Here is a 72089-nt window from a genome sequence, read left to right as displayed (position 1 = left end):
CCAAGAAAACAGATTTTCTAAGTCCAAAAGGGGCAATAATTATTGCAAAAAGCAGGATGGAGTTATGTTTATTGATGTACAGGGTCAGCTTATGATGGTGAACAAGTGTTGCAAGTTTCAAAGCAATAGCTTTGATAGTTTAGGAGAAAAGCTGACCTAAACATAAAACTTAACCAGGCAACGCCGACGCCGACGCCGATGAAGTGATGACAATTACTCATCATTTTCTAAAAAATAAATCGGAAGAGCTAAAATGAAACAACCACAGATCATAGTTCTGTTGAGTTCGGGTATTTCTAGGGGAGTGGGGATGCAAGCAAAATTGCTATAGTGTCCAGTGCCTATATAGAACATATAGCAAAAATAACTGTGGTCTTAGGCCTTATAGATATCCAGCGAGTGGATCGATATTCATACACCGGATATATAAAGTTTTGCGTATCGGTTTTTGTGTCGGACCTATGCTGAAAACATCAGGTGGATATTGGACCATTGTTTAATTTCGGCTACGTCTTGATAAAATCATTCCAAACGTCTCTCAACCGTATTAAAATGTGTATTTTAGAACATGTTTCTTCTAAACTATACCTTTAAAGGCATATCAAACCCAAATTTTTTATCTGAACTCTTAAACAGTTACTACGTTTTTTTGTTGTTTTTTTTTTAAATAGAAAAAATAAAATGTTTATGAAACTTGTATTAACAGTTTAAACTAGAATGTGTCTGTAGGACACAGGGTGTGCCCCCACTGATACGTTTGTCACAGATAAGGGGAAATAATTCAAATGTTTGCAGTCTTAATGGGGTATAAAAGTATTTAATATAAATGATTGAAAACTTGCATAAGACTTTATCATGATATAAACTAGCACACCTCTTATTTTTGGGGGCTGCCCCCCTTCCCCCCCCCCCCCACCCCCACCCCTATTTTAAAGTTATGCCCTAAAATAGTACAACAAATGCCATTTTCACCTAATTATGTGCCTAGCTCAAAAGGTATTTGATGTAAATTTATGTAACCTTACTCGGGTCTTTATCATGATGTGTCCTTGCACACTTGGCATTCTTCCTGAGAAACTTGTATTTATTACAAAGTTATGGCCCTTGAAATAGCCAAAATAGTGGATTTTTTGTTTGTGATGCTCATAGCTCAAAAAGTATATGACCGGCCTAGAATAATGAATCCTTTTCATAAAATGTTTGTTGAGGCTTGAACTAGGTGCATCACAAGGTGAAAATGTGCATTTTTGACTATTTCAGGGGCCATTACACTGAAAATAGGGGGCGGACTAAAATGAAAATTAGGAGGTGCTCAAGTTCAGATCATGATAAAGACTCATGCAAGGTTTCATGAATTTATATCAAATACTTTTTGAGCTAGGCGCGTCACAAGGTGAAAATGTGGATTTTTGACTATTTAGGGACAATAACTCAGAAAAAAGGGGGCGGAGACAGACGAAAATTAGGAAGTGCGCAAGTTCATATCACGATAAAGACTCACGCAAGGTTTATTATCAATTTATATCAAACACGTTTTGAGCTAGGCGCGTCACAAGGTGAAAATTTACATTTTTGATTATTTCAGGGGCCATAACTCAGAAAATAGGGGGCTGAGCCAGACGAAAAATAGGAGGTGCGCAAGTTCATATCATGATTAAGACTCATGCAAGGTTTCATGAATTTATATCAAACACGTTTTGAGCTAGGCGCGTCACAAGGTGAAAATTTGCATTTTTGATTATTTCAGGGGCCATAACTCAGAAAATAGGGGCGGAGCCAGACGAAAAATAGGAGGTGCACTAGTTCATATCATGATAAAGACTCATGCAAGGTTTCGTGAATCTATATCAAATACGTTTTGAGCTAGGCGTGTTGTCACAAGGTGAAAATGTGCATTTTTGACTATTTCAGGGGCCATAACTCTGAAAATAGGGGGCGGAGCCAGACGAAAAATAGGAGGTGCGCAAGTTCATAATTATCATGATAAAGACTCATGCAATGTTTCATCACTTTATATCAAATACTTTTTGAGCTAGGCGCGTCACGAACTTAGGACGGATGGATGGACGGACGCACGCCCGGACGCACGGACTAAATCTATATGTCCCACCACTCATGGGGCGGGAGGCACAAAAAGTGTACCCTGTATAGATGTATTGCTAAACTCAGTATTAATGTGTACATCAAATACAATACTATTCGAGGAGAAAGTGAGCACATTTCAAAAGAATCTTTTGCTAATTTCTACAACTCTTAACTAATTTATTTTATTCATTCGGAAAAGTCTAACCCATATTGGGTATCAAAAACAGGTTAACTCTCTAACGGTAGAGAGTGTTCACGGCGTTACGTCATTTGATCAATTTTATAGCGTATAATTGCCGTGAATGAATATTTATAAATATTGAACATTCAAATGAAAATGGGTTTAGTATTGTCTCAGAAAATATAAATTTAGATATTTTTATGTACAAAAAATACAACATTATTGTACATTTAAAAAAAAATAGAAAAAAATCTTAGCGTCTTAGGAAAAAATTTACAGAAAAATATAGTAAAATTACCTCCCTTTAATAAAAAAATACACGCACAAGTACAATTCTGCGGGTACAATTTTACACTCTACGTGCTGGTATTTTTTGTTTGTTTATAGCTGCGGGTTATTTTTTTAATTTTTGGGTCAAACGTAAATAGATATAGCCTAACATTCATTTTTCTTAATTTTTTTAATGTTTGAAAACTTTCTTCAATTCTAGTTTTACAAAAAACAATACCATAATCAATTCAGTCAGTATCTTTTGGAAAGCATCCCTTTCACTCCGGGAGAACTACGTTCCAACGTAATTAATTGTACGTATGGGGGGGGGGGGGGGGGGTGAAAGGGTTAACAGATAGCAGACGGCAACCAAATTTTTTAATGACGGGTGGTAGGGTCCATCGGAAAATTATAATAATGGGTGGTGGGTCCTTTAGAAAATCATAATTATGGGTGGTGATCCTCACAAAAATCGTCTTTATTGGTGGTGGGTGGGTTGTAAATATATATATATATATATATATATATATATATATATATATATATATATATATATATATATATATATATATATATATATACAAATATGGGCGGGTGGGTGTTTGATCACCTCTATGAATTAATTACGGACATTTTCCATTCTTTTTAATTACAAGTCGCTACTTTACTGGACGCAGTTTTGACATTTCCGATCTAAGAAATATGATAATTTTTATTTCTGTCCATTAAATATTTCCTTTTTCTGTCTCGCTCTCTTTGAATTTGAAGTCCTGATCATGTTTATAGCGTCCTTATTAATCGCTGAAAGTATGTTGACATCAGTCAACATTTCCTGACGTAATACAATCGTGTCACCGAATATGTCTGTATGCTTATTTTTACTACCTGTTCTTATGAAAAATTACGTCTTAGCGTTATATTTTCGCATTACCAGAAACGTTACTGTGGTGTTGAAACTTTCATGAAATTGCAGGTTTATTTATTTATTTTGTTTGGTTACGCACCGATACAATTTTACGTTATATGGCGACCATCCAGCTTTGCTTGTGAATGCGCCTCCTGCATTATTTCATCACGAGTGGGCAACCGGGTAAATGTAAAAAGCGCCTCCTGCGTTATTTCATCACGAGTGGGCAACCGGGTAAATGTAAAAAGGGTTAAGGTAAAATTTAATTTTATTTTCTGTCGTTTTAGTTTATATGATTTATTTTAAGTCGATAGTGAAGGAAGTTCTACAACTTATGTCTATCACATTCGACACCTCATCCCTGATAGAATCCACCGCCACGAGTGTATGTTTCACTTTTAATACCGTCGCTTTGTGAAACAATGAACTTCAGCTATGTATACGACCCTATTTTAGAACAGTTAAATACAGTTATACCTAAACCCCCATGTGGCACTGTTAAATGTCGCAACAGCGCTAAAAGTCGCAACCACCGTTAAATGTCGCAAAGTTGACGTTAAATGTCGCAACCTCCGCTAAATGTCGCAAAAATATCTGCCGCTAAATGTCGCACCTTTAACGTTAAATGTCGCAAAAGTTATATGTCGCAACAACCAACGCTAAATGTCGCACAGCAAAAGACGGTAAGTTCAACAGTCTTTACAACAAGATAAGATTGAGTGTATGCTTGCATGCATGAATATGCAATTAGGGCTGAAATGACATTATGTACCGTTCTGAACCGCACGTTTGCTTTTCCCGCACCATACATATGTTATATATTTAATAATCAAAGGTTTGACCACTAACGCGGTACTCGTCACAGTAATAATCAACATTAGTGTTGTACGTGAATCTCATAAACATTGAGAATTTTCTGTCATTTCCTTTGTCATTCCCTATCAAACTTGTGTTTTCGTTTCGGCAAGTTGTAGGACACGTGACATCTCAATAATCCTTTGAAAACTATAATGGCTTGTTGTTTTTCTTTGTTTCTTTTTAATAATTTGTCTAATATAATAGAAATTGACGTTATGTATGTGATGTAATGTATTTGCTTGCTACATACTGTGTCAATATGTGTTCTGTTTTTGTATATAATTTTTTTTTATATATTGTATATATTTATGTGCTATACTCTCCCTATGAGGAGGCAATAAAGATATCTATCTATCTATCTATCTATCTAAAATTATTTCAGGACTACGTAATTCTATGTTTAGCTCATGAGAAATTAACCTCGCGCGTCGTGCCGAGCGTTATTTCGCATGTCTTACATCGTCTTGCCGGGACCCAGAAACAGTTGATTGGGTTGTGTGGGGGCACAAGTTTACAAAAGCGTCACCAGCGGGGTGCGGTAGGTGCGGGAGGGACCTCTGTCCGTATTGGGGGCTGTTTTCTAAGTACATGTTGGCCTGTGTCTAATTTTTGAGGTACTGGAGGGGTACTCCCCTTCATTTTAAGAGGGTTAGGAATTCCTCCCCATGGAACATTTTGAAATACAGGTATTAAATGCTTGGCTCTAGTGCATTTTCTTGATATAAAGTCTTTAAAGTCCTGGATGTTAATTAATGGCGTAATATGATATGGTATAGAGTAGTTCGTATTTGTCAAATTTCATTTGTAGAATTGTGTTACATACACGGCCATATAATCATTAACTATTTGTGGTTAGGGGAGCTAAACAGTGTAACAAAAGCTGTTTAGCTCTCCTAAACACAAATCCATTCGAGTAACGTTTATTATACAAGTTTAACTTGACAGCTGCGCGTCACAACCCAGTCTCGGGTATCAAAAACTATTTACTCTCTTCTGAGAGAGCGTTTAATCGCGTAGCCAATCAAAATTGTTCATCCAGCGTTTGATATATTTTATATGAATGATAAGAAATCTAATGAAAATGGGTTAAGTGCAGCTTTAGAAAATAAAAGATTTAGACAATTTTACATATAAAACAAATCACATTTCTTTATGTTATGTATTTTAGAATGATATACTGTTCACAAGAGAGAAAAAGATACTAATCTAGATAAATAAATTATCTCCCTTTAATAAAAGGGGCTAAGGCGTATACATGCTCAGACTGACAATTGAACTTTAGTTTTAACCATGAAATATTAAAGACTATGACCATGTAAAGTGTGAAAGTTATAATAGTACTTTGGTTTCACAGTTTTCGGTACTAGATCTAGTAATTAATTTCATCACACATAAATTTATAAGAAAAAATAATAATAAAATGACGTAAATAGAGCTAACTGAATTATTGATTCCCATTTGTTGCTTCCCTCAAAACCCAATTGAGTTACCCAGGTGAAGGCAAAATATGCAATTTCTATGTACCTGCCTTTATATATTAATGTGGTCCGATTGATAGGTATCGCTTGTTAGTCAAAATCTTTCGCTTTGAACAATGATCAACACTTTGCGGCTTCCAAGTATATGTCCTTATCACAGTATCCTGTGTACTTCTCCTATTTGAAATTCTTAATATTTTTACTCCCCAAATAACCCCACAGCTTTTGAATTAAATGCTTATTTCAAACGATGATATATAAAAGAATCCTCTATCACTGAACGGTCAGTGTAACGTTTTCTTTATCGGCTCATATGCAGTCTCTTATAATTCTTTAATAGAATGGTCTTGCAATAGTCTGTTGTAATTGTACACTGTAATTATATGTTGTATGCAAGAATGAGACGTAAACAAAGATATAAAACCTATGAGGAATTCCAAATAAACTTAAAACTGGTGCGTTGGAATATATCCATATAATAATCTAGAATAATATCAGCTGTAATATAATAGAATCTAAATATTTTTTGAAAATGCTGAATAATAATAAGTGCCTTTATCCTTAAATGAGATACAGTTAGAAGAAATGTAATTCAGTGCCTTAGAAAATTTTAAGATTTTTTTTTTTTTTTTTTTGCCAAATCTGATCTCTGTCAATCCAAAGTGGTAACCTAATAGTTAAAGTTTTGAACCCATGAAATACTAAACGGACAATCAGGTCTGCTTCAGCGTTTTCCAAGTAATAAACTATCTGATTAAAGCCCTGCTCCGCTGCTATTCAAATTCTTTTGTGTGTATGCAACCCATGATTACAATAGGTAACAGTTAACGGATACGTGCCACACTTAAGCACGCAAAACTACAGTATTTCAAATAGAATTTTATATAAAATAGACTCTATTTTGACAGGTGTCACAGTTCATAGTCAGGATTTCATGCTTTTAAAGTGACAATTCAAGGTTAAAAAGGTAGGACGCGAAGCAGGTCTTTAAGAGAATACTAGACCCTGAACGGGTATCAAATATTACCCGGAAATCCTATCTTATGACAGATAGGAATTTCACTGAAAAACAATTTACACAGACTAGTGACAAAAAAAGGCTTTATATAAATATCACAAATTCAAGAAAATAAGGCTTTAGAAGTGTCTTATAATGACAAAGGTTTAGGCTTTATGAAACCTCATATTTATACATAACGTAAAAATGTAAAAAGATAATATGTTTCTTTTAACTTGAGAGCATATTTGAGGTAGTATACAAATGTATTACCTCCCTTTTATAAAAGTATTTTTTTCATTTACAATTTAAACGCAAAAGTTTCCCTCGTTTTTTTATTATGTTTTATATCATTTACAATTGAAATAGTTAGCACGGTCTACGGAATTATTTGTGGTCAGTATAATATAAATGAGCCACGCCACGAGAAAATCAACATAATGGCTTTGCGATCACAGCAGCCGCGCAGTCTGGTCAGGAGTTAAATTATGCTGTTCGCCAACGGTTTCTTTAAATGCATTAGGCTTTGAAAGCGAGCATCATGGATCCTGACCAGACTGCGCGGATCCATGCTGGTCGCAAAGCCACTATGTTGGTTTTCTCATGGCGCGGCCCATATGGCATGTGCGGACAAAACGTTCAGCTACCGATCTCCTGGTTGTGGGTTCGAGTCCAGTGTCTAACGATACATTTTTTCAAGCTATATCTGCAAGTTTCAAGCGTAGCTAGTATTTAGTGTGTACCTCTAGCTCTAATATATTCTCGTACCACACTCACACATAATATTGGGCCAATTCGTTTCACTCAACCCGGGACATGCCGGTCACGTGAGCGGCAGGAAAATAATTTTCGCCGGTTTAATAATAAACGAGCGCTTCGGCGTACGTCGGCCACGTGAGCTGCACATGAAAACAGATAAATTTCCAATATATTATGATTTTCTATTTCGGCCTTGTAAAACAAAAGTTAGCAAAATATTTCTTGTAGTTGGTTTCTATCTTTACTTTTATTAACCCAATTCTTCAGATGTTTAACCGATTTTATATCGCGAATATATATGAGTTGCCGCTTTGCCTATCTCGCTAGACCGACGCATATCGGCGTGCGCCGGATAGACCCGAGAAGTGCCGGGAAACCAAACAAATGCCCATCCGATTGCCCGAAGCAAAACGGCCTACGCCGCAAATGTTAAACGAATTGACCCTATATAACTTAGCCTATTATATAAAAGTATAAAGTAAATGCAAGATCGATAAAATTACACTACAATAAAACTTGGCCTATTACATAAAAGTATAAAGTAAATGCAAGATCGATAAAATTACACTACAATGAATTAACAAAATGTTGGTCCCCGATGATAACATGGGGGTGGGAGGAAGGTGGGTGGGGGGGGGGGGGGGGGGGAAGCTTACTTCAACACGTCGCTTCGTCATCACCAAAGTGCAGATATATATACATGCGTGGGTCCAGCCAATTTTCTCAGAGGGGGTCTTACCCGCACTCACTATGACAAGCATGCATCTTTATACACTAAATTATTTGATTTTTTTTTGATTTTTTTTTTTGTGGATACTAGCCGTTGACTTTAACTGAACGTTTTTATGAGCACACCTGTTAAATCTTGGAAACTAATAAAGTTATCTTAAAGGTAAAATTCTTTGTTTCTTTGAGATTATTGACATGAATATGAATCGTCGGTGTCGTATGTAGCAGCAGCCACATGCACTTTAAATGCGGTCCTAATGTTGCCTTTTTCAAAAAACCAGTTTCTTGCCTTTTACAAAAAACCATTTTCTTTCTTGCTTTCTTTTTTTTTCTTTTCTTTCTTGCTTTCTTTTTTTTTCTTTCTTTTTCTCTTCTTTTTTTTTTTTTTTGGTTTTTAGTGGGGACCGGACCCACGGACCCTCCTCTGGATCCGCGCATGTAAATAAAGGCGGAGGTTAATGAGCGCCAATACGAAAAATTCAGCTTTAAAGGGAGGTAATAAACATTAGTAAAACGTCTTTAAAACATATATTTGGAAACTGAATATATAGAAATATTAAATGTCAGCATTAAAATGCTTTGTTATATTTGATCTGTAGAAAAAGATAATTTTAAAGATGTTTCGAAACTCGTCGAATAGTTTTTTAAGCTCGGCTATATAATCTACATCATATACTCTATTTGCTACCAAGTATGAAGTTAACGATAATGGTGTGACTGTGGCTCGGTTGCACTGATCTACGTTTGAATGTTTCACTGGGACAAACAAGGATTAATGAAAAAAAACTACATTGTATTTAACGCTATCGACATCAGGCTGGTCTGGTTCTATGCTGGTCGCAAAGCCACTATGTTGGTTTTATTCAATGTGCGGCTCATTTATGTTGTATTTGTGTTGTACTATGAGTTACCTTGTGCACCTCCTGTTCTGTTTTTATAACAAACGTTATCACTAGTCATTCATATCTGAATATAAATTAAGATCGAAAAAATATCTTAGTTTGCTGTAGGCAATGATAATTGTATATAACTGGGCCGTTCCAAGAGAAAACCTGTATTAGTGACAAAATATCAAAATGGGGATAAAAATATATTCATAAAGAACATTGTTTCAACTTTAAAATCTAAAAACTTGAAGTGATATTTTCTTCACTATTTCAAGAGTTAAAATGATAATAGGTGGCCCCGGACCTTAGACAAAAAATATATAAAAAATAACGCACACAAATGAAATTTTATCTGACTAAAGACTGAAGACTGTTTTTTCGATAAAACACAGCTACTTATACCGATTCCCATCTTTTCTTGTTACGAAGAGCGCCTCTTAGCGGTACCTGCATTTCTCTCGGAAAAGTTAGTTATTCCAATATAGCTACGTCCGTCATAGCTATGTGAAAATGGTACGACTTTTATATTTTCTACACATACGTTATTTTGAAAGTTCTGAAAATTTAATCATTATTCACAAATCGATTAAAAACTTTTTTTGAACAAAAATTACAAAAACTAACCCAATGGAAGCTCAATCAATCAAAATTTTAATTTGCATATTCTTACCACATACACATCTATATCTTTTTTAGCGCATTAGAATGTTTAACGACATTTTCTTGAAAAAGTAACGCTCGTATGCACTTTTTTGGGGCATTTCTTTGATTCGAAAATACATATTTTGTAGCAGTTTGGGTTGCATACGACACAAAAATTTTGCACCAAAAATCTTCACTTATTTTCTTCCAATGCACTCTGGAGATAGGTCTCTGCATAGCCATACTGAAGAATTGGGCAACAATCTATTCTATTATCTTTCCTTGTTTATCGAGATAAACGCTATACCTTGTTGTCTCCCTTAGACTGTCTAGCTAAATATCGATCACTATCGGATATTTTTTAGCGAGTGTTGCAGATCGTTATGGTTCGGCTATCTCCGCTTATCGTATCACGGGAGGTGTCGGTCATAAAAAAACAAGAATGATAGATTAGAGATCTCCTGTAAAAACGTTGGAGGGGTGATTTATTTTACACCAATTTTAAGTACCAGTAAAACAACAACGACAAATATAGTCATCTTTATATTTATCAGGTTACATACAGAGTAACAACTTGGTGTAATCTGTTTTTCAATAATGTAAAATACAGAACGGAAAAAAGAAGACACTTTATATTTTACATTAAAGAAACCGAGACATAAAAACAAATATAAATACACTAAAGCATGTATGTTAGGCGAGCATAACATACATGTACATGTATGAAACTACTATTATCTTAAAAAATAAAAAGCAGGAAAAAAATTTAATTTTTAAAAGTGATTACAAACTGGACAGTTTCATTTTCAGTTATTATTAATAGATGTGAAATACGTTTTTTATTACATTCATTGGAAATGAAAATTTAAGTAATTAATCAATTAATTGTAATTAATCATATTTAACTCGTCAAAAATAATTTTGCTATGTAATGAACACAGTTTCTGCTCGCAAATTTACCTACAGATACATGTATATATCATTTCAACTTTTATTTTTTGTGACCTTGCATTTCCAATGCTGTTTCGAGGATTTTGATTTTTCACACGAATTTCTAATTTCAGTTTGCAGAAGGTCCTTACAGAATAACGAAAAATGTTTATGTTTCATTCCGTACCGTATGGTGGCTGATTTCTGCCATTTCGTGTTGTCGTGTCGGCGGGGCGAAAACATGACATCACGAAAACACGACAAAAACCTAATTTGTCGACTTTTCAGGTTTTCGTGTTGTCGTGTTTTCGCCCCGCCATCACGAAAACACGAAATGGCAGAAATCAGCCACCATAGTAACGGGAGAATTCCGCGAGTGAATATTGTCATATTTTTCCTGCACTTTAATCTTTACTATTTTCCGTAAAAATATTTTTATAAAAGGGAGGTAATATATATGAACCACTGAAAAAACATTCTCGAAATAATAAATACATATTCTTATGTTACAAATTTTGCGCTTTATATAAATACAATATTTAAATAAAAGTCTAAGGTTTTACTGTTATTAGTCGCTACTAAACCCTAATTTTCTTCAAATTGTGATGTTATATATAATCATTTTTTTTCTATCTAAGGTAATTATAAACGAATTTCTGATTGGATAACCGATCGACGGTAGATGGGGTGTTCTTGTTATGAATTCTCCAAAAATATATACTTTTTGTCGAATATAATCGACTTGACAAAAACCTAATGACACATTGTTTAAGTAAGGTTAAATTCATTAATTTTATGTCGTTTAATTTTTGAGTTTGATTTTTTATTACAAAATTCTTCCAGTCTTCTAGTGGAAGTATTCACTTTTATTTTATGCTCTTATCAGTAAAGTAAAATTGATAGAAAGTATCTAAATAGATATATTATAAATGAGATGATTGCCATACATTTGTACATGATGGTCGGTTGTCAAAATGACCTCTTGCACAAGCGGATCCAAGGAGTGGGGACGGAGACTGCACAACGGCTCGCCATCTTTAACCTACCCCAGCCCCATCCTCCCCCCATTCCACCTCCATGCCGCTAACATGTCAAGCGTACGTGTTTTCAATGCAATCAAAAGGTAAAGGCATGGAAAAATATTACTAATACCACGGGATGCAATGTTGCAATTAAATTGCATATTGATTATTTTCTGCTCGTTTTCTTACATGTTTTAATGACCTGCTCCAGTCTTACCATTTTAATCCCTGCTCCGCGGCTATTCAAATTCTATCGTGTGAATGCAACCCATGATTACAATAGGTAACAGTTAACGGCCACACTTTAGCACGCAAAACCACAGCCTCGTTGCCGCCTAAACAGTTACCCTCGTGCCGGATATTCCCATCTTTACCCGTACCCAGTGAAAGTTTCTTATAATCTCTTTTGATACATGTCAAAGTAAGACTCACGTGTGTTCCAATGGTCCTGTTTGACTGAATATATTTTCAGGATTAAAAGGTCAAAGGTCGGACGGGCGATTTAGTTTCATCATGACACGCTTTTAAATAATATTGTCCATTCGTCACATTTTATTTTTTTGTAAATCATGAGATTTTTATTAATACCGTTGGGAAGTGCACATATCCAACACATATTATGTACTCCAATTTTGTAAACTACAAAATTTCATTGAGTGTGACGCGTGTTGGAAATAACTACCAAAGCTCTCCCGAATTTCGGTAGTGGCTACCAAATTTACCAAATTTAGGTGCAACATAGATGTCTACAGTACAGACGAGAATGTATTTGTATCACATCTTTAAAGTCAAGAAACCCTTTCTTTGGGTAACAAAAACTCCTATCTACCGGATAGGTTAGAAACCAATCAAATTAAATTTCTCATAACGTAAAAAAAGAGCTTATATAAATATCACAAATTTAAGAAATTTATGTTTTAGCAGCGCCTTACAATAGTAACTTCTTAGGCTTTATTTAAAACTAATATTTATACAAAACAAAAAATCTGTAACATAATAATAAGTACTTTTTAACTAGAGAATTTATTTGCAGTAGTATATAAATATATTACCTCCCTTTAATAAAATATTCGATAATTGAGCCGCGCCATAAGAACACCAACATATTGGTTTTGCGACCAGCCTGCGCATCCGCGAAGTCTGGTCAGAATCCATGCTGTTCGCTTTCAAAGCCTATTGCAATTAGGGAAACTGTTGGCGAACAGCATGGGTCCTGGTCTGGATGGTCTGGATCCATGCTGGTCGCGAAGCCACTATGTTGTTTTTTATTCATGGCGCGGCTCATATTATTTACTAATGGAATTATTAGGCACTGTCTATGGAAATATATGTGGTCAGTATGATATATACGGGAAGTGAGAAAGGGAAAGCCCAATATTAATCATGTGGACCAAATATACTTCTGTGTGCCCAATAATTGATTTGTATACTCAAGCACTAAAAAGGTGGGCTAGATTTGCCACTAGTCGAATGTGAAAGAATTTGTCTCAATAAAGTTAAGAACTCTCTTTCTTTGGGTAACAAATAGTCCCATTTTTTATCCAATGAAATTTCCATCAAACTAAAAACGGCTTTCTCTCAATATATACCATAGGTTCAATGAAATTACCGATGACCTGCTTCTAATAAAAAGAAAACCTACTTTTTAACGCAGTATTAATACAAAACTCAAAATCTATAATATTATAAAAACATTCTGAAGTTGAGAATATATTTGCCGTAGTAGATCTATATAAATATATTACCTCCCTTTTATAAAATTCTGTAACGGAAAAGCTTGGAAATAAATGGGACAATATTCACTCGTGGCATTCTCCTATAATGATCTTATATCATGATCCCGACATCTTATCTCGTGTGCACGGCATTTTATCTCGAGCGCTCGACATCTTATCTCGAGCGCTTGACATCTTATCTCGAGCGATCGACATCTTATCTCGTCAGCACGACATCTTGTTTTGAGCGCAAGACTAATAAGGTCATTTGCGTGAATTCAGATCAACTGTAAAACATACATTCATACAGTCATTTGTAACGTAGCGAGGCCATTTTTAAAAGACAACAAATCATAACCTTTAACCAGTTATATTTAACAAAGTAACAGTCTTTTTTTTAAATTTAAATATAACATTTTAACGTACATAGCATTAAATTAATGTGACCTTATCTCTCAATCATCTTCTCCCCATCTGATCACATCAAGATATGTTTCAACATATATTCAACTAGCAGTCTGGCAGCTATGTAAAACAACGCAATTCGTCTTGCCTTTTTCCTTCAACATAATTACTTTGACCGAGGAAGGGGCCTCCGTGACCGAGTGGTTAAGTTCGCTGACTTCAAATCACTTGCCTCTCATCGATGTGGGTTCTAGCCTTACTCGGGGCGTTGAATTCTTCATGTGAGGAAGTCATCCAGCTGGCCTACGGAAGGTCGGTGGTTCTACCCAGGTGCCCGCTCGTGATGAAATAATGCACGGAGGGGCACCTGGGGTCTTCCTCCACCATTAAAGCTGGAAACTCGCCATATGACCTATCATGTGTCGGTGCGACGATAATTCCCCCCCCCCCAAAAAAAAAAATGACCGAGGAAGTTAATGATACAAATGACAAAGTATAAATGTACCTGCTTAACCCTTGGGCTGCATGTTTTGTGACAGGTTGGACAATTCGGCAAGCTTTCAATATTAACAATTTATAGAACAGAACAGAATAGAATACTTATTTAGATTCAAGCATTACAGCTTATCATCTGTGTCCGTAACACATTAAACAAATTATTTTTAAATATATTTTATTTTTAGGTGATGTAAACGAAGACCAACTCAATTTGTCCAATCACAAACTACGCGACCTCATGACAATCTATGATATGACGAATGCTATTAATAAACCGACCCGCGTATCAAATAATTCTTCCACTCTGCTTGACCCTATAGTAACTTCAAGTGAAATTACTTATAATTCAAGTGTATATGAAACACCGAAAGATATAAGTGATCACTATGCAACTTACATAAAGTTTACATTAAATTTGATTTAGCAAAATCAAGTACATACAAAAGGTGGGTTTGGAATTACAATAGAGCAGACTTTGTACGTTTAAATGAACTTGTTAACTCATATGACTGGTCATTTTTAAATAATGGAACAATCGATGAAGTATGTGATTTATTTGTTCAAAACTTTATCAATCTAGCAAAAGAATGCATACCTAGGAAAGAAGTTACAATAAGACCTAATGACAGACCGTGGTACGATTCTACAATAAGAAGAACTTCCCGCAATCGCGACAGACAAAAATATGTGCAATTAAATCTAATAAAATGTCTGATTGGAATTTGTATAAACAGTTAAAAAATAAGGTAAACAATCAAAAGAAACACGCAAAACAAGTTTTCTTTAACACTTTAGAATTTACTATGAATGATATATGTGCCAATAACCCACGTCAATACTGGAAAATTGTTAAAATGCTGGTTAAAGATAATATACAGAACAGAACAGAACAGAACAGAACATATTTTATTTCTCACAAAAACTATTACAGTTTCTAGTGACAAGCAAAAGCATTTTAATATTCATGTGATAACGAAAATGTGACATTAAGAAAACAGATGTGTTCAAATGAATGAATGGAATATATTTTCGGATGGACATACAAAATTAACAACGGTTTGATGTGTGTCGATATCTGTACAATAACATATACATACAGTCTAAAGCTGATATTTCTACTAGTATTACCTTCATTATACAATATGTTTAATATCTACTCTTGGACAGAAACGAATAATATCTGCCCAAAACTCACAATATGTCTTATAATCTGGCATATTACACATTAACTCTAGTGTTTTGTAAATAGTAGCCTTATGGCATAAAAGCAATATACTTAATTATAATCAAACCTGTTTCTCACTGAAAGATCGCAGTCTACTATACACATTCAAATACAGGAATAGTATTATACATGTACAATGCTGCTTTAGAACAGACGTTATATTTACAAATAACACAAACATAATTACCGGTATACATAAAATAATTCATATTACAGTCTAAGTCTACGTATTTCAAGTGCTTCCTGGATAAATTTAGCTAACATATATAGTTCTGGTTTATTTTTGGTGGATAACAGTTGGGTAAATTTAAACATACTTTGTCTAGATCTATAAAAATGTTTGATATATTTACGTCTCACTTGTTCATACGGGAAACATTTAAATACAAAATGAAATTCATCTTCTATATCATTGCTGTTACATATTTGACAAAACCTTAAATTTCTATCTATTCTGTCTCGACCATATCGGCCAGTCTGTATTCTTAGACTATGAGCAGACACACGAAGTTTTGTAAGTGCAATGCGCAGATTGCGAGACACAATATTATTTAAATATGGTTCCAGTTCTAATGATTCTTTAACACTTTTATACAGAGTCAATACTTCCATACTATTAACACCATTTCGCCATTCTTGGGTAAATTCGTCTATCAGACGTTGTTTAAACATAGAAATAAATACTGAATCTACATTCTTCATCAGATGCCTATTATTTATAATATCATTCCATTTATACAAAAACCCGTATTTTGACAAAAGATCTTTAACATGAGTAAACCAATTTACTTTGCCCACGGCGGAATCATTAAGCTCGGAGTTTACAATGGTCTTAATTATAATATTATTGCTCTGGCATAACTTTAACCAATATTTTACAATGCGCACATACCTATTAATATATAAAGGGTACCGTCCCAATTCCCCATATACTGCAACATTACATGTGGATTGCCTAACTCCCAACAATGTTTTGCAAAATTTAATATGTAAAGTTTCCAACTGTTTGGACTTAGAAAGTCCCCATATTTCACAGCCGTAGCTAACTGTGGAACCCACAAAGGAATCAAATAGTTGCAATGCTAATTTTGGTAATGTTTCATGTTTCTTTAGATTGGCAATTAGCGTGTTCATAGCTTTAAGGCCTTTTCCGTACATAGTCTGGGTGTTAAATGTAAAATTCCCTGTATAATTCAGAGTAACCCCTAAATAATTAAAATCATTTACAGTCTCTATAATACAAGAGTTGTTTCCATAGTACCAAGATTCGTCTCTAAGCAAGCCTCCACGTTTTCTAAACACAACGCATTTAGTTTTGTCTACATTTACTTCAAGGCCCCAAGTATTACAATAATCATAAAGTGTGTCTAGAGACGATTGCAAATCAATAGGTGTTTCAGCTAAAATTACCATGTCGTCAGCAAATAACAATAAAATAAGACATAATTCATTTAAAGAGAGCCCAACATCTATTCTCTTTTGCAAATACAATTCTAAATCTTCCACAAACAAAGAAAACATAATCGGGGAAATTATCTCCCCTTGACGTAAGCCGACTGCAATTTCGAAGTAATTTGAAAAACTACCAGTATCTAATGAACGAACGCATGATTTAACTGAAGAATACATACTTCTAACTATGCGTAATATTTTTCCGTTAAGACCCGTATTATACAATTTATACCACAATGCGTTTCTATAGATAGAATCGAAACAACGTTTCATATCAATAAAACAACAATATAAACGTTTGTTGTTATTAATATAGTTTTGTATCAAACAGTTTAGTATAAAGACCGCGTCTACTGTTGATCTATTCTTCCTAAAACCAAACTGTGCATCAGAAATAATGTTGTTATCATCCGACCATTTCGTGATGCGTGCATTTAAAACAGAAGTAAATAATTTGCCTAAATTGCTTAATAAGGTAATACCTCTATAATTGTTGACATTACATTTATCTCCCACTTATGTAGCGGTACTATAATACCCTTAGTCCAAACCTCTGGGAAACAACCTGAATTCAGAATATTATTAAACAATATAGTAATATGTCCAGCTAAAATGTCACATGCTTCGATAAAATATTCATTTAACAACTTGTCTTCACCAGACGCTTTGTTTCTACTTAAACGTTTTATTGCATTGCAAACTTCAATGTATGATATACTTGCGTCTAGCTCTTCATATACAGGTACATCATTATCAAAATCATGCGTGTTATTGAAGTTTTCAGATTCTCTGTGTGTGTTATTATTTACGTTTGAAAACATATCTTGAAAATACAATTTAAAATCTTCTAGAGGAATATCACTAGTGCCTGCAGGCGTATTACTTTTAAAGTACCTCCAAAACTCTCGAGCTTTACTCTTTTTAAGCCGTTCACATTCTCGGGTACGTTTAAATTTATACGATCTACATTTGCGTTTGATAAGTTGTTTATACAATTTTTTACATCTACACAATTCTATTCTATCTTGATCACTGTGTGACCGATTAAAATGATACAAGGCTTCTTTGTAAACGCCTTTTGCTGTTTTACATTCTAAGTCAAACCATTTGTTACTATTATCTGAACGTGTTTCATTAAAACGACGTGTCTTAAAGACAGTTCTTTTAAACAATGGATCCGCCACTTCTCGGATGATATTCGTAAAGTCGTTCACCATGTTGTTCATTGACGTCACATCCTCAGCCCCGCCCCTCAGAACTCAGAATGAACTTTACCGTATTTTCAACAAGTCTTGTCCGATATATTTCTTTATCTTCATCACGCCACTTTATATACTCTGTTTCGTAAACCTTATTTTCAAAGTCTAAGTTACTGTGATATAATAAATTAAATGTTATTGGAGCGTGATCACTAAAATTGTTAAATTGCATACCTTAAAGTCATCGATAATCTTAAAGTTTTGCTCATTTAAGAGAACATAATCAATTACACTGGACCCGTTTCTGTTATAACAAGTATACGCCCCCTTACCACAATCACTGCCTAAGCGGCCGTTTGCAATTCTAAGTGATGTTCCTTTGCATAAATCGAGAAGTTTATTACCTTGTGAATTGCTTATTTTGTCCATAGAGAATCTCGGGAGGGGTGTGTCGGAACAGTAATCTGGATCATCAGTTTCCGGGACTAGCCTGTCGCACATTATGTAATCAGCTTTACACGATGTCCGAGCATTGCAATCACCAGCGACTAGAACTGTCCCCTTGGCTTCGAAATAAAACATATCATTTTGCAAACAATCAAACAGATCAACATCTATAATATTCGTAATCGGCGAAGCATCGCTCCATAAGTATACTGCAGCTATATACACATCAAATTCCATGCAGAAAAATGCTTTATCAAATTTCAACCACACTATGGTATCGTGGGTATTTTTTACTATTGATACACCCTCTTTATGCTCGTTGTGCACATATATAACTGTTCCACCACAGTTTCGTTTTGCATTTCTGTGCTTAAATTTTCTATAGAAATTGTAACAATAATAACCATCCAGGTCTATTTTACTATTTTTACCTTTCCAGGACTCCGTCAGAATAACTATATCATTTTCCGTCAGCAGATTTACAAATTCACAGTCTGATCTTTTAAGCGCACTCAAACCATTACAATTCCATATGAAACTTTTCAGCCCATCCTGACCCCCCTATGCATCCTTTACTGGTCTCCCGTTTACAAACAGCGTATCATACGATATCCATGCCTGATGCCCCGACTTACGTGCTTCCTTCATCTTTGGTACCAAACGTCTCCGTTTGGCAGCTACTTCCGGTGGATATTGCTCCGCGACATAGAAAGAAGATTCCCTCAGGTGCTTGCTCTGCTTTTTAATCATTTCTCTGTCCTTGTAATAGGTGAATTTGCACACTATTCTCCGCGGCCTGGGACTTTGTACTCCATTTCTGGTTCTCCCGGATTCATTTGCATCGCCAGAGATGATTCCCATACGATGTACCCTTTCCAGCTTGATACTTTTAGCTAATATAAAGTGCGACTTTATTCCTCCTTTAAAAAAAGATGACAATTCTTATGCTTTCTCTGATACGGAAAAGGCAATTGTTTTAAACAACTATTTCATTTCCGTTTCTACCATTGATGATTCACAAGCTTTCTTACCACCATTTTCTATGAAAACGAATGCAGCATTAAGTAATATACTAATTAGTGAACAAGAGATAAGTGATATATTGCTTAATTTAATAATAAAGAAGGCTAGTGGACCAGACGAAAAAAGTCGAATGCTTTTGAAATAGGGGCTACTATTTAAATCACGGCAATATGGAATTAACGACATTTTATACGAACGTTTTAAAAGTTACCTTGAATCCAAAAGTCAGAAAGTTTTTGTTGGTTGCTCGTATTCTGATGTTAAATATGCAAATGCAGGCGTCCCTCAAGGGTCAGTGTTAGGTCCTCTTTTATTTTTGATATACGTTAATGATACAGCTGAAAATCTTGAAAGTTTAACGTGTCTTTTTGCTGATGACAGTTCCTTATCTGTAACTAGTTGCGACACAAACTATATAGAATTAACTCTCAATGAAGACCTCAAACGGATATCAGAGTGGGCAAAACAGTGGTTAGTTACATTTAACCCAAATAAGACAGAAGTTCTTTACTGCTCTTTTACTAATAATCCTAAACTTACTTTGTATTTTGATAATGTTCAGTTAGATTTTACTCAACACCATAAACATCTTGGTCTTACATTAAGTGACGACGGTACTTGGCATGAACATATTTCAAATATAACTAAATCTGCCTCAAAAATGTTGGGATCAATGCGATTGTGAAAATTTAAATTAAACAGGAAAACTTTAAATCAAATTTACATTTCGTACATGCGGCCTATATTAGAGTATGCCAGTGTAATTTGGGATAGTTGTACCGAATACGAAAAGGAAAATATTGAAAAATTACAGTACGAAGCTGCAAGGCAAGTTACAGGTTTAACAAAGTCCGTTTCGATCGAAAGGTTACTACAAGAAATAGGATGGGTATCATTATCAGACCGTCGGTTGATTAAAAAACTAACTATAATGTATAAAGCAAAACACGGCGATTTACCAGACTATCTTAATACTCTCTTTCCACATGAAGTTTCAGAAACTACTCCTTATAACTTAAGAAACGATAATAATTATGTTACAGTTGCAAGAAGAACAGAAATATTTTCCAAATCATTTATACCATCTGCTATTTCTGCTTTGAACAATTTAGAAATTAATATTCGAGAATCGTCCACTTTAAACGCTTTTAAGACAAGTCTCAAAGAAAAATTTAAACCTCCACAAGTTCCTTTGTTTTACTTATCTGGCGTAAGGACATTGTCTGTTTATCACGCCAGAATTAGAAACAGATGTAGTAGTTTAAAACATTTAAGAGATTCAGCTCAGTGTGAATGTGGCTATGGCATTGAAGATGCTGAGCATTTCTTTTTTAAATGCAATCGTTTCCGAGATCAAAGACACCAATTATTTACATCCACACGCCCTTATCATCCCTAAGTACTAACGCATTATTATTTGGTAAAGATTTAACAATGGAGGAAAATTTACTGATATTCAACGAAGAGCAAAAGTTTATAAAACATACAGAAAGGTTTAAATAATACATAATATTAACAACAGACGAAACGACATCTTACTAATACCTGACTAAATTAATCCACCATTGTTCAAAATCATATAAACGTTTAACATCTCGTGACAGTCGCAGACAGACAGAGAGACTCATGCCATCACATCGAAAGTGTTTTTTTTTCCTTTGTATTATCCTTCTGTGTTCTTTTCTCTTTTTTTCTTTTTTCATCATGAATAAGTGCTCTCATCTCCATTACTTTTTTCTCTCTTATAAACACTTGTACATCCGCCGTCTGTAGTATATTAGTGCTCGAGTGTATATGTTGTGTTTTTTTTTTGTGTTCGTTTTTTCTAACTACAGCTTAAGGGAAGGACAGTCTCTAATGTTGTCAGAACTTCTTGTCCGACCCTTTTGCCTTTTGATTATGTATGTTTGAATTGTAATTGTAATAATATATCAAAGAGCAATAAAATATGATTAAATCAAATCAAACAAAATATTTGTATAGAAAATATAATATTTCGAATCTTTTAAACCTGTTACATTACACATTTCGTTTTCAGCTGCCTGTCAGCATTATAGAAAGGGGAGAGAAAGTGATATATTTCTATACTTTTTGACATATACTAGACATTATAGAAAAATTCAGTTTGTATGATTGTATATTTTCAGATTTGATAAATTTAAAGTAGATATTGTTTTGTAAATGTTCATACCTTACAAGTGGGGCTATCCCTATTGGGAGCCCGAAGAAAGAATAGAACAGGGACGGCGGCAGAACTAGGATTTGGGATTGTGGGAAGAAAGATGGGGCGTAAACTGTTGGGATTTTAAGGTTTTTTTGTGCATGGTACATAAGTAATGATTGCTCTGCTCACTCCTTGTGGTAAAAACAGTGACTAATTGAGACATACGAGCGAAGCAAGCTGAAGAGATCCGGTTTAGGCAAGCTGAAGAAATCCGGTTTAGGCATGCTGAAGAAATCCGGTTTAGGCAAGCTGAAGAAATCCGGTTTAGCTTTCATTATTTTGCATAGGAATATCCATTCCGCTTCATAATGATTAAGTTCCGTGGAAAATTTTTGTTTTGTTTCATAATTTTTTACCTTAGGTGTTTGCAATATAATCATGATTTGCAGCGAGGAAAAAATGTATTGGATTATGTATGCTGCTTTAGGACAATGGTTGGATCCGTAAACCGATCAGTAAACTCCACCCCTTAGTTACTGTTGCTGCTTCCCACAAGCTTCTTTCTTTTTGTACTTTCAATATATATACAAATCGCAAAATCTATTATGTAATAATATTTCCTTATTTGTTAGAGAAAATATTTGCAGTAGTATATAAATATATTACCTCCCTTTTATAAAACTAATTTTACGGAAAATAATAAAGATTAAAGCGCGGAAATAAATATGGCAATATTCACTCACGGAAATTCACATGCAGATTTTTCGTTATGATTTACATTTAAAACTTTTGGATTTAGTCAGACCGAGATCATTGAAAGAGATCAAAGCGCTGAAATCATAGACAGGCTGAAAACCGCAAACCACTCCACTATAACAGTATAAGTGACTTCCATGAAACGAGGTAACATTATATTAAAAATCAAAAGAAATACATTTGTAGTACATTTTTAAAATTCTGTTATATTGCTCCTTATACAAATCTCTGTTAGAAAAACCTTAAATGAAAAACTGTCATGCAATAATGCTTCAAAGATGCTGACCACGTTAAAAGGTACTGACCTTCAGATTTTGGATAAAAATGATATTTCTTTTAAAGTGGCATTATGCGCATCTAATACTGCACATAGTGTGTTTTGGGTGAGTGTTCTATAAAAGCAATTTTCGGTTGCTGTGCATTTAGATATGTTAAATTAACGATTATGCCACATTAGTATTTGAAGTTGATGCTTTACAAATAAAGAAATCGGACGGATAAAATAATAGATATTTTCTTCAATCTTCTACGCAATGATCTCCCTTACCTAAAAATAGAAACTTCTGAAGTAGAAGGGAAGCAACTCCTGTTTGCAGTTTGACTTTTTTTAAAAGGACAGCCCCAGTCAAAATAAGAAAAAGTCATGTTTGGTAACCTATTATTTCGTACTGGTTACCGGAAGAGTTTGGTATGTTCGGTTAAAAGCTATAATTTCCACAATCCTTTTTACATACACATCTATTTCAACTGATTTTTTACTTGAAAAATGCATATAATTCCACTTTAAATTGAATGTTTGTGATATTATAAACATTAGAATGAGAGTTTTTGTTTCTTAACTATTTAAAAAATGCCAAATCAACAGAAAAGATGACCGCGTCGGGAATCAATCCCGGATTACCGCGCCTATAAAGAAGTTTTCTCTTTCTTTACCGATAACGCTATTAGCATTTAGTGTTCAGTGCGCTTTAAATATAGATTTTCGTCATGAAAGTAGTAGAAACAACTAATTTCCATATGTTTTTATAGCAAATAGTTTGTCAGTAATTAAGTTTCAAAGCATTTTTACGAAATATAGCATTTTTTTTTAGATATCTAAAAATCTTTTTTGTTTTTGTCAAGCGATTTGGAGGCTAGTGCCTTAAAGGATTTATCTTTAAATTGTCTTCATTTCAATCTGTACAAATAACAGAGAAAATAAAACTAACCGAGCAATACTTTCTTATAGATGCCTACTGATTAAGTCGTTTATTTTGAATCACTTGCCCCTCATTGATGTTGGTTCCAGCCTCGCTCGGGGCGTTGAATTCTCCATGTGAGGAAGCCATCCAGCTGGCTAATAGAGGGTCGGTGATTCTACACAGGCCCTAGTCTGTGATGAAATAACATACGAAGGGACACCTGGTACCTTCCCGCACCATTTAAGCTGAAAATTCACCAAATAAATTTTATCGATGTGACATAAAACTCAACAAAAAGACAGTTAAAACAAACTATTGTAATCCATTACCATGTTTTATTAGTATTAACATCATTTACCATAAATCTTAATCTTCAAAATCACAAATGAAATGAGATTTACGTTAACGCCATTCAAAAGAAAATCGATAACGTAACGGACTCTTAATCGTCTTATTACGTATAAATAGCAGAGTTAAATGACAGTTAACCGACTTTAATGGTAACATTTGTAAAATTGCCAATAGAGGGCTTGCTAAAATCTAAAGACGTCTTTTAGAGGGCGTTTGAAATTTAAAGACGTCTACTAGAGTGAAAGATGAAATGTAAAGACGTCTGCCTGAAGGCTTGTTGAACTTTACAGACGTCTGCTAGTATGATTTCTGAAATTTAGAGACGTCTTCTAGAGAGACTGCTGAATCTATAGACATCTACTAGAAGGATCGAGGAAATATAAAGACGTTTGTTGAGGGATTAATGAAAAAAAAAAGAAGTTTGCAATCAGCTGCATTCATAACTGAAACCATACGACCTTCAAAGCTCAACTATACACAGTGAACACCCTCTGATATTTATATAATGCAGAATATTTATATTGGAAAAATCAATTCAAAATTAAAACTATCCAATTCGTGTAGTCCGTTCAATTACTGTAAATTATCGCTAATCGCAAAATGAAATTGTATATCACTAAACTTTTGTTCCTCTCTTGTACACTCAAATCAAAATGTAATAATAACACTATTTTTACCATTGAATGATATATCGATTAATGCAAATTATTATAAATCAAAGGCCTGAATGGCCTGAGTCGGCTAATGATTGATGTACTGACAGTATAGTCTACCAGTTTCAGTTTGTTTTTAGTTTTTTTCTTAAAATTTCATAACACAGCTCGATATTTACCCAAAATATTATATCCGGATACGATTACACTTTTCTCCAGTTTGAACAATATATTTTACAAATTGTGATGATACGAAGACATTTAGCAGCAATTGGCAGTATCTGACATTGAAGTTTACGGTTAAATTACCTCTTATTTAAATCTTTTCATAAAAAAGTTATTTCGTTTCGTGAAAGCAGCCAAACATAGACGATCTACTTTCGATTTCAAAAACTACAAGAAAATACAATTTAATGTTTCGCCGATTTGTTTATTTCTCGAAAAATAAGAATTAAAATCATTTTTAATATCAGTAGTAACTAAACAAACCAGTAAGAGCTTCTTCTTCCGATAATTTATCCGTTTACTGACTGCAAAATTCAACCCACGCAAAGTTTATAGAAATCATACGATGCGTGTTTACGTTCAATGTGGGAGACTTAAGGCTGATCGGCTATGTTACCTAACGCATCCAGACGATTCAGATTTTGTTTTTAAAAAAGCATTGTGTGCGTTTCTGTAATTTTATATACGTTTTTATACGCTTAGAAATTATTAGACATGCGTATTTGCATTATTTCTATACGTAATTTACGCTAATACGCATCTTATCTGGAGCCCTGTGGAACTATTTTTTGTCTTTCGCTGGATGTTACCCAAGCTTTGTAAGCCTGCGCAATTCTTAAAATGCACATTTATGCTTAATGAGTTACATTCGAGAATTGCACAATTACAAGTCATAAATATGACAGATTACATCATATATTGGTCATAGCAAAGGGAATTGACACAACTTAACTTCATTCATGCAGTGAACTGATTGAAGTTTGAGAAATCTAATGGAACTACATCCCTTCACTGTGTTATTTGGTCCATTTAGAGAATCGTTGGATAGCAAGGACTCGTCAAAAGGCTTTCAGCCTTTAGCCGACTCAATAAAAATAAATGCATAAATAATGAAAGTAATCAGATAAAATGTTCTTTTATTTCATTTCAACCTTGATCCAATTAATTTTCACTCCTACATGTATCTTAGCACTTGAATGATTTTCATACAGAGTAAATTTATACACTTTAACTTTTGAATCAATTTTAGCAACATGGCGAGAATGAAAAGAAACATGGCGGATAATGTTGTTAGAAAAATAACAGTTTTAGTACCTGAACTATCTTAATTTGACATCATAATTAAAAAGAGAAGAAAAACAAAAAAAGGAAATGACATCATAAATGACGTCACTAATTCGAAAACTATCTTAATTTGGCATAATTAGCCACTCGAAAAAACAACAACAAAAAAATGAAAAAATAAATGACATCATAAATGACGTCACTAATTAGAAAAGAACATGACATAGTTCTTTTATCCAATGATGGCTTGCTGGTTGTCGGTATCATGCTTTGTGCAGTTCCGGTTGCAAAAATCTGCATCGCAACACATTTCACATGCAGGCAAGGACCGTGACGTAATAGTGTTAGAGCTGACCATTCTGTTGGATTCTTCAAATGCACATTCCTGAAAATTATGACAATTAAAGCAGGTGAGCATCTCTATAGATATTTTTTGTGTGTTAAATTGCTTTAATGATGCACCACTCAAGATTTATATCATAGTTTTCGAAAGCCAGAACATGCTTTTCATTAGTTAGTAATAACAACAGAAGGACCATTTTAAAGCAATTCAGTACTTTTATGTTTCTTTATCTATTTCATCTATATGTAAATAAGATACGTAGAAAGCTCCTGAAAGTGATAATCACTCTACTGAAAGCTGATTAAGAAATGATATATCTTAAACAATGCTTTGTCGTTGAATAAAGTCACATGCGAATGAATTATGTGACGTAATAATATGCATCTGAACGACAAACATCGAAATATATTTTTTTCGATTTTAACACAATATTAGGGGTTATTATGTTCAGCTTTAATTGGCGATATTCACCAACTACTTGGACGTTTTTTTGCGTGGTTTTGTCTCGCAGCGCTACGCCATGACGTTATAACTGTGACGTAGTGTACATAAAGTGATTTTGTTGCATAAACATTTCTTAAATAATGTATTACTTCCATTTTGACACGAAATATGTATTGCAACCTTAATCTGTTACAATCTGTTCATCATTAGTTTTTCAAATCATACTGTTTTTCGTTACTTATGTGTTTCAGAATTGTTACAAGCAAGGATTTTAATGTTACTTATTTACTAATGTGTATCAGAACGTTTACACACAAGAAGCGCAAAACAAATGAACTTACACATTTGATTGTTAAATACTTAATATAGGTCAAATAAACTGAGCATATATTTCAACGTAAATCTACCATTGACAAATTTGTAGTTAATGACATATCAAAATGTATGTCAAAGATATCAAACGATATCAAACTGTAAATTGCTTTCAAGCCGGCCTCTTCTCATTTAAAGAAATTGCAAAAATTAATTCAACTGTTGTTTTGTTTCCTCTGGTTTAAAAAATCGTTACACTTTTGTGCATGTATGTAAATTAATGTGTTTTAAAATAGATTGAGTCTGAGTAGTTGATGTCAGAACGCGAATCACTTACATGACTGGACTTGCAACCAAGATGGTATATGAAGTTCGATCCCCATCCCACTTCTTCAATGTGGCATTTCTAAAAGAAATGAAAACGATGAATTTATTTGGACACAACGCATATATTACTTAGTTTTGTTTTCTTAAGGTTGCGGACTCGAAATGATAGTTAGTAGTCTCATGCACGAAAACCAGAAAACAAAGTTAATTCAATCCTACAACCCGTTCAAGCTTTTGATACAGAATTGCGATCCCCGTTAGTCTTACATATATAACTGCAATTATATTATGTTATATATATATAAAAACGTTTCCAATTTGTTTTCCTTTAAAATAATTCGTTACAATTTACCTCATCTGAAGAACAGAATGCGACCTTGTGACACAGTTTAGGATCACTGACAAATGAACAGTCTAGGCACAACGGGCCCCTTGTCCCTATAGGTGGTAGGCCTGTAAAATCACATTTTAAATCTCAAACTATAAGAATATGTGTGAAACTTCGTGTGCGGATGTGAAGAGATTATAATAGATTCACAAAATGCAAACTTGCATGAACTTGAATGTAGGTAATTGCTCCTGTGTAAAATTGTGTTTATATGAGGCGTTTTTGAGGTTCTGTATAACTTAGTGATAAAATTTCACCTAAATATGCTATAACTAATTCAAAGAAATGCTGTTTTGGCTATATGCTTCTACGAGGTATATCTTTACAGCACGATTTGGTAAATGCATCTACACTGTTAAAACAAATAGATATATACCGTGGTCTCCACAACCTTGCGAGTTGCAAAAACTGCCTTCGCAACATTGCAAGCAGGATTTGCCGGATTGTGCATCAGCTTGGCTTTCCTGGCTGCAGATCTAAGAACAATCAAGATATAATTGTACAAAATGTGGTATAATAAAATGTTTAGTTATTCGTTTAAAGGAAAGCAGATCAATTATATCATGCTGACTAACATTTTGAACCGAGAAGTATTCCATTAAAGTAATGCTGTAAATGAGCTATACGTGAAATGAAAGCCCGGAATTATAATGCGATCTGTTCAATTAAGGATAGAGACTATGTGGCTCTGCAGAATATTACCACTACTTGTCGTTCATTAAAACTGTTAGGGCCATCTGCAAATAACGGTGTTTCGTTAGGCCGAATCGCCACCTGTCTGATAATGACCGTCCGCAAAGCGCGAGAGCACGATGACAAAGCATGAGACCACGACGGCGAAGTTCGAGACCATAATGGGGTAGCTCGAGATCACTATGGCGAAGCGAGATATGACGAAGTGCGAAATCGCAAAATATTCGTACTTTCGCTGTTCACCATTGTTATCTCGCACTTCGATGATGGCGTATGATGGCGTAATGTGAAATGTTTAAATATTTGTAACACTTCGCCATCATGGTCTTGTGTGTCGCCATCGCACGGCCAATAAAAGGAAGGAGCTTACTGAACACTGTAGCAAATATATTATATACAACAAGTTTGACTATAGTTTTAAATTCTAGAATAAAATCAATTTTCCAAGTCAAGAGTACTGACCTGTCTATCTTTACATCCGGACTTGTAGTACTGGTATCCTTGGGAATGTGTTAAACGTTCAATGAAACACATCTGCAAAACGAATAGAGTACAATGAATGGGTGTCATGAGAATGTATGAAACGTCCAAGGAAACACATTTTGGAAAATGAATAGAGTACAATGAACGTGAACCCTAAGAAGGTTTTAAATGTTCAATGAAACACACCAGCAAAACAAGAAGAATTCAATGAATGGTATCCATGAGAATGTATAAAATTTTAAAGGAAACTCGACTGAATACGATGACAGGTAGGCGTTAGAAAGAGTTAAATGTTCCAGAAATAGAACCGTAAAGCAAATTAGTACCAAAGTATGTTACACTGAGAAAGTTTATTAATTATGAAAGGAAACTCATCTGGAAAACAAATATAGAAAAGTGATTGGTAGCGCTTTGAATGTAGAAAACGTGCGAGTACAATGCAGCTCTTTGAATTTGCTAGACGTTCTACAAAATACATCTAGAAAAATGTGTTCAATTCACAGAGAATGTGTTACACGATCAATCGAACACACATGGAAATAAAATAGAGTACAATGAATGCTAGCCATGTGAAATTGTTAAGGAAACACCTATGGAAAACGAGTGAGTACAAAGACTGATCAGGAATTTTATTAGTTATAGACGGTGGAAGTTGTAAAGCAGATGGGGGTCTGCGGATCCTCCGATTTAGAATATTACATGCTACAGGAAATATAGCCTTTGGTCAGACCATTGTAGCAGGGGAAATCACTAACCCCACCACATTTATTTTAACACACAACAAAAAACACTCAAATGAGATAATCAAGACAATGAATTGTTGTTACCATCAGAATGCGTAAAAGCCTCAAGAAAACATAACAGAATAGAGTATAATGAATGTTAACACTCATAATGAGATAAACATTGAAGGAAACGCATCAACACAATGAATTGTTACCATCAGAATGCGTAAAATGCTCAAGAAAGCACGAGAGAGCATAGTATAATGAATGGCAGTCCTCATAATATGATAAACATTGGCGGAAACATAATGCGTAAAATGCTCCAGGGAAACACGAGAGAAAGGAGTATCATAAATGGCAACACTCAAAATGTGCTAATTTTCTAGAAAATAACTTGAGCACAATGCACTGTAGCCCTCGTAATATGTTAAACGTTCAAGATAACATATCTTGAAAATAGACATAATACAATTACTGCAAGTATACAACATTTTAGCTTGGTTTAACTGACTTGTTTGTTTGGATCTAATATTGTAGCGTTCGTCTGTATCGCTACATTTTATGCTGCACAAATATTTACCTTGTCACCAGAGCAATATTCTATGTTGTCACAATAGGACGGGGCAGACGTGTAATCGCAAGAGAAACACGTCAGATCCTTTGTCTGCAGTGCTGAAAAAATATTGTTTGCTTTTACTTTAGACAAAGCTAGTGATATCGTCATAAGTTAATAAGTTTAGTTGACTTTGAATCTGTAGAGGCACTCTTTACTTTTGTTAGATATTTATCTTTGTAACATGCAATATCTTTATCTTTAATGTACGCACTGAAAGCTGGGCGGAAAGTTATCAAAATATGAACACCCCTAATAAAATAATGTTTACATGTAAATTAAAACACACATTTCAAAATCTATTTGAGTTAATACATTTACATGTTTCGCAGTTCTGGCCGGTATATCCGAGAGGGCACGCACACGTGTAATATACTTACATGTTTTGCAATTCTGACCGGTATATCAGAGGGGGCACATACATGTGTAATATACTTACATGTTTCGCAGTTCTGACCGGTATCTCCGAGAGGGCACGCACACGTGTAATATACTTACATGTTTCGCAGTTCTGACCGGTATCTCCGAGAGGGCACGCACACGTGTAATATACTTACATGTTTCGCAGTTCTGACCGGTATATCCGAGAGGGCACGCACACGTGTAATATACTTACATGTTTCGCAGTTCTGACCGGTATCTCCGAGAGGGCACGCACACGTGTAATATACTTAATAGGTAGGTTGATCATCACAGGCAAATGACCCCTTTTGAGTTTGAGGTTAGTAGGTCAAGGTCACAGTGACCTTGAACAGTTAAACCGTTAATATACTTACAAGTTTCGCAATTCTGACCGGCATATCCGAGAGGGCACGCACATGTGTAATATACTTACAAGTTTCGCAATTCTGACCGGTATATCCGAGGGGGCAGGCACATGTGTAATATACTTACAAGTTTCGCAATTCTGAGCGGTATCTCCGAGAGGGCACGCACATGTGTAATAAACTTACATGTTTCGCAATTCTGACCGGTATATCCGAGAGGGCACGCACATGTGTAATATACTTACAAGTTTCGCAGTTCTGACCGGTATCTCCGAGAGGGCACGCACATGTGTAATATACTTACATGTTTCGCAGTTCTGACCGGCATATCCGAGAGGGCACGCACACGTGTAATATACTTACATGTTTCGTAATTCTGACCGGTACCTCCGAGAGGGCACGCACACGTGTAATATACTTACAAGTTTCGCAATTCTGACCGGTATCTCCGAGAGGGCACGCACACGTGTAATATACTTACAAGTTGCGCAATTCTGACCAATTCTGACCGGTATCTTCGAGAGGGCACGCACACATGTAATATACTTACATGTTTCGTAATTCTGACCGGTATCTCCGAGAGGGCACGCACACGTGTGATATACTTACATGTTTCGTAATTCTGTCTGAAACATCTTTCACTTACTTACATGTTTAGCAGTTCCGATCTGGTCCAGTGTATCGAGTTGACACAGACATCTGTAATTTACTTACATGTTTCGCAGTTCTGACCGGTATATCCGGGACGACATGCACATCTGTAACTTGATATTTCATCGGTACATGTTCCATCATTCATACAAGGATTGCTACTGCATTCGTCGATATCTTTGAGTAAATACGATATACAAAATGATAATCATTACCAAGTAAGTGACACTAGGATCACGAAACTTGATAGGGAGGTTGATCATCACAGGCAAATGACCCCTTTTGAGTTTGAGGTTAGTAGGTCAAGGTCACAGTGACCTGGAACAGTTAAACCGTTTACGGACGCTAACCTTCAAAACGCTTGGGCCTAGGATCACGAAACTTGATAAGGAGTTTGATTATGACCAGCAGATGACGTCAGTAGGTCAAAGGTCAAGGTGACACTGACCCAGAACAGTAGAACTTTTTTTTGCCAAATTAACTGGAGAATGTTTTGGTCTAATTTGATACAAAAGTCACTTATGACTGGTATATGACCCATAATTATTGCGTTGAGGTCAGTACGACAAACGTCCAGTGCACAGTGACAAAATAATTTCTGTTCCTTATGTAGTTACTGAATGCTTTAAAGGGGCATTTCATATTCTACGAGCTCTTGTTTACATAAGATTGCATCACAATGATTATATATTCCCTTTAATACGTGGTTCTATTTGTGTTGTTATGATACGATTCAAAAACAATCTTTATAAATGAAGTTTTATCATAGGACACTTACCTGTTTGACAATTGTGACCAGTGTATCCATGCTTACACACACATGAATATCTTGAGACTCCATCAACACAAGTTGCTCCGTTCATACACGGGCTGGTATAGCAGTCGTCAATATCTTACATTTCAAAAAAAAAATACCAGTTATCATTCCATGATAAAATTCAATGCATTTTGATACCTTTTTTTCTCTCAAAAACGAAACATGTGCATTGTTATTCTTTTCATATACCTTCAGATGTTTTAAGTTTAATACTAGTATTTCCATTTTTTTGTTATGGCGAAGAGTATCAGTTAACATACACAATGTACAATTTAGATATACAATATACTTTCGGAAAGGTTGAATTAAGTGTATGTGCAATTGGTATTCTAACATTTATCCCTTATTCATGGCCTTATCTACTTTCATCGATATCTTATTCAACCATTTATTTGCAAGATAAAGTCTAACATATGCGTCTACTCTAACATCTTTGTTTATCTTTCCAGCTTATTTATTAGTATCCTTTAGATATAACAGAATATCGTCTTGAAAATATAATATATTATAGCTGAACACGAACCTGTTCCGCAGTTGGAACCAGTGTATCCGGAGTTACATACACACTTGTAACTTGCGATCCCATCAACACACCTGGCGCCATTCTTGCATGGATTTGAGCTACATTCGTCAATATCTATAGACAATAAAGAATATTCATTATCCTGACAAAGTATCACTACAGCAATTACCTAATAATACTTTTATACAGTCAGATAAATAATTGCATCAACCTTTGTCTTGACATAAAAGTGTTTTAAAACGAAACATTCTCTAATCATAAGGTCGGACATAAACATCAACGTAACTGAACAAGACCTAATTTCCACAATGTGCCATCCAGCTTGCTAAGTACCACCATTGTCGTAAATTATTTATACAGTTGATTTTCGTGCAAAAGAAATTTGAAAGACTGTTTTGACATGAATACTTACTATGCTCACAATTGTGACCAGTAAATCCATTAAGGCACGTGCAGTTTCCTTCTCCGGAAATATATCCACCATTTTCGCATGTATACTCTGTAATTTACTCATTATGACTTGTGTTTAAACTTGTGTGTTCAGTTTACATAGAATTTGATATAAAACGATTATTGTGTAAACTTCTATCAGAATGTTTAAATTGCTTACCATACTAAAGCTACTAACACGTATTTTTGAACGACCTAATTATACTATTGTTGCGAAAAATTGCTAAATCAATAAATCTAACAAATGTCACTTATGTCAAACGTCTGCATTTCAAACACTGTTGCCTGCACTAGGGAACCGTTTCACAAACTTTTGAAAAAGCGGTTCAGTTCTATGTTATGAATTTTTAATGGCTAAGTGGATATAACTCTCTGGAACTGCACAAAAAAGGACATAAATTTATAAGAAGAAAAACATAAGAAGAAGACATGTGACAGGTTCCCTAAAGCAGGCAGTCTCGTATAAAACGCAGGATTTTTTTTGGGATACAATGGATTACCCATTACTTGAACCCTTGTTTTAAAACAACTTATTAGAAAGATATATTATTCCCTATAGTGACCTATACCTTTTTGTAGTAATGCGCACTATCATCCGTTTGCTTGACCTGCTTAACAGCCCTTTCTAAGAATGTAAAGATTTATGTACTGTTAACTATAATAAGAATTATACAAATCGTTGAAGGCTTTAAAGATTAAGTGTTATTCACTACCCTAAGCATGTTGTACACTGTCTGAACAGCGCTGCGCATGTACATTTGTACATTTCACTGCCTCCACTAACAGACTTAATCCAATAGAATCTACTATTACCTTAATTGGTTAGACTACATGCTTTCAAAGGATTTTCTTATAGATTTGACCGCACGGCGAATGCTGTGTCTTATAACCGCTATATAGTATTTTGTATTATAACGAAGGGAGCATACCTGAATCCTTATCGGCGAAGGAAAATCCTAAATACAATCCGAAGCCATACTTTTGTTTCAAACCATACAGTAACACTGAGAATCTTGCATCTTGAGATAGATGATTAAGTATGTGGTTACCAGGGGACAATTCCAGCGTAACTATACTAAAAAATTGTTTATATCATATATTGAAATATAAATTATCATTTTATGCCCTTTTTTTCTTATGTGCAGCTGTCATATTAAAACAGTGTTTTATTTAAAATAATTATACGTTAAACATCTGTCCAAATGTAAAGTAAGTTTTCCACTTAAATCATAAAAAATGTAAATGTGGTAAAGCAAATGGAAAAGTACACTTAATGTTTATGATTAAGGTAGCAGAGGATTACAAGGTTTGCGTGGGATATTCAATTCATACATTGTATGTCTATCATGTACGTAAAAAGAATAATAGATACGTGAAATTGTTGAATGGTGACGGCGGAGTCCACGTTCCTTGATTGTTCATGCTTGACACGTTCCTGCCATCAAGAAGAAGACCGTTGAAGTGATTGTTTTGTATCGTTACTGCTATCCTATAAGTAAAGTTTTTGTCCGGAAATGGCGTAGGGAATACGTAGTTATTGCTAAAGTGTGTAACCGCCGGCACAGAAGCCATGAATGCGTCCCCATAGTCTACATGATCAGATCTCTTAGCAGTGTATCCATACTGTATTACATTCAAAGGTTTATCCGATGTTATTACAGTAGCGTCCGTTCCAAATTGGAGCTCATGCATTCCTGTGAATGATACACTTCCTTGCGAAGTGGTATTTGAATATTTTACACTCACTGTAGCGGAAGTTGTGTTGGCATATAAACGTACCGCGTAACCAGATTTTGGTATCACAGGGGAAATAATAAAAGTAGTTCCGAAATATCTAACCGGAACTTGAGAGTCATACAGTCCGTCACAATCTATTCCTAATCTGCTTGGAACCGTAGTGCACATACAACCATACAAAATGTTTATGGCTTTATTACTTGTCACACTAGAAACATTCGGGTCTTGTGCTGTTCGTTGAGTGTAGCTCTCTAGTTTATTTAGTTTTTCACTGTGGTTGCCATTGAAATTAGTGACTGTTATAGTGGTGTCATTATTCAAACTTGTTATGAGAATGTAATTATACCAATTTCTGAAACAAAAACAAATACAAAAGTGAGGAGAAATAAAGGCTTTTGGGAATAATATTTTTTATGAATTATGCTAACTCACCATGAACCACCGGAAACACTAGAATGCTGAAAACAAAAATATATTTCAACAGGTAACCGGTATGATATGCGTACATAAGACCGACTTCTATGTTTAAGACTTTAAATGTCGTATTAGTCTGAGGCGAATGCAGAAAAGAACTTTGTTTGATGAAATGGACACGTCGGTATAATAACAACATCTAGACAAGTCAGAATTACAACCTAATTCTATAACCATACACTGCACTTAACTGCTAGGTACTTTGCTAAACCAAAGAAATCTGCATAGGTCTATTTGTGGTGCATCATCATTATTGAAGTCTGAATTCCAATTAAGTGTGAACGTTATCATATTTTGTGAATTGCTGATAATTCTTATTGCACTTATTGAATTTATTTGAAATTCCTTAAAATCAACAGATTACAATGGAAATCGGAAATATGATGAAAACTAGAAGCTGCTTTTGAGAAAAGCGCATGCCTCCCACAACTGTCTTATCATCTAGATTGGCATTTCTTCTCCATTATGTATCTGAGTCAACCGTATCACTGGCATCAGTATTTTCGGTACTCAAGGGCCATAATTCCGAAGTGCCTTAGCCGATTTGGCTAGTTATCGAACTCGGCCGATGACTTATTGGCAAACAATTTTTGTTTAAGTTTGGTGAAGATCGGATGAGAACTGTTCGACTTAGAACGCGGACAAGATTTGTGACAGACATGCACCAAGAACTGAATCACAGGCATCGGTATTTTTGGTAATTCAAGGACCATAATTTCGAACTGCCTGGGCCGATTTGGCTGGTTATAGAACTTGGCCGAGGACTTATTTTCAAACACAATTTGTCCAAGTTTGGTGAAGATCAGATTTACTGTTCGACTTAGAGCGCGAACAAGATTTGTGACAGACAGTCAGACATACACACACACACACGGACACACAGGCAGGAGTAAATCAAACTGTCTCATTGGAGTGGTAGGAGACATAATAACACATCTGTAACAAAATTTCTTCAGAGTTTGAAATCTATATTTGAAAAATGTTGTTGCTAAATTGTTAAGGTCGCTGACTACAAATGAGGCAGTGAAATTCAACTGGCTTACGGAAATGCCCGCATCATAACATCGACAAGCAAAGTTATTAATTGTAGATTGGCTCATCGCCAAATGTTTAATTTACGGTGTTCCGTTAGGGCAAGCGCCTGCTCCCTGTGAACGCGAAGCGCAAAAGTACAATGGCAAAACGCGACAGTACGATAGTGACAACCCGACAGTGCGATGGCGAAGCGCGACAGTACGATGGTGACAGTCCGTCGTATTGTCGCGCTTCGCCATCGTACTGTCGTGCACCTTCGTGCTTCGCGTTCAAAGGGAGCAAGAGCTGGTCTTAATGGAACACCGTAGTAATTTGCTGTTCAATTCATTCTACCTCTGTTGATATATGTTTTAATCGTTTTCTTAAAGTCTATTATGTTTTTCGTATTTTATACATTACGCCGCATGGAATACTAGGTGTGCAAGATCAGGTTTAGGTCTGTATTGTATTTCTTCAATACGTCGGCTACATCGAAATTAATATTTTTAAAGCACGTGTAAAATGTTAAATGCAGTATAGGTGTGATAATATTAGGGTATCTACACCTATCTCCGTGCAGCAGTAGGGCTGTCGTTATATTTCCGCCCTAATTGTTTTGGAGATTTGGAATCATTTTGCTGGAATACATTTATATAAAATTAATCAGTGGATTATTTAAGAAATAATAAGTTCCCAAACGTGGTTTATCGTAGAATAACCCGAGTTTTGAGTTCTTATGCGTAAAAATATATCACGAAGGCCGTAGGCCTTCGTGATATATTGTTTCGCATAAGAACTCAAAACCCGGGTTATTCTATGATAAATCACACTTGGGAACTTATTATTTCGATTCTAACACGACATACTAGTATCAACAGTGTTAGAAAAAAGTGGTAACTACTTTTTACGACCGCGCTACACACCTGGATCGGATGACGTCATTGCACGCGAGTGGTATATTGCAGAATAACCCGAGATAGATTTTGCTCTACATGTATATAGGTTATTTTCTGGTCGTGTTAGAATAAATATTTGATATCCTGACACCAACGTTTAAACGTGTATGCTTGAATATAAATTTACTTACGAAGAGACTGTTTTGTATGTTGGAATGACATAACTGTTGGCAAGAGTTTTCGATGGAAATACTACATACGTCGCTGCACTATGTAATTTATATCCTGCTGCATAAACGGCAACATCAGTAGTAGTTTCCACTTCAATAACCTTTATTTTCCTTCCCACGGATGATTGTATTATTGACGCACAGTCTATTTTCACGTGAACAACCCCTGTAATATATAGAGGATATTTGTTTGTTATAGTGTAAGATCGAAATATATTTCACCTAGTGAACACTATAATGTAATATCTTCACGAGTGGCGCAGCCACGAGTGAAAATGTAAATTTTGGTGTTCACGAGTGAAATATATTTCGATCTTACAGTGAAACAAACAAATTTTCTATTTATTTTATGCATTTTTTTATGGTTTTAACCAAAATATATTCAGTTTGCCCGCGCAACGTCACGTGTATCGTATCATAACGTGAAAATGTCGAGACGTCAGGATATCTTTGTAGAAAAATTATAAATAGTTCTATTACGTTATCTGATTTCTTTGACATTTTATTATGATAAAATGTAAATATTTATGATCCTTTTATTATTTTTATACATCTTTACCTTTACTGAAGAACATTTTGCAAGGAATTTCCTATCATTTATAATTCGCATCATTTCGCATTCAAATGTACATGTAGTTCTGTACGAGTGAAAAACTGTTTCAAACAGTGAAAATATCAATTTTATTTCACAGATAAATTTCAGTATTTCACAGAAGAGTATAAAATAAAAGGCATGCTTCTGACAGAAAATAAAACTATTCTGAAAGAACTTTCAAACATATCATTATAGGGATAGACAGATATACTTTTGATATGAATCTATCATTTATCTTTATGTAAACGCGAAAATGTGTATCAGCAAACCTTTGGATAAATTGTAGTTTCCAATTTGTGTCGTTGTCTGATCCACGTGTTTAGTAATTAATGCGTTTCCGTGGCCTTCGCTTGCTATATATATGATACATTCTTTGTCAGAGCCACCACTATAAAAGGGGGGAAAAGTCACCAGGAAGTGTCGACCTCTTGTATCTAAAAGTATAAGAATTTACGGTTAATATACGTGGATATGCATTTAGTACACTAAAGATACTGGAATTGTGTATGCCTGTCAATAAAATAGTTAACAGAAAAAGAAGATACAATTACAAAAAAAAAATCTCCATTACGTGCATAACGGTATTGATCTGTATACTGATTTAAAAATTTTAAATCTGAAGAAATTCTAATAATAGAAAACATTCTAACAGTGCTTCTGGAAAACAACTTTTTATTACGAACAAACTGTGAACAAGAGTTTGTTTTCGGTATTTTCATATTTGCCAAGCTTACTTTTTTCCTTCCTGCATACTTGTCCGCTACTTGCAGATATTTCAGTTGCAAACACGGACTGTAAAACAATAGGAAAAGATACATATAACAAAATTTGAAACCTCATCTTAACCTTCGTATGTATAGATACTGATTCATTTATTCAAGCCATTATAACGAATGATTTTAATTTATTTTTAGGTCAATTTTTTGTTAGTCAAATACTTGATAAAAGGTTATTGTAAGAACGGGAGGTAAACATGATCTAATAGAGAAATTTGCACATTCCGTTTCCACTTTTTTATATATCATCAGTGTCGGCCAGCAATACTTTTTCTCTTATGATTAGAAGAATACATGGTTAAACAAAATAATTACTCACACAAATAAAAAGGAAAAGGTATCCAACTGAGTTTCGTAATCTTGCCATTTTTAAAGACTTTATCGAGCTGAAATAGTTTTGTTGAGCGTCTGTTCTATTTCACTGTTAAGTGATAACGTAAGGATTCGTGTCAATGTTTGACATTGCGCCACGATTAAAAGTTCTATTTTCGTAAAACATTGAAAAATATCTGTTAACGGATTAAAAAAAAAGATCTTTTAAAAAGGAATTGTTGGCTTGTTGAAGACATAAGGTACACACAAAAAAATGAAAAGCAAAACTTGTTACAGTCTGATGTTGTACTTTGCGCTAAACAGCAATGAAGTGACCTATTGTTCAATAAAATAAATACAAATTTGTTTCTAATCTATTTGCTGAAGCTGTGTAAAGATGTTTTTGTTTTGTTAATCACCACCACCTCTTACCACACAAGCAGATGTTGCCGCAATATAGGCCCAGAAAACGTTCCTCCGCGATACCCATCAGTTTACTCTAGGGGCGTGTTCCGTACAAACAGAACAAATTTTCATTGATTCTATCTAATACTCACATGTGGATGTTCATGCTGATTAATGTATCCACAATAAAAAATGAAATAATCTTTACAGTCAAAAGCTTTAGTATTTATGCAAATTACTAATTTACTTGATAAAATGCCTGACTTAAAACGAACCATCCATTGTTTATGACCGAAAAAGGTAGCGTTGACAAGTCGATGGACTCCTAATATTTTCCTGCTTGTTTGAATTTTGTCTCCCAGCTTCTCCTTTTAGTTAACTAAATTTCATTCGGGACGCAAAATAACCGAAAACAACAACAATGGCTTGGAGCCGTAAGCCAATCAGGATGCACAATTATATGTTTTGAGTTTGACCTACTTGACTTTATTGCGTTTCACCTGAACTAGAGATTTATTTGCGACAAAATATATGAAGCATTCATCAACTTGACTACAACGACTCATTACTGCACCTGTTTATCTATTGGCACATGTAACTACCTTTAGTTAACGGATCTGACGTAATTTGTTCAACTGTCGGAAGATGCGTTGTTGCACTAAATACAAAATGGCGAAGAAAAATAAAAGAATGTTAAAAGGACTGTTAAATTACAGAACTTTTAGTGCTTTATTAAATTTATTATTCTTTTTGTGTTTTGGGTTTAACGCCGTCTTTCAACATATATTTCATATCTTTAACGGCGTGCAGTGAACTTACAACTTCCCCACATGAACCAGAGTAGGAGGACGAATGATTTCAGACACAATATCTTTTATCAAATCGTGACGAAGAATATACGACTCACCCAGGATTCGAACTCACGACCTCGTGATCCGTAGACCTCCCTACTGCGCTTAGCGAGAGGGCTGACTTAATTATTATCAGAAAATAGCTGGAACATCATGCAACTTGAGTGGTTTAATCCTGATTAATCATCAAAACTGTCAAAAAAGAAGAGGAACGTCTGTACTGGTGGGTTTATGGTTCCAGTACGTCTACCTTAGTGCTTTACCGAATAACAGACTTGTGGTGACAGAACTTCGAACTTAGTCATTCCAGAACGTTAAAATACTTGCTGTTAGGAATACACGCTTCTGTAATTAAGATCTACGGAGTTACCTGCCTTAACATACATTACAAGAACGGTAGGTAAACAGCGACTTTATATTCTCTTAGAAAATACTGACTCTTGAAAATGAACTGTACAGACCACACAGTAGCTTCCGTTTTGATTTTTTTTACCTCATTCAGTATGAAAAAGTTTCAACCGAGATCATTGTCAACTTTTAATAATTGTCTGACATTCAAGCCACATTTTAAGATAATTATAGCCTGCTAAAAAGCAAAGGACTTAAAGTCCAGATTTAATAATAAGTCTATTAAATAATACACGTTTTAAATGATGTCATCACCGTTCGCAAATTAGTGTTCACACTTGGTTTTGCTCTGTGGCAAAAAATGCCGATTTCTGATGTCAATAACGTCAGTGACGTGCGACGTTTGCGGTTACCATGCTTTCAATAGACGTTCAAAATTCCTGGTTTCGATAAGAATGCAAAATATCTTTATGACTGTTTCAGAAAATGTTGCAAATGGTTCAAAGTACTTGGCTTAGAATTCTTATTGCTTTCTTTTCATTATACAAGTTTATATGGCCGCAGTGATATTTACTTTTGGATCAATCCTCATACTAGATTTTCATTGTAGTAATGTGACATTTAGTTCATTGGCGTTATCTATAGCAATGTAATAAGCACACATTTTCAGAATGTTATCATGTGAGAATTTAGAACAGCTTTTAATGAACATAACATTTCAAATTTACAAGCTTAAAGATAAGTATCACGTTTTAGAAATAAATAATTATATAACTTAATTAGTTTTTGTAACAGGAGAATTATGTAGCAATCAATTATATTTTTATTTTCTCTTCACACATTTAGTTAATTTGCTTAATAGTCTTAAGTTCATGGTAGAAGACGATCAATGGTATTCTAGATGCACATGAAATCGTTTTGGACACAAAATTTTAGAATATGCGAGCTTGGGTTAGGTCGTATGCTTATTTGAAATGTCTAAAGGATTGCGGAGCGGCCATTAATTGTGCTAAATATATTTAAAATATTGCTTTTCTTTAGTTTTTTCATTACGTACATCATATGAAACATTATAGATAAGCATACCAGTTACCTTTAAATTAACATAATATATGTTGTGCGTTTTATTTTTCATTTTAGTAAATCTATTGTTAGAAGAAACTACATTAAACAAGCCATGAAGGAGTGTGAACGCAATAAAGTGTACGTGTTTCTGTTGGCAGCAATAGTTAGCATTGTAAAAGGTAAATGATATCTGAACTGACTTACTGACCTAAAAGAGTGGTCGCTTTATGTGTATTGCCTTATCAAGATTCATGTTGAACAAAATACCTTTTCTAGTTTGCACAACCATTAAATTATGTTTTCATCCGACTACATATCTTGTTATGTGTACAGTCAAGTATTCAAATACCAAAATAAACTGTAAGTAAAATATGTAAATAATGTTTCTGCATTTGTCCCTTCTGTATGCTATAATAGATAAGTCATGTTACCATGTAGCTATCATTTAGTGCATTTAGTGCAGACACTAGTGCATTTGTATGAAGGCATGGTGGTCTATATACATGTAAAGATATAATGGTATATGCAAATCATATATGTCTCATAGATAAGATAGAGCTGCACATATTAGCAGTTTATTAAAATCCCTTCGGATTACGTAATGACAATCGGCGATTTCCGTAAAGTTACGTTTTCGTATAATTATGTTTATTCGGCACCTTTGGCTATAATAAAAAAATCATATTAGAAGGAAACTGTCGAAATCTGCGCCAGAAGAGTGCATAATCGATCAATAAATTTCAACTGTTAATACAGGTCCAATATTTTAAAAAATAATATTATATTTATCATATTCATATTTTGTAAGTAACCATGGTCAGCTTTTAACGAGAATTTTCAAGAATTCTCTCCCTTAATTATTGACTGTGTTAAAGCAATTCCCTTCATATTGGATTGTCTCCCTTACATAAGCTAAAGTCATGACCTAAGTCAATAATTCTTTGTCATGGATTTTGCATTGATCTAAAATTTTGCATTGGGTTATACATGGAAATTAATGTCGCATGTTACTCCATAGAAAGCTACAAAACATGTAGCCAGTTTTGATAAATCATGTTGTTTATAGATTCATATAGAAACATTATTCTTGTAAAGATATAAAACATTTCTGTAAAAAAAGAAACTATTATGTTAGCTTATGATATCGCGAAATTCGTGTTTCATGTAATAGAAAATGAAAACATTAAATAATTTCTTTTCTTTTCTTTTCTTTTGAAACGTTGAATGTCGCTAAACATTGAAATCAGAGAATTATTTCGTAAACGAGCTTTCCCACAAAAACTTGCATACTAGTTTTTCCTCGAGAAAAACGAAACTTGTGTGAAGATACATGTACATGTATTCCGATTTTGTTTGAATGTTCTTGTCCATATAATGGTACTTTTGTTTAACTTTCACGCCTAAAAGTTTACTCTTAAAACTTACTGATAAAATAAAGTAATAAACTATGTATTTGACAGGCAATGGCAAAAAAAATAAAATAAAAAAAAATAAAAAATAAAACAACCCCAAAAAACCCCGAGCAATTTAACAAACTTAGAAAATACGCACACACATGTTTTATTAACTGACCTTGATCCTAGGTTTTCCACAGAAGTCAAGGAAAGAATGAATCTATTAATTATGAATCAAATTTCTGATTTTTCTTATCAGCATTGGTGTATGTGTATCACTGAGATCCGAACTCATCTTTTTTAAAATTAGCTCTGATTCACCTTGTCTACTTATCTATAGTGTCTAAGTTACCGTCTTGTATAATCATTGATATACATAAATCAAATATGACATTCAGATATGTGTTTGTATATACTATACAATGCAATCATGAAATCAAATCTATCCGTGTAAACTAAAGCCTTCAGCTGTAAAGGCGACTATTTTGCATGCTTTCCACGAACAAACCGCGACAAAAATGTAGGTCGTACTAAAGAGATAATCCTACCGTGCAAACTCACGGAAAGCACGCTATTGTAATTTTTTTTCTTCTTGTTTTCAAGCTTGGATTTCATTTCTAAAATAGAAACGATATTGCGAGTCTGTTAATTTCACCCTTTCTTTGCAAAGCGTGGAAACCATTCTGTGTCTTTTGTTTAAATAAATGTACACATTCTTCCCCCCTCTCACCAGCTTTCAAGGAGCGCCTAACTTGCAAACTACACCATTTCATAAGAAAACTATTCCTTGGCGTAGTTTTTCTCCTGTCGTCGAATGTTTCAATATTCCGAAGATTTTAGCTTTCAGTCAGAAAACTGTAATTTATGTTGATTCGTATTGTTCTCATAAACAGTTTGGTGAAAAATCAAAGCTCTGTTCTATTCTGTTTTTTTTTTTTTCTTTTTTTTCTATTTTTTTTTTACTATGAGACAATTATGAACATTATTATTTCAAAAGACTATATTGAATCGTACGTCAGTTGTTGGTGTATGCAGTTCCGTAAATCGTTACATCGTTTAAGTTACATCAGAATTTTAATAGATCAAAAGGATTTAAAATTACCAAGACAACACATTCTTTACTAGTTTCGACCTTTATGTCTTCGTCAGTTTTTATTTCTTGATACACTTTGAAGTTAAATGGAAGCAAGAAGCCTTTACCCTATTACACTTTTAATTATACTATTGTATTGTTTATAAAGTCACGAATACCTACATATGTGATAATAAATTGCCATGCTTTGGAAAATATAATTTATTTGCCTCTAAAGTAAAAGAAATTGAAAAATTTAGTGATTTTCACTATATGTTCAATATAAGTGATGGTGCTCCTTTTTAATCACAATTGGAAGCAAGAAGATGTTAAGTCAGAATAAATATTTTCACATCAAATTGAAGAGAAGAAACTGATGTATACTGTCATATCTGGTAAAATATTCACAAACCAAAACACATATTTGAAATTAATCATTGAAAATAAATTTCCTATATAATCTATTGCTCAAAGTAATATCAGCACGGAAACCAATATTGAATATCGGATAATTTTCAAGGGGGACAACCTACTACGATAAGCCAGTCAAATATAATAAAAGCTGGGGATGACAATGTGTCATTATGTAACATGTTATTTGAGAATTTGGTGTTCTTCTAGATACAATACTTTTGAATATTTTGATAACGTTTTGTAAACGTAAATTATTGACATGGTTTGTAGCCCCTACTGCTGGGTGAAACATGGTCCATATTCGCCAACATTTAAGGTAGTATACCCGTAATAACATAATGTCCGTATGCTATTTCGACATTCTTCGGTTTTTACGGAAAACAATGCAATGGGAGCGTTGAGCTATTTTACGTTTGAAAGGTTACAACACACTAAATAGCTGTTCTGCTTTATCTTATATAAATTTTACATATTTCCAATGTCCGCAGCACACATCATGACCCATTTTAATTCATGAACAGTTTGTAACTTGCATTTTCTTGAGGAATATTGTCAGTGCTGAACAAAAATTGAAAGAAAAGTGGGGGTCATGTTTGATGCAAGAAAAATAGCTTCAGTCAAACACACAAACTGCAAAATCAGCTAAAACATTAGACCCCAAATTGTAGTGGTAGTGTATGGATAGTAGTGTATGATCTAAGTTTCCATGAAAAATTATGTCATGTTGTTATTTCAGTATGAAAGTGCTACCTACATGTCAAGATGTCAAGCATAGATCTGTCATGTGATTTCAGCAAAAAAAAAACTGCAAAGACAATAAGGAAAATAGCTCTACAGAGCAAAAAAAAAAAAAAAAAAAAACTGAGAACTATTTGAATCCGCCATTATGCGATTACTTTTTATTTTGCGCCATTTTCCTATTTAGTGCCTGAATGCCTATAGGAAAAACTTTTTTCTCTGACATTGTGCCAGTTCCATTAAAAATGTACAAACAACCTAAATGCATGAAAAAATACAATGTTTTAGCTTGACATCAACAGTTTCTAAGATTTTTGGCAGTTTCAGTAACATAAGACAACGTCCCAGATTTTGCCAAAACAGCTGTCGCGACGTAATGTTCTAGCAGTTACCCTAACTGTAGCCTTGTTTTGACCCGTTTTGTCATTTTCTACTCTGCCATTATGCGACTACCATTTTTTTTGTGCCACTTTCCTTTTTAGTGTCTGTATGCCTAGAAAACTACCGAATTACAAATCGCACGGAAACTGCCGAATGTCATCACGTGACCACTACCTTAAAATCTGAAAATAGAAAATGGTTAAATAATCAATTTGAAATAGCTTTCTTTACTGTAACAACGAATTTGTTGCTTTGCTGTCTGATTACAGGTCAACATACAGTCAAAAACGTGACCTTCAGTGATACTCTATTTTCATCCCCTGGATACGTAGATAGTCTTCCCTATAGAATGTAAGTTTGAGAAAATGAATATACTTATGTAGAATCTACTTTTTTCAGATATAATTTATTATAACTTTTTGTTTCAATTACTCGATTTATAAATTTCACATCAATTTAATCATTTTAATAAGCGGTAACAGTGAACGAAAACACGGTGTTTCTAAATTATTAGTGCCATAACGTTCCCAATTACTGTCGGGAAACCCCTATTATCTGAATCGTTTATCGTTATTGCACATATAGTTTTGATACAAAACGTATATGAGCCGTGCCATGGGAAAACCAACATAGTGGGTTTGCGAGTAGCATGGATCAGGATCCATGCTGTTCGCTTTTAAAGCCTACTACAATTAGAGAAAGCGTTAGCGAACAGCATGGTTCCTGACCAGACTGCGCGGATGCGCAGGCTAGTCTGGATCCATGCTGGTCGCAAAGCCACTATGTTGGTTTTCTCACGGCGCGGCTCATATATGTTTGTTTGTTTGCTTGTTTTGGGTTTAACGCCGTTTTACATCAGTATTTCAGTCGTGTAACGTCGGGCAGTGTTCCCGGATTCTATACCAGTACAAACCTGTTCTTCGCAAGTAACTGCCAACTTCCCCACATGAATCACAGGTTGAGGACGAATAATTCCAGACACAATATCTTTTATCAAATCGTCACGGAGAACATACGCCCCGCCCGGGGATCGAACTCACAACCCCGCGATCCGTAGACCAGCGCTATATATGTATTTAAGGAATTCTACTTTTGGTAGTGGTAATCTACACTGCTGTTTAGGCCCTTTGAATAGTTCATTTTAGTTTATATTATGCATTTATTCAACGACTTGTCAGTCAGTTGTCAAAACTATTGCCCGATGCTCAAAGATTTTATGTAACATGATTTCAGAAATAATCGTTTTACATTTTTCCTTCAGAATTTAACTTTAGCCCAAAAATTTGATTTTACTATAGACCGGTCAGTAGCACAAACTATGTACTGGTGATTTATATAAGGAGCCATAAAATAAATAGGAATGGTTTCTGCTTCGGCTAAAATACCATATTCAGATAATGTTGTAGGAAGTTGCATTACGTCAAACCCCACAGCGTGTTCTCAATACTGTTTTCAAAACAATTCGATATGTTTACATTGTAGTAATACCACCCAGGATTACCGTTTCTCCACGTATCCCGATCACACCATGATTCGATATGTTTGTAGTAATACCACCCGGGATTACCGTTTCTCCACATATCCCGATCACACCATGATTCTTTAAAAGTTGATATGTTTACATTGTAGTAATACCACCCAGAATTTTCGTTTTTCCAAATATCCCGATCACACCATGATTCTTCAAATATCGATATGTTTGTAGTAATGCCACCCGGGATTACCGTTTATCCCGATCACCATGATCCTTTAAAAGTTGATATGTTTACATTGTAGTAATACCACCCGGGATTACTGTTTCTCAACTTATCCCAATCACACCATGATTCTTCAAAAATTGATATGTTTTTATTGTAGTAATACCACCCGGGATTACCGTTTCTCCACTTATCCCAATTACACCATGATTCTTACCGTGGTAGAGTTTGTGTTGGAAAACGCAGACAAGAATTAGTGACTGTTTGTATGACAAAGTTACACTGTATGATGGTATGTTTCGTTTTCCTTGATATTTTCATTTGTACGTGTAGCAGTGCACACACATTCAAATATTCCTTGGTAAAGACACAGTTGAATAAAACGTTCTTAGTAATAATTATTTGTGTGAATAGCGTGTGATGCTTTATGTTTGTGTAGTTCCTTTCCATATCACAGTTTTACCATTGATTGTGCTAAAAGAAGGAATTTAACATTTTTTTAAGTACATTATAGCAAAAACATTGTTTAACTATTTATTAAGTACTTGTTCAAAACTTAAAAGCTATTTTAAAATTTATTTTTGATTGTGGTGTTGAAGTGACTGTAAATAGGTCGTCCTTTCTGCACTCTGGGCCTATCTTTCTACTTTTATTATAGTTTAATCATATTTTATTGCTCTCTGTTTCAATATTACACACAGTATTACATACATTTTTAACACACAACAGAAAACAAAAGGGTTGGGCTACGAGTTATTTCAACATCAGCATACAGCCCTTCCCATAGAAAAAGATCTTATAATATTCTGTTCAACAGACTAAATGTGAGCAAGTTACTTGAGAGAGAAATAAACAACAGAAAGATTACAATAATCAAGAGAGAGAAAGAGAGAGAGAGAGAGAGAGAGAAGAAAACATCAAAGAATACATTTTTGTAATGGAGCTATTATTTTGATTCATGAAGCTGCCTCTGCATCCCGACCGTACCCTCCAAAAAAACCATACTTGATACAAATCCATATTTTGTTCAAGCAAAGAAAAACATAAACAGACAGTTTCATTCATAACAAAATGTATATAAATTTTCACGTTACTGAATTTATTGTACTTACTTAAACCGATTTGATTGTTGAATAAAAGTTTGTACTGCTAAAAAAATAATACCATTTTCTTCTTCAGTTAGTTCTACTTTTCCATAGAGTAATATATTTGTGTTTAAAGGATGGAATTGTCTTGTTGATTGAAATAAACGAAATCTTTCCTCAGAGTATCTTTTACATATAAAAAAATAATGTTCTGCATTTTCTTCTCTGCATCCACATTCGCAAAAAGGGTCATTTCGTAAGTAATTGTTGTAAAGGTCGTAGTTAAGAATGCTACATTTATTTCTTAAGCGAGCATGATAAACTACATATTCTCTTTCTCCAATAAGATAATACTTCGGTACGTTGTGAGGCTTAAATAATTCTTTCAATTTTGCTTTAAAAATATTTAAAGAGGATGATTCTCTAATTGAAGGTTCTAGTTCATTCCATAACTTAACTGATGATTGTATTACAGATTTTGAAAATATTTCTGTTCGACGTGCTACAGTCACAAATCATTATTGCGAAAATTATATGGCGCTGTTTCGTTAACTAAAGGTGAGATAAGGTCATTTAAGTAGATTGGTAGTGTTCCGTGCCTTCCTTTATACATTAAAATCAGTTTCTGTATTTTACGCCGATCGGATAAAGAGACCCAGCCTATTTCTTTTAATAAATTGTGCATTGAAACTGAGCGAGTTAAACCGGTCACTATTCTGGCCGCCTCATATTGTAGTTTTTCAAGTGTTTCTTGTTCGTAATATATGCAGCTATCCCAAACAACTGATGCATATTCAAGTATTGGTCTCATATAAGAAATGTATATTTGCTGAAGAGTTTTCCTGGTTACTTTAAATTTTAATGCTCTCCTTGATCCTAATACTTTAGATGCAGATTTAACTATATTTGATATGTGGGTATGCCACGTTCCGTCTTGACTAAAGGTTACGCCAAGATGCTTGTGGTTTTCAACAATATCTAATGGTACGTCATTAAATACTAACTTAGGAGGGTTATTATTTATCAGTGATAAAAAAAGAACTTCCGTTTTGTTGGGATTAAACTGAACCAACCACTGTTTCGCCCAATCGTTTATTGTTTTTAAATCATTGTTAAGGATACTTTCAATTATGTTTACATTACAGTTTGAGACGGAGAGAGAACTATCATCTGCAAATAACCTTGATACACTTAATGAGTTGTCGGCTATATCATTAACGTAAATAAGAAAAAGTAAAGGTCCAAGCACTGACCCTTGAGGTACTCCAGCATTTAGGTATCTAATACTAGAATAAGACGTATTAACAAATACTTTTTGATTTCTGTCTTTAAGGTAATCTGAAAACCAAGCCAACAAAGAACCAGTAATGCCATTTTGTTTAAGTTTAAAAAGAACAGCTTTGTGCCAAACTTTATCAAAAGCCTTCGAGATGTCACAAAAGACAATACAAGTAGACTGTTTTTCGTCGAATGCTTTACATATTTGATTGTAGATATCTATTAACTGATAAACTGTACTATGTCCAGGTAAAAAACCGGCTTGATTTTTACATATTAACTCATTAAAGTATAAATGATTGTAGACGACGTGTTTAAAGACTATTCTTTCCATGACCTTTCCAACACAACTGATTTATGAAGTAGGTCTATAGTTTGACGGCAAATCACGGTCCCCCTTTTTAAAAACAGGCATAACATTAGCGGTTTTCCAAGAGTTTGGATAAATATACTCATGAAGTGATCTGTTAAAAATAATACATAGTGGCATACAAATGGTTTTTGCTGTTCTTTTAAGCATATGATGACTTATACCATTAGGGCCGTTGGTCTTTTTGATGTCTAGATTAAGAAGAATGTCTGTTATTTCTTGTTCATTTATATCAAAAGTATCTATAGTTTCGTTTGTCTTCATTGTAAAATTAGGTAAATTTGTATTCGAGTCATCTACTGTAGAAACTGAGACAAAGAAATCATTCAAATTATTAGCTTTATCAGAATCAGATATAGCGTAAGTAGTATCTTGATTCTTTAATGGAGGTATTTTTTCTGACGCTACAGTGTTCTCCTTAATTAAAGTTTTAACTATATGCCAGTATTTTCGAGGATTTGAAGCATTCATGTCACTTAGGTTAAATTCTAAGTTATTATTAAAAAAAAAAAGATTTCTTTGGCATATTTTTTCATATTATTTACTTTGTTTTTTAATTGTTTGTAGAGGTTCCAGTCGGACGATTTTTTTTAATTTAGAGCAATGCGTTTTTGTCTATCGCGTTGACGGGACTTGTGTCTGATTTCTGAGTTATTCCATGGCCTGTCATTTGGACGAATGGTCACTAAACTTGTTGGAATACACCTTTGGGCAAGATCAAGAAAAATACGTGTAAATGTTTCGCTGGCATTACATACCGTATCATTATAAAGTATGGACCAGTCGTACGTTCGAATAAGATTATTAAGCTGTTCGAAATTTGCGTATTTGTAGTTCCAAACTTTTCGCTTAAAAGGAATTGCAGAATTGATATCAAAGTCTATGTAAATAAATGTGCCGAAGCGGTCACTTATATCAGCCGGGGTTTTGATTTTATTATAAATTGTAATGGGCAATAAGGTAAGTACAAGTAAAATGAAGTCCTTTTTTTTTCTCTGCGGTATTATGATGATAGTGCGGTATTATAATGGCAGTGGCGCATAGATACATTTTGTAATTTCAGGGTATAATAACTCTGCGCCAGTACTGAATGTTCTCTGCGGCACAATTACCCCGGGTACAACGTACACGACGACAGGCGACACTGTTTATGTGGTATTCTATTCGGATTACAGTAATACTTACAAGGGGTTTCAAATGTCGGTTAAAGCAGATGGTCCAACCTTTACTACTGCAACTCTAACTTCAAGTCCTCGCACTCTAACGACATCTACAACTGCCACGACAGGTGATCAACAGTCTTATTAAAGAACTATAGTATTCTATTATTTAGTATTTCAGCGTCAGGTCCTTTATATATGCAAATCATGTATGTCTCATAGATAAGATAGGGCTGCACATATTAGCAGTTTATTAGAATCCCTTCGGATTACGTAATGACAATCGGCGATTTCCGTAAAGTTACGTTTTCTTATATGTTTATTCGGCATCCTTTGGTCATAATAAAAAAATCATATTAAAAGGAAAATGTCGAAATATGCGCCAGAAGAGTGCATAATCGATCAAATAATTTCGACTGTTATTACCGGTTCAATACTTTAAAAAGAAGAGTGTCATATTTATCATATTCATATTTTGTCAGTAACACAGTGTGTCAATGTGTAACATGTTATTTCAGAACTGGTGTTCTTCTAGATACAATACTTCTGAATATTTTGATAACTTTTTTAACTTAAATCATTGACATGATTTATAGCCCCTACTGGTGGGCGGAAACTTGTTTCATATTGTCAACATTTAGGTTACCGTAGTGGATCCGTAATGACAGTTCGACAAATTAAGTATTCTCCATACATATGCAATTTCGGCATACTTCGGTTTTTACGGAAAACGATGTAAGCGTTTAGCTACTTTACGTCTGAACACTACCGAATTACAAAACGAGAAAACTTCCGAATGTCCGCATGACCACTACCTTAAAATCTGAAAATAGAGTTAAGATGGCGAAATAATCAATTTGAAATAGCTTTCTTTACAATGAAATTATTGCTTAGCTGTCTGATTACAGGTCAACATACAGTCAAAAACGTGGCCTTCAGTGATACTCTATTTTCATCCCCTGGATACGTAGATAGTCTTAACTATGGAATGTAAGTTTGAGAAAACGAATATAATTATGTAGAATCTACATTTTTTCAGATATAATTTATTATAACTTCTTGTTTCAATTACTCGAGTTATAAATTTGTCACATCAATTTAATCATTTTGATAAGCGGTAACAGTGGACGAAAACACGGTGTTTCTTATTAGTGACAGAACTTTCCCTATTACTGTCGGGAAACCCCTATTATCTGAATCGTTTATCTTTATTGCAAAATATAGTTTTGATACAAAACGTATATATGTTTGTTTGTTTGTTTGTTTGTTTTGGGTTTAACGACGTTTTCCAACAGTATTTCAGTCGTGTAACGTCGGGCAGTGTTCCCGGATTCTGTTCCAGTACAAACCTGTTCTCCGCAAGTAACTGCCAACTTCCCCACATGAATCAGAGGTTGAGGACGAATAATTCCGAACACAATATCTTTTATCAAATCGTCACGGAGAACATACGCCCCGCCCGGGGATCGAACTCATAAGCCCGCGATCCGTAGACCAACGCGATATATGTATTTAAGGAGTTCTACTTTTGGTAGTGGTAATCTACCCTGCTGTTTAGGCCCTTTGCATAGTTCATTTTAGTTTATATTATGCATTTATTCAAGGACTTGTCTGTCAGCTGTCAAAACTATTGCCCGATGCTCAAAGATTTTATGTAACATGATTTCAGAAATAATCGTTTTACATTTTCCTTCAGGATTTAACTTTTTTTACTATAGACCGGTCAGTAACACAAACATTGTAGTAATACCACCCAGAATTTCCTAATATCCCGATCACACCATGATTCAAGTTGATATGTTTATATTGTAGTAATACCACCCGGGATTACCGTTTCTCCACTTATCCAAATTATACCATGATTCTTACCGTAGTAGAGTTTGTGTTGGAAAGCGCAGACAAAAATAGTAATTGTGCCTATGACAGAGTTACATTGTATGACGGTAAATTTTAAAATTTCAAATGTTTCGTTTTGCTTGATATTTTCATTTGTACTCGTAGCAGTACACATGCATTCAAATATTCTTTGGTTAAGACACAGTTGAATAAAATTTCTCATTAACAATGTTTGTTTGAATATTGTATGTCGATTCATGTTCAATCCATAACACAGTTTTACAATGAATTTTGCTAAAAAGAAGTATTTGAAGTAATAAATATTTTAAATACATTGTTCAACTATTTAGTGTAGTACTTGTTTAAATCTAGAAAGCTAATTCTAAGTAAAGAATAAGATGTACTTTTGTTTATGGTGTTGAAGTGGCTGTAAATAGACCTTGATTTCTGCACTCTGGGAATATGTTTCTACTTTTTATTATAACTTGCAGTGTGCAATAAGGTAAATACATAAAAAATAAAGTACGTTCTTTCCTCTTCGGTATTATGATGATAGTGCGGTATTGTAATTTCAGGGTATGATGACACTGCGCCAGTTCTGAATATACTTTGTGGTTCTATTTCTCCGGGTACAACGTACCAGACGACAGGCAACGCTGTTTATGTAGAATTCTATTCGGATGGAACTAATACTTATAAGGGGTTTCAAATGTCAGTTAAAGCAGACGGTCCACGTTTGTCAACGACGAAAACAACCTTTTCTACTGCAACTCTAACTTCAAGTCCTCGCACTCTAACAACAGTTACTGCTCCCACGACAGGGGATCAACAGTCTCCATCAAGAACCAGTATTCCACCATCTAGTACTTCAACATCAGGTTAGCTAACCAAAAAATATACGACAAAGCGATCTCCTTCAGCGTCAGGCTATCATGTTAAATGATAAACATTCTTGTTTGACAGCAGTTCAAGTATTCTATTGCGATGTATGAAGATTATACATAAAACAAACCGATATCTTGTAGTTATTTCATTAGTCTTGCAATTATTTTCATTTTTTAGGACGTTAAAGTAAGTATAAGACTGTGTTCAGTTTAACTCATGTAACTTTCACCTAGGGCAGCTGATATCGTTATTTCGTGGTATCAAATTACAGCTTTACCAGACAACGGCTTGGTGTGTTTTGGTTGTGAATATACTACTGCGTTATCATACTGCGACAGCATACAGTCTTGTAAAGTAAATCAGGTATTAAACAAACCTTCCCTTTGTGTTCTTCCTTGCAGCTTGAATACGTTTTAATTTTGTTGTATTGTAATACCTCTGTTTCCTTCCAAGTACAATAATGCTTGTTTTTTCTTGCAACGTTTTATTATCCTGCCAGTTAGCTGTGGTTGGGACTTTGACAGATACTCGTTGTTGACACTGTACGTACCAGCTACCTGTGGTTGGTATTTTGCCAGTTACCGGTGGTTGGTACTGTGCCAGTTACCTGTGGCTGGAACTCTGCCAGCTACCTGTGGTTGACACTGTGCCAGTTACCTGTGGTAGGTATTTTGCCAATTACCTGTGGTTGGAACCATACCAGTTACCCGTGGTTGGCACTGTGCCAGTAACCTGTAGGTGGAACTTGCTAGTTATCTGTAGTTGGTACTTTTTCAGTTACCTGTGGTTGGTACTTTGCCAGTTACCTGTTGTTGGTACTCTGCCAGTTACCTGTGGTTGGTACATTGCCAGTTACCTGTGGTTGGTACTTTGCTTTTATCCACTACCGTCCTTGAACAATCAAACTGATCCTGAAACGATGTCATTGCCCGCTTTTTCCATTTTACTTTGTCGGTAGTTTGGATTTTGTATTGCGGTATGAAAGGGCGTTGCTTTGTTGTTAGGTGTTTAATTCTTACCCTGCTAAACTTCTATAATGAACTTGTCCATCTTTCAATTTGATTTTGGACAGTTCCATTAACTGTTAAAAGGGGTGAATACCCAAAAGCTATTGACTAAATGCCGAACAATTCAGATCAAGATCAGACTGTACGGATGTGCAATCTGATCATGATCAACGCTGTTCACAAAGGCAGATCCAATCGTGTCCAGCATGATAAAGGTAAAGTAATACGTCTACATTTTGTCATTTTATGTTCCTTTACTTTAGCATGAAACTGCTTTTTGTCGTTTTCAAAGGGCAGTAAGTGGTTTTCAACAGAGAGATTGTCGCACGCATGAGCTGTTAGCACACATGTTTACATATGCTCCTTCCTTGCCAAGACGTTAATGTTTTACGGCCTTACAAGATATCAGTCAAAATACAACGTTTACAATTCAAAAATCGGTTTACTTGCGATTTTTTACACTAATGAATACGTGTAAAATTGTTTCATTGATACTAGCAAAATTGTTTCAAGTACTGTGAACAGAATAGAATATAGTTTATTAAAGTGGCATTGTGTTTTTCATAATCAAAATACATTAGTATCATAATACATATTCTAACACCCGGCTCAATGAACCTATAAGTCACCTATTATGAACAATTATTATCATCACGTGATTTAATGTGCTGGTGATATCCGAATTTTATGTGCACGCATTTTTGTGGGTTGACCTAACAACGAAATCTACACGAAAATTATATATACAATTAGATCCTGACGAAAATATTCACTGACGAAAATTTATGATTTAACAATATCTGATCAACGGGAATCTTTAGTCAAGTTGAGAATTGGATGAAACATTTTATTTTAGATGTGTTATCTTCAACGTGCCAGAAACCCGCAGGGCCATAATCACTACAGGTCGGGCTGTATGGACCAGCAGGTATGGGAATTTGACATGATTTGTTTTTGTTTTATATATCCTTTATAATATTCAGGTACAAATCATCAGTTATAACTACATATTAGCGAACTAATTTGCAAACTATGTTTCCAAACGATTATTTCTTGCGTTTCTTTGTTTAATTTTGATAAGCTGAATATGCATTTGATTAAATCTAATATATAGATTATTTTACATATTTTTAAAGGATCATAATGATTTGTTTTAATGTGGCTGCAGCATTTGTTGTTATGAAAATAAAATATATTAGCAATTTCTTGTTAAATCTTATTTTCGATTATTTATTTCTCATATTTTGTCAATGGTTTGAGTATTTGATTCGCAGAGTAGAAAGTATTAATGAATCCAAAGTTTTAGATAACCCCGCTTTATGGTTCTGATCATGTAAATTCAAGTGCAATATTGAACGTATAAAGGTTGCTCACAGTTTTCACGAATCAATACATTTTACGACTTTGTAATAATTCATTTTGATGCGTATTTTTTAAGATCTGCTACAGACACAATCAAAGTGACAATGGGTTATCCAGTGAGACATGTCTACAATGCTGTACAGAACATTTCTGTAACTCACATGGCTGTGGAGATCATGGTTGGTAAATGCTTTAGCGCATGCGCTTTCTGTCCATAAAACCTTGTATCTTGAGTTAAAACAAACGCCAAAAAGATGCAGAGTTAATCTTATTATAAATCATATGCAATGGATTATCCATATTGAGAATATTACTAGATAGTGTGAGGTACGTTGTACTTAATCTAAAAGCACTAATTATAACATAAAATCTCTTTCAATACAATACAAAACAATCTGTGACAAGTGGTGCTCAATGTGTTCCAATGGTAACCCATATATTGCCAGTTAATACAAAAACATGAATTTATACCAGATATAATCACTTTAAACTAACAGTATTCCATATCTTAATGAAACTACAAAAGCGAAGTGCATTTCGACCAAAAGTGTGATGATAATAGCATGTGATATAAATTATGTTCAGGTTTCCCTCCAATGGAGTCACGTGGTCCAATTTGTCTTGATTGCGCATATGCTAGCCACCCAAATGAGTGTGATAGGGTCACAATATGCAGTCAGGAACAGGTAACATAATATATAAAATATATAACTTGAACATGAGAATAATAGAGATTTTGTGATAAAAAAAAACAAATACAGAAGTTGCTTTCAATGAATGCAGCCATAGCTACAGGAGAGTGTAAATGAAAGCTATACCCACCATCTGCGCAGTCTGATCAGGATCCATGCTGTTCGCTAACGGTTTCTCTAATTGCAATAGGCTTTGAAATCGAACAGCACGGATGCGCAGGCTGGTCTAGATTCATGCTGGTTACAAACGCACTATGTTGGTTTTCTCATGGTGCGGCTGATTTACATTTTTATGGCTTGTTATATTATATGTACAACGCCATTAAATATGTCATTGTGTAGAAAAAGGCGTTTAATCAAATTATTCAGTTTCAGTTTCATTTCGTGATGAAACTATGCTTTAATTCTATTTTTCAAAATGCGTTTAAGTCTTGTCATATCGAAGAGTTGCAGTGGGGAGATGTGTCAATATTTCATCTTGGTTGCAAATCTATCCATGTGAGTTATATTCTTACTCTTTGTTTATGGATTATTAAGACTTTTTCTTGAATAGAATTAACCACCAAGTTGTCTTTCTTTATCTTTAACAGACCTTATTTTCTCCATCAGCCATGTAAAATAAAAATCACCATAGGTTTAATGTTCCAACATAGGCACTGTACTAATCTGTCAACAAAACGTATGGGCAAAATTTATGATTTCCATAATTATATTAATTTTGGAAGAATTGAAAAAAGAGTCATTTTGTCGATAAGGTGCAGATATCTTAGCATTTATACTTGAGATGTTGACAATATGGGATATTTCAACTACCTGACAATCTGTTCTATTTCTTATTCATGCCATTGGTATTAACACATTTGACTACTTGTTTTATTTACTAGGAATGTGCGTTTGAAACCCGTTCAGTGACCGACATGAATGATGCCTCTACAGCTGGTAAAGACGTCCTGTCTCAACGATCCGTTCCGCTTTGTAAAGCGTGTTGCCAAGATGACTTCTGTAATCGCAATTGTACGAGGAGTGGCAGCAATAACCAACTAGAAATTGTTGGATAAATGTTAGGTTCTAGACACAGCATTGCTAACTTCAAAAGTTTCTTTGTCAACAGCAACAACATTAAATGCATTCATCTTTGATCATACGTTTGTCTCCTCAGTTCAGGTTTTTGCAAGCACTAATTCCTGCGAACATTGTATGTTATCATATATATATTTTAAACATTACTTATGATAACAGTGATGTTACACGAATGGTGTGAAAACAGACGCCACGTTATCAGCATTCTGTTCATCTACATTTTACCCTCGCCCTTTCTTAGTTTCAGTGTCTTCAATACTTTGATTTAAAATACGTGATTGATCGATAATTATTATCTAATATCAGTTAGATAAGACTATTTCTGCTTTAATGAAAAAGTAGGAGACGATTTGTAACTGGCATCACTAGTCTTGAGGGAATGTTAAGAGTGTTGCATCTTTTACAAATTAAAATACTAGTAAAGCAAGTATGATATCATGCTTAATTGCGATGCACGACTATTTAAGGTATACCTTCATCGCAAAGTGGCAGTCGTTTCAAGATGCTCCATGCTTGGACTGAGTGCTTCTTTTTCCGATTATTTTGAATCATGGGGTCCATTTTATGATCTTACTTATATAAAAGATTTCCGCTTAAGCCGATGTTAGGTGGCTCCAGAGTTGCGACATGCTATACCTGTCATGGACAGATTACAAATTGATTCTAATTACAATTTGACCGGTTGCATTGTGATTTCCTAAAGAATCTGTTTCTAGAGCAACCATTAAACGTCGTGTTGCCGTCGTTTGAGGTCCATCCGTTCTTTAGCTCTGACAGTGTAAAAAGCACGTAACGAGAGATGAAAGTTTTCGAAATTTTACCTAACTGCATCACTGAATTTTTATGAAGTATCTTGAATGCATATGTATACACGCAAACAATACTAGGGACTATTAAGTTAGAGCCTCATTCAGTTCATTATTCTACTCAACTATGCCTCGTATTACATGCAGCGATCAGTAAAAAAGGTTTTCAAAAGCATCCTATACCTCTATCATTCAGGTAGAAAATCTACATTGCATAAATATTATATCAAAGTATTTCTGCACGCGTAAATATACTTAAAGGCTCGTAATGCTTTTGTTTAAATGTGGCTGCCACATTTTCCGTTAGTAACATAAAATGCATTAATTTCTTGTTAAATATCATTTCAAGTAAAGCATTTCTCTGGTATTTGTCAAAGGTTTGAATAAGAACCTAACAGAAAGTTTTATTGAATCAACTGTTTTTTTATTATCTCCCTTTATGACTTTGATTTTAGAAGTTCATGCACAGTATTAAAAGAAACTGTTTTCTAACCGTGTTTTATGCTAAACAGACATCTGTTTCATCTGTTTTTGACATTAAATTTAAAGTCTTATAGAACTTTAACAACGACTGGAATTTTGCTGTTATCTCTACAAAAAATCACATATCATTTTTCCCTTGTTGAACGTTCCGGGACTTTGACCAGCATCTGATGGATGAGTATGGCTGCAATGGTACATTTTTCAATCTATGGAAAGTGCAACACCCTTCACGCTCCTAATCACAAGCTTAAGCGAACTCTGTTACAATGTTATTGAATGCACTTCGTGATCCCAAAAGACGAGACAATATTACAATATTGAATCTAAGAACGAGGATATATTTTATCGCCACCTTACAACACTAATGATTGTTGTTGTGATTGTTAAAAATTCTAAAAGAAGGCAACTCCGATCTTATTGTAATGCGGGGAATAAAAGACGAATTTTTTAAAAATAATCATAACATATACACTGTTTAATCTATTACAACAATTTTAAAGATAATTTCATTACTTCTGTAACTGTAATACTTTACTATCCAGATTACTATCCAGTAAGCGCCCCTTTTAACAGTATATGGTACTGTCTAAATTGAAAGATGGATAAGTTCATTATAGAAATTTAGCAGAGTAAGGGTTAAACAAAATCTAGCTCGATGTATAAAACTATGACTGTATCGTTATGGTAATTAATAAGAAGAGTTTTAATTTATTTGATCTATTTTCCAAACCTGAAATCATATTCGTTTTCTTTAAAGTAGTTAGACTATAGTAAAGGCGAGAGTAATCTAGGGGTCAGCAATTTTAGATAAAGTATGCGAAATGCCACGGTGGTATCTATTCGGCGTGCTAATATTTAACATAATTATAAAATGTTACAGGATAGTTTTCCTTAAATATATCTTATATAGTACATGAATACATGTATATACTAGCGCCACTAAGATGGCATGAGAAATTGTCAGCAGTTGACACATCACCCTTTACGGTTTTGCTATATAACACTGACCTCTGTGACAGACTGAGGCTTAGAGATAGGCTGGGGGAGCACCTTAGCTAGGCAGCGTTTTACAACGTTATTAACGTTCCACTTATTTGTCTCAATTTCTGACGCGAACTGAGCCGCACCATGAGAAAACCAACATAGTGCATTTGCGACCAACATAGACATCCGCGCAGTCTGGTCAGGACACTATGCTGTTCGCTTTCAGAGCTTATTGCACTAAGAGAAACTGTTGGCTTCAAGTTTTAAGTTTATTTTGAAGTCAAGGCCCTCTTGCGCATCTGTCATAAAAATTACATACAATATAATACATGTATATAACAACATGGCAAATTAAACAATATGTCATTATTGGTTGTTGTGAACAATGTATAAGAAGGATGAGAAATGATATTTAGGAAGTGGACAACGGGATCACAATTGGTAAGCTATAAACCCTCTAAATAATCTACAAGCCCAAGAAGAACAAGCAAACCCTCGGTAATTACCAAGTTTGATTACGGGTCCATCACCCCAAAACTAGCAAAATATCTAAAACTAGACATTATATATTAACAAATGACTGTCAGTTTAACTGCACCCAAATAATCCTGAGCCGCCCAAGAAGCGGACAGCATGGATCCTGACCAGACTGCGCGGATGCACAGGCTGGTCTGGATCCATTCTGGTCGAAAATGCACTATGTTGGTTTTCTCATGGCGCGGCTCATTTATTAAAGGACCATTTAGTTTGTAAATATGAAAGTTAATAGTGGGTACAGCTTTTACTTGATAGGCCACAAATATGTTTTGACTTTCTAATGCTTTTCATTTCGCTGCGCTCCGTTACTGCAAAATTTTATTCCATAAGGGGGTTAATATTAAATTATCTGTTACCAACTGAATTCATGCCATGTTCGCTGTTGACATAATAGTAAGTAATGAGGGTTTTGAATTTAAAAAATGAAATTAACGTCATTACTTAGCAAAAATATAAAATGTATCATTTATTAGCGAAAATCGTACTATTAGTTTTGACTGCTCCAAAAAACAAAATTCCCGAAAATATACGGTTACAGAATATGGCATGTGTCAAAATAAATTTTCAGATCAGTGTGAGGATTGCCCCGAATTTTTTTAATCTTGTGGACGACACTGAATGTCCTATTGCCGCCAACGCCAAGCTGCACGTCTGTTACATAACGGTGTTCCGTTTGGACAATCGCGACTTTCTATTTAATACTAAACCGCGATGCACGATGGTACGATGACGAAAACGCGATGGCGCGATGGCACGATGATGAAACAACGATGGTAAAAACGCGATGGCATGATGGTAAAAACGCGATGGTACGACGGTGAAAACGCGATGGCACGATGATGAAAACACGATGGTGCGATGGTGAAAATGCGATGATACGATGATGAAAACGCGATATTACATCGGCATTTCACCATCGTACCGTCGCGATATCATCATCGTGCCATCGCGTTTTCACTAAATAGAAAAATGGCGCGAAAAAAATGGTAGCATAATAGCGGATACAAATAGTCCTCATTTTTTTTTTTTTTTTTTTTTTTTGCTTTGTAGAGCTATTTTCCTTACTTTCTTTGAATATTTTTACTAAAATCACATGAGAGATCTATGCTTGACATGTAGGTAGCATTTTCATAATGAAATAACAACATGACAGAATTGTTAATGGAAACTTAGATCATATACTACCAGTATAATTTGGGGTCTCATTTTTTGCAGTTTGTGTGTCTGACTGAAATTATTTTTTTTGCATCAAACATGACCCCCACTTTTCTTTTGATTTTTTAGCACTGCGGATGTGTGCTGCGCCCATTGGAAATAGGTCAGTTTTATATAGAATAAAGAACAACAAATTAACCTTCAACTTTGTTTGCTGGGGTGGGGGCGGTAGTATCAATACTCATTTTCCTAGACTGAATAGTTTTAACCATTGATCCCGTCATTTACTACTTCCCCGCGCCGACAAATTTATCTGACCCCTGACTTTCTTGTAGTTTTATAATTCTTTATATTATAGTTTTTTCTTTTGTGTCCAATACGGACATTCAAACAATAGCACCGGCGGAACCGAGACACAGTTCCGCTGATGACGTTCACGAAACTTAGCAACGAAATGAACATGTCATGACTTTATATAGCCAGACTTAAAAAACTGTCAAAAGAGTCCCAAACTTCCCTTAAAAATAATCTTTTCTATAAGCTGAATAAACAAGTTAATAAATGGTTCAAAGTAATCATTTTATATAAATGTTCTTTTCTATATGTACGCCTGTAAAAGAAGTATTACAAAATATTATTACCTCCCTTTAATTTAATCCCACGCGACGCAACACAATTTTGCCTAGGCAATCTAGGTTCGATTACCCACACAAATAGATTCATATTTTTCTTGAAGAGGCATTTTAGTTAGGATCAAAAACGCATGTTCTAATCTTCATAATATGCCCAAATTCCAGTTTGAAAGAAATATCATGTTTATCTAAAATCTTAACAAGATTAAACTGAATTGGAACGAGACCGCTTCCGTATAACATATGGAAATGAGATAGCAAACACATTATTATTTTTGATATCGCTAGCAATAAAGACTGCAGTGAAACGTATACAGTATAATACTGTGTAGGTAAAATAATTGTTTTTTTAATACCGCATTAGTTCTCGTTTTGTCCCAGTGGAACATTCAAAATTATACCCGTGAAACCGAGCTATAGATTCACTGATAACGTTAATTTCGAAGAAACTTGGTAACACAACGGCTCATGATGGAAGCTATATAGCCGATCTTGACATACTTTCGAATGCCTTTCAAAACATCCTTAAAATTATCTAATTTCATAGATCAAATATATCAAAGCATTTGACTGTAGAAATTTAACATTTCTATATATTCAATTTCTAAATGTATGTTTTAAAGACGTTTTACTAAAGTTTATTACATCCCTTTAATTTTCAACCCCACTTTCCGCCAGTTTGCGTGGGAATGCCTTTAAGGTATTAGGCCCCTAATAGTAATGTTTAAAAAATGGCATTTGCTCGGTATATTCTTACAGTTGACCGTGCTTCGCACTTATATGCAAATTTTTAAAAACTTTTACCGTGCCGTTTTTTTATAAATTTTGTGTAATTTATGGTATTTCCTAAAGCTCAAGTAGAGACAAATTTCAAAGTGGTGGCCTTTATCCAAAACGTTTTCAGAGAATTTATTATTCCATTACTTTTTATGAAAGAAACATCAAACTATTAGTAAACAATCATAAAACTTAAAATAAAAACTATCAATATCATTTTTTCTAGGGTGCCTCGAGTAAACGGATTAAATCAGACAGAATTCCAACTCCAATATTGAAAAATTATGGTCGAATCCTGCGGGTCTGTTTTGAATTTTGCTCACTTCATTCAAAAATAACCTTGGGGCAGACGTAAAACCTACCTATATTTCTTCCACAATATGTAATCTAAAGAATGAAGGCAAAATAGAGAACTTTTACCGCATGTAACTCAGTATTTTTAAAGATGTCTAACTCTACCCCTTCTGTTTTAGAGGTAAATTCACTTTTAACAGCAAGAAATCGCATATCAAATGATTTTTTTTCCATTTTTGTACAATAAATCAATAACAAGTCTTGAAAGAAGTAAAAACTTACTAGAAAAAAAGGAAAACAATGAAAAAAATTTGGTCCCAGTAGGGCTTGAACCTACGCCCCCATGAAAATTGCTGTCAAAGTAGGTTTATCGTAGGAATTGAATACTCTTCAAAAAGGAGGTACTCTATTATGGGCCTAATACCTTAAGTTAATTTTCAGGTTAATTTCTGGTGTGGTTTAGCCTAATAGAGATTATATAGAGGATATTACATGGGTGTCTTTTCATATTGAATTTATTAAACGAGTTGAATAAAATAATAAAATGCGAGGCTCTGCCGAGCATTTTATCAATTTTATTCAACGATGGAAATTTTATTCAATGTGGAAAGTCACAAATGTAATATTCTTTTTATCACGTTAGTTTTTTCTTGAGAAATATCAAAAATTCTACATTCCTTTACTATATAAACAAGTCAATTTCTGTATATTTGATGTAAGTAGAGAGGTTAAAAAGTAATCTTTTTTTAACACGAAAATAGCAAATATCTTATATTTGGGAACAGGAGTGAAAGAATTTGTATTATAACTTTGACTCATAATCCCCCCATTTGCCTCATCAGAATGTTGTTTTCTTTTCCTTATGTTGTTGTCCCAATGGAACATTCAAAGTTACATCGGTAGACCGAGACTCGGCCTTACCGATTTTCGTTATCTTCAAACTTGGTAACATGAATGTGCACAGCGGCCTCTATATAGCCAACCTTAAAATAATTTTGGTTGAGTTTATAAACTCTCTTAAAGCTATCTTGATTTACAGATAAGGTATATCAAAGTAATTGACGGCTACTGTAATTATATCTATATATTTGGTATATGAATATGTCTTTTAAAGGAGTTTTACTAAAGTTTATTACCTCCCTTTAGTTTTCATAATTTTGCTTATAAATATTAATAATAATACATTTATATATTTTATTTTCTGAAACCAGAATGTACGTGACACGCAGTATTACCTAGTGGTACTGTAGCCTTCCTCTGTGTGCAAAAGATATCTCGAAATCACAATTGGTTCCACACACGGGGGCACTTTATTTTAATATTTCAACCTAAAGCTTCGAAAAATGTATTCTTTCAGTCCGGATGTGAATCACAACTGATTACGCTTGTTTCCAGACCCTGGACGTAATAACATACAGTCAAACCTGTGCTAAAGACCACCTCTGAACAGAGACCACCTGACTGTAAAGACCACATGTTTTGCGTCCCATTTTTACATCTACAGTGTATTTTAACCTGTGAATATAGACCTCCTCCTAATAAAGACCACATTTTGGCGCTCCCAAGGCTGGTCTTTAGAGACAGGTTTGACTGTATTTCAAAGAAATGGAAGTCCAGTTATACTTAACAAGCTGCTGTATACTAATTCCTAACGGCAAGATCAATTAAAGTGCGCCCATTGGTGGCTGGACATGTTATATGGTATTTCTGATGAACAGTATAAAGTAAGGTTTCTTTTGTGGTGATTTATTACAGCTTTCTGCAATTTCTTAACCAGCACAACAAACGGGAAGTGAATCGGTCAACATTCAGACATTTTATGATGTGTTTATACCTCTAAAAATGGCCAAAAAATTATGTTATGCAGGAACTTTTTATAAATGCTTACAATTCAAAGACGCCTCAGTTGTAAATCTTGGTCAAAACAACGCCAATTTTGGTCTTTGGTTATTCAGTTACTGTCACAGGAAAACCAGAATATGCAAAAACCTGGGAAGTAACAGAATAAAAAAATACAGCGCTTAAAGCATATTGTGCGATGCGTATACAAAACGTTCTCTCAATGTAGACGTTTTATGGTGGTATCTATCGGTTGACATGTAATCTTTATGAAAATTTGCAATGTATTATAATGTAGCACACAAACCGACGTTGAAGAATGTCAGTGGTTTTGAAGGTCTATATACACATATTACTGAGACATTTGGTGTTAAAACCAGCAGTCGGGCTGTCCACAAAAATGGTGTAGGGCACGGTCCCCATGAAGATTTCCTACTTCCAGTGAGGCTTGAGTATTTATATTTTACCGGTGTAAATATGTCTTTGAATGATAATTATAGGGTACATAACATTTACACTTTCTGGTTTTGTATACCTGTGATGAAGCGGTTCAAAGTAATTTGTGTAGGACACGGCCCCCTGTAGGACACGGCCCCACAAAAATCAGATTTTTTCAATATGTTAACCACTTCATCCTAAAATATCATAAGTTTCATTTTGGTGACATGTAGCATAATAAAATAGACATTAAAGATTGTTACCTAATCAATATTACAATAAATAAATGTGTTTTATTCAAAATTCTTCAAATTGAATATTGTAGACAGAACTGTAATTATAAAAGCATAAATATCATATATACATTACTAAGAAATATACACAATAAAACGCCACGCATAAAAACTTTCACCAGTTATTTACGAGATGTCCTCAAGTCAGGGTTTAGATAGCAATTTCATTAATCGATCAAAATATTAGCCTAAAGTTACTTAAATAGGCAGCCATGGACTTAGACTGGCTCCCGTCGCTATGTTTGTTCTTATTTACATATTTCAGTTTTCTTCATTAAGAGGGAAGTAACTCCAGAAGGTTGTTTCTACTTTGACATTTTTATTGCCCCTGGCTTCAAATATAGGTGTATCAGATAAAACTGTGCTATTTTAGAGGCTTAAAAGTTTCCTATAAAATGTTTCCAGTACCAGTATAAAAAATAACCATGCATCCAGGGAGCCAGGCTACCATGGACTTGCACCATCATGTAACATAGGTAGAACATTAAAGTTTCAGTACACATGAACATATCGTTCATATAAATTTCATTCGAACATGATTTTAAACAATTTACTTATTGTAACATTTATGCATATACAAAATCTAGTATCAATTTTACCATAATTTGTTATAAAAAAAACGAATGAAGTACTCTAGTGCCCTTTGATGATATTAGTGTGTAGGACACGGCCCCTTGTTGTAGTAGGTGTAAACAAGTCAAAATTTCGATACTTTGTGGATACTTTGTGCTATTCCAACTACATGCCCTGATGTATAACACATATAGAGTATAAAAAATATAAATAACTTTCATTTCCTGCTACTTCCTAAAATGGCATATTTTAGGATATGCGCGCACTTTATTGCGACTGTGCCGTAAACTTTGTTGTACCCAAGGAACAACATTCAAATGTTTATCAGTGTAACTGAGACAACGTTTCACTGATTTCGTTATCTTCAAACTTTCAAAGTTATTGCGAGCACAACGGTTAATATATATCCAATCTTTGAATACACACCGATGCCTTTTTCAAATTCCCTAAAAATTATTTTATTCTATAGCTTAAATATCTTAAAACATAAGACTTTAAATTTTTAAATTTCTATATATTTGGTTTCAGAATATGTATTTAAGAGGAGAATAACTAAAATTTATTACCTCCCTTTAATTTTTACGCCATGAGTTTGCTGATATTAAAACTAGGTTATTTTATTTTTGGTATAATTTTGAGAAGTTTGTGGTAGAGATCTGCATAAGTAAGCCGACGTGAAGATGGACCGTTAATAAGCGACCCAGATCTTCTCAAATTTTCAGATACACATGTAGATCTACTAGATTTTTTTTTGACATTAGGTTGTCCACCATTGGTCGCCATCATCAAGTGATTTGATAACTCGAGATCTCTAGAAGTCAGAATTTTGAACACTTGAACAGAATGTTTTCTTATTTTCAATAAACTCACAGTAAAAATGAAATTGACGCTGGTTTATTTGGGGTCAAAATGAGGTCACCCAGGCCCCGTTCAAGGGCCGGCCGAGGGGGCACGTGCCCCGCACCCCGCCCCCCCATTCCCCCCCGACCCCAACCCCAGTTGGCTGAGAAGTGACCTATACCCATCAAAGAGCACCCTACTATTATACTATTATGTTTTCTCAAAATTTAACCCCAGAAACGCCCCAGAGGCTACCATTTTTACCTGTATTTCAAAATGTTTCAGGAGGAGAGTTACCATCAATAGGGGAGTAAAACCTCTATTACCTCAAAATCTAGACTTAAAAATGTACCAGAGGCCACCATTTTATGCCTATATTTTTAAAATTTTCCAGGGGGTTAGCCCCCTGACCCCCACCCCCAATATGAGGGATATGAGGGGAGTACAATGACATCCACTAATAAATGCACCAGAGGACACTATTTTATACCTAAAATCCAGGGGAAGAACCGCCCCCACCTCGCCGACATGGGTGAAGGCACCCCTTCAATACCTCGCTATGCGCATAGACTAGTGCCCCCATCCCCCCACCCCCCACCCCCGGTCAAAAATTTCTGGATCCGGGCCTGTCACTTGGGTTCATTGTAAAGTATAGGAAGCCCGATCGACCTTTTTTTCTTCATGAAAAAATGGCAGAACCATACATCTAAGAGAATGGTTCCAGAACTAAGGAATAAGGGTGGGGGCACCAGTTACGAACAAAGGCGTCACCTGTGATGTGTATAGAGAAGAAAGGGGGTAGGAAGAGGGAGGGGAAGAGGGGGGTTAGGCTCTGTCCGTATTCGGGAGAAGAATGGGGTCTCCTCTCTGGAAGTGTTTGATGTTACATGTATCAAATGGTGGCCCCTGGCATATTGTATGTTTGTTGTTCTGTACAGTACTGTCACGCTGTGCTGTGCTGTCTGTCTGGTCTGTCCGTCAGTCGCCTCAAAAACATGGAAGTTTGTCAAAATGTGACACTCAGAAATCTTCATGGTTCATGTCCTCAAGTAGAAATGTATACTCATTCAAGTAATGTTAATCATGTAGCATTAGCAACAGTTAATTAGGCCAATAGGTCAAAGTCAAGGTCAGACAACGCCATATATGAAATCAGTATGCAAAACTTTACACATTAGTCAAACTTCATTGCTGTAGTTTTGAAAATAAAATAAGAAAGCACGACAAAGGGTGTCAAGGCGGTTGAAATCTGTATGCAAAACTATGCACAGGATAGGTGTCAGACAAAGACATTATTCAAGTAAATTTTTTATCCCAGGGTCGGGCGAAATTTGACCCGAGAACACGTGAACATATATTGTAACACTGAGGCCACAAGAATCTTATTCATTTAGTTTAAACATATTTATTGCATGGATTCCACAAATAACAATGATACAATAACCATGCATATGGTCATATGGTTCGTGAACCGTGGTAAATCAGACGATAAACCACGTGAAGGCCTTTGACTCTATACAAAGAGAAACAACACAAAACAAATTCCCATGCCATTTTTATTGAAATTAATAATGTTTCATTCTCCTTAATCATGTACATAAATTATCTGTAACAACGGTCTAAGACGAATAACGTTAAGGAAGTTAATTTATATAAAAAGAAAAAAAAATCAATGCGACAAAATCAATATTTCATTATACCTAAAAATGTAAAGCGTGTAAGGAAAGTTTGTTCCTATTTGAAAAGTAAATCAGCATAGCAAAAGTTTGGAAAGCAGGAAATAATGTAGTTTTCAGTAGGCCTAATATTGAAAGTTTGTATGCAGATGTAATTCTTATGTAGGAACTTGGTTACTGTAAGATTTCCTTATTTAAGATAAAATTCTATGTACTAAGTTCAGAAATTTTGCAGAACTTTTGAAAATAGACAAGAATTTCTTCTTTCATTGCTTTTAGCACAAGCTTTTATCAGATCTTGAATTTATTATTTGTACTTTGCAAATGCAACTACTATAATATGAAATAAAACAAATAACTTCAAAATATATTGCAACATAATTTTTTTATTATGTGTATAGGTAAGTATGGAAAAATGCCTTTTTCTATAACAAAAGTATGAAATAGGGCAATTTTTCACCGAATGCCGTTCATCTCAACCTATCCAATCGCAAAGCCCATAGCATAGGCATTAGTATTCTTTCTGTGAAAGCCCCATCTGATTCTGGGACGATCTGTGTATGAAAAGAATTGGAACCACTTGCCTTACCCTTGCACGATCGTAAGAGGCGACTAATAGGGTCTTAACACTTGGTTTTGCTGTAACTCTGTGATTCCAGCAGGTACGCAAATTTTGATTCCATACCTTATGTTTTTATTTCAATGTAAATGAGATGTGAAACCAAAATTTGTAGTCCTGTTTGGCGCCATATAACATATACTGTGTTGGTGCGCCGTAAAACCCAAATAAATAAATCAACTTTCAGTGAAAGGTACATACCAAAGGTATAACGTCTCAGTTATAGAATAGAGCTTAACCAGAACGAACTTTCTTTACACCTTTTACATATCTGTAACATATCTGTAACCATGTTCTAAGATGTCAATTTATATATAGAAATCAAAGCCTTGAAATGTCTGATGGTTTCGGGTTTTTGGTAGATTTATTTTCTGTTTAAATGCTAGTCTATATGAATATACATGAATGAGAAACAAATACAAATTTAATGTGCCTAATATCTAAGATGAACTCTGCCTGACCCAGCTTGTGATGTAACCATGGGTTGGAATACCTTATCATTGATAGATCTTATATAATCTAAATGGTCAGTGCGAGTGGATACGGATTAAATAAGAACTGTCGTTCATTGATAATTCATCCGCATTGTTCATGAATGGGACTATTTTGTGTAGCACATGAACATCCTTTAGATGTGATTCGGAATCAAATAAAGATGCTATGATTGTCAGAAATACACTTTAACTTTGGTAGTGGGATAAACCCGCAACCAAAAAATGAACAAATCAGCGCTACAACGCCAGTTTATTGAAGCTGATTTTTCAGTATCCCTAATTATGTACATAAATTATCTGTAACGGTTACCATGTTCTAGGATCCATCATGACAATGAAGTGAATTTATGTTAAAAGGTTAAACAAATCAATATGATTACGTCAGTTTGTTTTAAACTTATATTTTATTATCCGTAATAATGTACATATCTTTAATATATTCAAAGATGGATAATTATTATAAGGAAGTCAATTTATGTAAAAGAAAATAATAATAATAAACAAATCAATGTTTCAATGCCAGTTTATTGAAAATACATAATTGAGCCGTGCCATGAGAAAACCAACATAGTGGGTTTGCGAACAGCATTGATCAAGACCAGCCTGCGCATCCGCGCAATCTGATCAGGATCCATGCTGTTCACTAACAGTTTCTCCAATTCCAATAGGCTTTAAAAGCGACCAGCATGGATCCTAACCAGACTGCGCGGATGCAAACCCGCTATGTTGGTTTTCTCATGGCACGGCTCATATCTGTAACCATGTTTTAAGATGAATAAAGACAAAGAAAGTCAAATTATGTTAAACAGATGAAACAAATCAGTGTTACAACGGAAGATTGTTTGAACTAATATT

At 34.6% G+C, this 72089-nt stretch overlaps 2 protein-coding genes across 2 annotated transcripts; one reads left to right on the top strand and one right to left on the bottom strand.

Moving 5' to 3' along the window:
• Positions 1–24251: 24251 nt before the first annotated feature.
• Positions 24252–39778, bottom strand: LOC123542475 (uncharacterized). The gene is made up of 16 exons (XM_053531640.1): positions 39682–39778; positions 39321–39378; positions 38856–39020; positions 37953–38157; positions 35013–35729; positions 34570–34715; positions 33603–33689; positions 33191–33304; positions 32629–32742; positions 31914–32027; positions 30400–30491; positions 29074–29145; positions 28295–28394; positions 27883–27983; positions 27541–27609; positions 24252–26489 (listed from the first exon to the last, which is right to left on the bottom strand). Exons 1-16 carry the CDS (start codon positions 39727–39729, stop codon positions 26337–26339), a joined length of 2355 nt encoding a protein of 784 aa, XP_053387615.1. The 5' UTR covers positions 39730–39778; the 3' UTR covers positions 24252–26336.
• Positions 39779–42388: 2610 nt separating this feature from the next.
• On the top strand, positions 42389–58853 carry LOC123542691 (uncharacterized). Its single transcript, XM_053531436.1, has 13 exons — positions 42389–42522; positions 46612–46693; positions 48200–48331; positions 51836–52060; positions 52841–52922; positions 53745–53875; positions 54344–54646; positions 54925–55016; positions 56517–56588; positions 57099–57201; positions 57608–57708; positions 58144–58212; positions 58599–58853. Exons 4-13 carry the CDS (start codon positions 51970–51972, stop codon positions 58770–58772), a joined length of 1218 nt encoding a protein of 405 aa, XP_053387411.1. The 5' UTR covers positions 42389–42522; positions 46612–46693; positions 48200–48331; positions 51836–51969; the 3' UTR covers positions 58773–58853.
• Positions 58854–72089: the final 13236 nt, after the last annotated feature.

The sequence above is a fragment of the Mercenaria mercenaria genome, chromosome 19 (genome assembly GCF_021730395.1).
Source record: "Mercenaria mercenaria strain notata chromosome 19, MADL_Memer_1, whole genome shotgun sequence".
NCBI lineage: Eukaryota > Metazoa > Mollusca > Bivalvia > Venerida > Veneridae > Mercenaria > Mercenaria mercenaria.
This window is presented reverse-complemented; position numbering and strand designations above follow the sequence as displayed.

Excerpts from the sequence above, each read along its gene's own strand:
- LOC123542691 (XM_053531436.1), top strand. The coding sequence starts at position 51,970 with ATGTCGGTTAAAGCAGATGGTCCAACCTTTACTACTGCAACTCTAACT. Across the intron at positions 52,061-52,840 it reads ATCTACAACTGCCACGACAG|GTCAACATACAGTCAAAAAC; the intron begins GTGATCAACAGT and ends GTCTGATTACAG. Across the intron at positions 58,213-58,598 it reads TTGGTTGCAAATCTATCCAT|GAATGTGCGTTTGAAACCCG; the intron begins GTGAGTTATATT and ends TTTATTTACTAG.
- LOC123542475 (XM_053531640.1), bottom strand. The coding sequence starts at position 39,729 with ATGGCAAGATTACGAAACTCAGTTGGATACCTTTTCCTTTTTATTTGT. Across the intron at positions 33,690-34,569 it reads CTTCGCCGATAAGGATTCAG|AGTATACATGCGAAAATGGT; the intron begins GTATGCTCCCTT and ends AGTAAATTACAG. Across the intron at positions 28,395-29,073 it reads CCGGATGTAAAGATAGACAG|ATCTGCAGCCAGGAAAGCCA; the intron begins GTCAGTACTCTT and ends GATTGTTCTTAG.